Source organism: Anastrepha ludens, chromosome 2, assembly GCF_028408465.1.
Source record: "Anastrepha ludens isolate Willacy chromosome 2, idAnaLude1.1, whole genome shotgun sequence".
In the NCBI taxonomy this organism is placed as follows: domain Eukaryota; kingdom Metazoa; phylum Arthropoda; class Insecta; order Diptera; family Tephritidae; genus Anastrepha; species Anastrepha ludens.
Window position 1 is genome coordinate 75,008,169 of NC_071498.1, and position 62,409 is coordinate 75,070,577.

General features: G+C 39.4%; 1 protein-coding gene across 2 annotated transcripts; it reads left to right on the top strand.

Annotated features, from left to right (window-relative positions):
• The first annotated feature begins 5,641 nt into the window (after positions 1-5,641).
• Positions 5,642-51,180, top strand: LOC128871874 (equilibrative nucleoside transporter 1-like). Of its 2 annotated transcripts, none has more exons than XM_054114004.1 (9): positions 5,642-5,942; positions 22,614-22,723; positions 22,784-22,926; positions 23,000-23,145; positions 34,840-35,072; positions 41,685-41,853; positions 42,032-42,156; positions 46,468-46,643; positions 50,960-51,180. In XM_054114004.1, the coding sequence occupies exons 2-9, from the start codon at positions 22,622-22,624 to the stop codon at positions 51,099-51,101; spliced, it is 1,236 nt and encodes a 411-aa protein (XP_053969979.1). In that variant the 5' UTR covers positions 5,642-5,942; positions 22,614-22,621; the 3' UTR covers positions 51,102-51,180. The 2 variants fall into 2 exon arrangements, with proteins under 2 accessions (XP_053969979.1, XP_053969980.1); XM_054114005.1 differs by lacking the exon at positions 5,642-5,942 and adding an exon at positions 13,074-13,166.
• Positions 51,181-62,409: the final 11,229 nt, after the last annotated feature.

Sequence of the window (62,409 nt, forward strand, 5' to 3'; positions counted from 1 at the left end):
GCGTGATCTGTCAATTAGCTCGTTTTGGCATTTAATTATATTAACCGCAGGTGTGCTCTGTGATTTTCACTCTGGATACAAATATCGAAGAAAGAATTTGTCTTAAATTTTGTGCTTTGAATGGGATTTTGTGTGCCGAATTATTGAAAATTTGCAGATGGCGAATGACCTTGAAAGGCATTTTGTATATAGCGCATAAAAAGTTCAGCACGTGTCGCTGAGACGCTTCTATTGGGATTTGGATATTTGTTGGGATTTGTTATGGTGAATATCGGAAGAAACCAAGAAGGAGTATTGCGCCGAGGTTCAGCGACGCTCCGCTTCCTTATGTAACCCTTTTGTTGGAAGCTTTGTATGAGGCTAAGAATAAAAGATTTTAAATGTGCTCCTTTGACGTTTTGGTTTCGAGACACTGCAGGCGTCTGAGATGAGTCGGGCAAATCTATTTCGTCGAATTTCCCCAACAGGCCTCTCTCCCAAAGTTTTTCTTTCGCAAAGAGCGTTCATCCTCTTAATGGCTTTGTTGATACGCTCACGCCCATCGATTCCAACGAGAAGAAAGACTTTATGGTTTCGTTTAGCTTGTATATGCTATTATCCTACACGCAGTGCCTTTATCAATGAGAGCATACGTGCCCATTTTACGCACCTTATCATGAAGCATGACAAGTACATAACGATATAACGCCTTTGTTGATGGATTATGGAACAATACAGCAGAAGCGTCTGCCTTATCACTCTGTCGTTTGGACCCGATGCCGTATCCATCTCCACCAGTAGTAGAATGCAATAGCACGCTGTGAGTTCAGGTGCATCCATCGACACCATGTATTTCTTTGCTCTATATTGTCTCATAAAGCAGCAAAAGCATCGTTTCACCATCTGCCACCGATGTTTTACGTTCAGGGATCGAAACTCTACGCTATCTGAAAGCGCTTCCACTTGGGACACGAAGCTTCTTCCGATGGTCGTGACTTCTTATCGAAATCGCTGCGAATACGGTCGTCGGCTGTATTGTGAACTAATACGCGCTGTTTAGGTTGCTTGCTGACTCCACTTCTCAGATCTCGTGTAGGCTGCGGCTCCTACGATGTTACTGTAGTTGCGCACATAGCAACGTTAAACAAGCATCGGTCGAACGAGCCCAAATTACCATCACCTATTACCAGTCTATGTCTGCACCAGTCCAGCTTGAGGTCACTTGGCAATAGCGGATCATTCAGGTAGGCGTTAAGCACAACTGCCATCAACGTAGCACAATAATTATGTACAGCTTTCACAAACCTAATGTCTGAATCTAAATTGTTGATCGTTATGGCAGGTTCGTCTCTTAATTTGCGTCCGATCACCATTTTCAGAGTTCCGACTGCATAGGGTACAGTTGCTGGAGTCATCAATTTGCCCCGTACGGCCTCGGATGAGATTTTCTTCGTTGCTTAATCCACACCTCTCTGTTGGGTCTTTTTAATTGGTTATAAACAGCAGCCATTCCTCGGATTTTTTCGGAAAATAGAGGTAATTCTCTTGAAATGCCAGGACGTACCACCATTTGTGCCGATGATAAAGTGCCGTTGGGCATTGCTGCACTTGTTGGAAGTGCACCGGTAAATTGCAAGCTCATGCATGTCAGAGTATGCGCTTGCTGTATCTCCGCCTGCAGTTTCGCCAAACTGGCCGCCACTTGGCGTCCTTCCTTCGCACACCTTTCTTTCATTGTCTGTTCCGACGGTAACATAATACACGTTTTTCGTTCTGCTGCTAAACATTGGTTATGTTATCTGGGTTTAGAAGGTCGTAAACCAAACCACTACAAATTTGTATTACCATCCATCCTTGCGCAAAATATTACAGGACGTTAAGTCGTATGCTTGCTAGGGAGAGAAATCAAGCGCCGCCGCCTTCCAATTAAAAACAGCTGATGTTTAGTGATCGCGTTGAATATATATGTATATATATATTTATATTGGCGCGTACACCCAAAACCAAGGTGGATTTAATAAGGTGACAGCATTCACCCAGCTAAATTTTTCGCCGTAGGTATGGCTTACGTCAAAATGATATGCTTTGTTTGTATGTATTGGTATGTTGACATTCGTATGTTTACATTTTCTTGCTGATTTTGACATGATGCTTGCACCAAACGCAACAACAAATACATGTAGGGTTTTACTTATATGTGTTTGCTGTCACCTGTAATAAATTCGCCTTGCCCAAAACTGTGCAGAGCCAATATACTAAAGAGAGAATTCACTGTTATCAGCTCTGTTAAAAGTTTCACCACACCGCGGCGTTCTCTCGAATTATGTCTACATCGAGGTGAGTCCTTATATGAATTTATCATTAATACTAAACTAACACTTTGTAACAGGGGTAATACCCCGACTTACATCTTTCCAAGTGGGGAATACTTTAGAGGATAGGCGGTAGTAAGAGATATAACATTACTGTCTGAAAATACTATAGTGAGGGTATAAAATTAGAGGGTCTCAAGTAAAAAGTATTTTTCGGACCATAGCTGGATCCTCTATCAACTGGATCTTGAGATAGATCCACCCTTACCATATCGTAACCCACTTAGTTCAAATTGGAAACGGTTCAAAAATGCAGTAGGGAACAGGATAGGAAGGATTCCGACCCATCAAATCACTCTCACAGAAAACATTGAGAGTACGGTCATAACATTGGAGGAAATGTTGTTGTTGTTGTTGTAGCAGTACCTTTGCCCTGTCAGTGTAGCATAATAACCGGTCGACTTCGTCTAGCTCATCATCAGAGGGATAGGGGTGTTAGATGAGTGGGTTTAATGGGGCATATGAAAAGGTGGTTAGTGTCGTGCGGGGTGCCTTCACATGCTAGACATATGTTTAGTATGTCGGGGTCGATTCTGGATAAGTAGGGGTTTAACCTGCTACAATATACAGAACGTAATTGTGCCAAGGTTACGCGGGACTCTCGGGGAAGTTGGAGCTCTTCGTTTGCGGTAACACCCTAGCAGAAACTGCTTACTGAGCAATTTGTTATGCTCCTTAATAGGCAGCAATAGGGCCTCACCATGTAGGTGATGTATAGGAGACATCAGAAGACATCCTGTCACGGTCCTTGATGCAGTGTTTTGGCAGGTCTGAAGCTTCGTCCACTGCGAATCCTTGGTTCCAGGCGACCAGACAGGCGCAGCATAGTTTAGAACCGGTCGGCCTACTGCTTTAAAAGTCGACAGCAACATTTCCTTGTCTTTGCCCGAAGTGCTGCCGGCAAGCGACTTGAGAACCTTGTTGCGATTCTGTACTTTAGTTGCAATAGCGGTTGTATGGTTTAGGGTTTTTAACCGTCGGAATATGTGTATCATCGACTTTCACCTTGAGTTGTATATTGACCTCCTTTGTCCAGGTGGTGAAAAGGGTCGCCGTGGATTTAGTGGGGGAGCGAGAAAGGCTGGCGAGGTAGTCGTTTACCTTGGAGCATAGGCCATCAATGTTATTTCCCGACGCCATTATCGTGCAGTCGTCGGCGTATGAGACCAGGGAGACTCCCTCTGGTGGCTGGGGGAGTTTCGAAATGTAGAAATTGAAAAGCAAAGGTGAAGGGACTCCACCCTGCGGTACTCCTTGCTTTAGTTTCCTCTGTTTAGATGTTTGGTCTCGAAATATCACCGATGAATGACGACCACTCAGGTAGTTCGCCGTCCACCTCTTCAGCCCTGGCGGGAGTGTCGACTGTAAAATGTCATCTAGTAGCGTGGCGTGGCTGACTGTATCGAAAGCCTTTTTTAGATCGAACGCTACTAGGACAGTCTTCTCGCAGGGACGGTTTTGGTTGAGTCCGCGGTTTACCTGGGTATTAATGACGGTGAGTGCCGTGGTGGTGCTATGCACTTTTCGGAAGCCATGCTGGTGTGAGGCTGGGGTAAGGTGTTTCGTAAAGAGTGAGAGTAGAAGGGCCTCAAGTGTCTTCGCTACTGGGGAAAAGACAGTTATCGGGCTAAGATAAGACTCCCTTTGGGTGGCGGGTTTCCCAGGCTTCAGTAGTGGGAGCACTCTCCCTAATTTCCACTTATCAGGAATGATGAGAGTGGCCATAGACAATTTGAAGACCTTTGTGAGATATTCTACTCCCAATATACCCAACTTTCATGTTTAGTCCGTCAGGGCCAATGGCTTTGGACGGTTTCATGTGTTTGATGGCCCCCTAAACCTCATCGCTTGAGAAAACTAGTGGCGCACTGTTGTATGTCAGTTTGTGCAGCTGTCTGGTGGCACAAATGTGGACCGAAGGATGCAGAATAAATTGCCGGCTAAAATAGCAAGCGCATCTCTTCGGATCCGGTGAAGCACGACCGTTGAAATTGAAAGCCACCTTGTCATTGTGCTTCGTCGGGTTCGACAGGGTCCTTACGGTGGACCAGAGTTTGCTCACACAAGAGGTGAAACTACAGGATTTCAAATGCTCTTCCCATTTGCTCCGCTTCTGTTGGGTTACCAGTTGCCGTATCTCGGAATTGAGATCCTTTATCCGAGGATCCCCTAGATCGGCCTGGCGTACGCGATCACGCTCGTTCACCAGAACAGCTGCTTCTGAGCGGGTGTGAAGCGAGCAGCGGCAGCTATGATAGGCTTGCGGAATGCGCGTTCGCACATCGGTGGGAATGGGGGACAGCGGCGAAGATGTATTCAGGAAATTCCGCGAATCTGGTCCAATCAGCTTTGTTGAAATTGATGTATGACCGGTGATCCGCGGAAACAAAGCCGCACAGACTGGATATAGTCATGCGTAAATAACTGGCACACAAGTTGGTAACGAGGATGTGGTAACAAAATGGTGAGGAAGCGCTAGTAGGATTCTGGTTGAATCACCACTCTAACCAACTATGTCTACAAACCTGTTTTATTTGCCGGCGCGCATTTTATTTAGTTTTTACTCTGACGTTTCTCTTTACATTCGTAAAATTAATTAAAACAGAGTGGTATGTAAGAAAGTAGGAAATAATCTGAGATTATTTCATAATCTTAGATTTTGGGAGGGAAATTATATATGGGTAATATCGCTTTTCAATTAAGGATAGTCTACTTATATTTGAACGTATTATTAATATTAAAATTGGATAAAGCATGCTAGCTGTGTTGCCATTAGTTCGTGACTTTTATTTAGCAATCCCGGGATCGAACTCTGAGCAATTATAGAGAGACGTTTCATTTCGAGAAACACCTAACAATATTTATCCCAAAAAAATGTAAAAACAAAATACATGAGGGTTTTTGTAGTTGTACAAGTATTACCAAATACAAATACACTGCTATGACGTCAGTGATGCAAATAAACAAACAAAAAGAAGATGAAACTGTCAATGCATGATATACACACACGTTTTCTTGCCACGGGATCATAGAAAGGAGCAGGTGATGTTCAACACATTTACAATTTAACACGCGGCCTCCATTTTTAATATATTGTTCAATTTAAAAATCACAAAACTTAAAATATCTATATTCATCAAACTAAATATTTAGTAACAAGTAGCTTCTTGGCTTTCTCTTTGTTTCGTCGCTACACTGACATTATCGAGTGTCAAAACAGCGAAAATAAGTAGCGGTTTTCGGAAGCTGCTATATTCTATATTCTGTACACCGTGTAATGACGTTAATGTGAACCAATAATAACCTCAAAGTGTTCGATTGCGTGTTTGTTTATCTTTCAAGCAGTGCATAAACTTTCGACGATTTCGTTATTTAATGCTGTGGAACTATATTTAAAAGCAATTATAGCGAAATAAAAGAAAGTCGTCTTGTCTTCCCATTTTGTACTCGGCACTGTGTCGCACTTTTATATAATAAAATCAATAACATTAATTACTTCGTTACAAAGTTAAAAATAGACAGCACATGTACGAATCCATTAGATGACGAATGTGTAATATATTCTCTTTAACAACTAGATTTTAATTGGAAGTATGTATATATCTTTTATATAAAATACAAATGCATGAAAACACATATTTTATTAATTTGTTCTATATGTTTACGACTAAATGGGTAGGACTCTATTTCTGAATAAGATGAGAGGGAAGGTAAAGTTGTCCTAATTCCAAGTATGTGATTACCCGCCGACCTAAGGACCTTCGCGCACGGGTCCTATCGTCTTCGGCACTACATTATTTTTTATGTAGCGACGATGACGATACGCTTGCTTGTCCGCACAGAATGTAACTAACTATCGTTGCATTCGTGGTGGAATCTAAAATTTTTCCTCTCCGAAAGAGGTCAATACAGACTTGAAAAAAATTCCCTATTTTCCCACTATCCAAACCCGGGGGAGCCATTTGAAAAATTAAAAACACCATTTTAGCAGAGAAAATATGAATTACTTAGACCAAAAAACCCAATGAGCAAGAACCATTGAAGTTTTACTAATATTTTTATTTATTTAGTTAATGCAGCGTAGCTACAAGTGAAATTAAGTAGGTAATACTACAATTGCATTTAAGTAAAAATTAAAAAAAGAGAAGTTAAATACTAAGACTATTATATAACATTTTAATTGAAGCCGAGAGATAAAGTCCAATGAAACTTATTCGACAGAGGAGGTGTTCAGCCCGGTTCACTTAATTAGTGACTATCATTTTTATTTGATAAAATGGTTATTAAAGCAATCGTATTTGATCTAGTAGCACATTTGTTTCTGATAGTTGAAGTGAAGATTTATCAACGAGATCCAGGACAAAACACATTTACAACTACTGGACCGGACAGTATACAGACGGACACTAAATGACATTCATCAGGAGACGCTTGCCACCTTCCTAAACTCCCGAACTCTAAATGCTGTCATGTAAGTCCAACCTCCACATATTGCAAGCTTCATCTATCCTATTCTTCTATAAAAATTATTGCCTCGAATCAAGTGAACCATCGTAGCCGAATGGGTTGGTGCATGACTACCATTCGGAATTCGGAGAGAACGTAAGTTCGAATCTCCGTGAAGCACCAGAATGAGGAAAAAGTTTTCTAATAGTGATCGCCCCTCGGCAGGCAATGGCAAACCTCCGAGTGTATTTCTGCCATGAAAAAGCTCCTCATACAAAAAAATATCTGCATTTCGGAGTCGGCTTGAAACTGTAGGTCCCTACATTTGTGGAACAACATCAAGACGCACACCATAAATAAAAGGAAGAGCTCGGGCAACTAGTCAAAAACGGTGTACGCTCCAATTATATATATATATATATATATATATATATTATATATATATATATATATATATATATATATATATTATATATATATATATATATATATATATATATATATGTACATATATTGCCTAGTTCTATTAAACAGGATGCGCTTGGCTGATTATTGAATAACCAAGCGCTGTCTGCTCGAGCATCGCCCCCACTGACGTTGGTTCAATTATCATGGTCTACATCCATCTCCTAATTCTTGAGCTACAATCACAGGATTTTCCTTCTACACGTTTGCATACCATGAGAGACTTATTCAGGATATGGCAAAGGTACCTAACCTCACGGATCACTTCAATATCAACCGCACTCATATTGATTTCATCCATTCATTTACTAGTTTGAAGTTGGATAGTACTGTCCGCCGTTGCCAGTTTACCTGACCAGTATGGCAGGGACTCTATCCAAATTCAGATAAGCCTTTGCACGTTCCTCGACATACTTCCGAGAGGGAATACGCAGGGGCGCTTTTGGTTGAGTCCGCGGTTTACCTGGGTATTAATGACGGTGAGTGCCGTGGGGGTGCTATGAACTCTTCGGAAACCATGCTGGTGTGAGGCTGGGGTCAGGTGTGTCGTAAAGAGTGAGAGTAGAAGGGCCTCAGGAGTGTTCACTACTGGGGAAAGGAGAGTTATCGGGCGATAAGATTGCACTTGGTTGGCGGGTTTCCCAGGCTTCAGTAGGGGGACCACTGTCCCTAATTTCCACTTATCAGGAATGATGAGAGTGGCCATAGACAAGTTGAAGACCTTGGTGAGATATTCTACTCCCAATGAACCAAGCTTTTTCAGCATCAGCATGCTTAGTCCGTCAGGCCCAATGGCTTTGGGTGAGTTTCAACGCATTAGGTTAGTTTACTGCGGCGGCAGCTCATGGTTAGTCATTCCGGTACGTAGAACCAGCTACCATGAGAATGATCGAAGCGTTGTGCAATGTCACGGTTCCAAAAAGTGCACAATAACAATGTACTTGTTACTTTTATAGGCGGTGAGGTCCGATTGGCCATCAGAAAGCAAAAGCTTCCGTAAGCGAATGTCAATCTGTCTGCGGTTACTCTTGCCATCCTTCAAATATGGGAAGCAGGAAGGGTAGTCGCACTACTGACGTATGGGAAACTCGCCAACCCGATGTCTTTTATATCCGAAGTAGTAAAGACTCTTGAAGCCTTCTTACTCCCAATCTTAACGGAATATCTCATCCCACCTACATATCAGCATGGCTTCCGCTCATGCGAGAGAACAGTCCATTCCACACTACTAGTTGATATTGAATAATCCTTTCTGTCGCTGTGTGCAATTTTAAAATATTGCTTAAGAAATTTATTTAAAATATTTATCTATACAAGTTTTTGAAAAATGTATCAGTTCTCAATTAGAATAGTTTAGCTTTAACCACTTTTCCCTTGATCTTTGCACAGATCCTTTTCTCTAAACCTTGATGAATATGCATCTGGGACCTGAACGGGTCCCTCAAGTGTTTTTTTTTATTGGTTACCACTCGAGTTCTGTAATACACAAATCCATGTAAATTAATTTCATTAATTTTTTACAATTTCAAATACAAATATGATATGGGCTTACATTTACTTTGGTGAGTGTGAGCACCATAAGGAATGTAGAACAATAAGCGCTTGAAAACTGTTCACAGTCGATAATCGCACAATAGTCGGGTATCTACTGCGAGTCAACATTCGCAATAGGGGTACAAAACTTAAATATGGTTTATGGTCATTTAGTACCTTTATCGTCAGTAGCATTTCAAGATTAAATTTCGAACTTTCCTCTAGTAAATCCACGGATACCCCATTTACCACCTGGAAAAAACAAGTCAATTGAGAACGTATGGTATGTAGGTGCTATACCGTACATATCTGTACTATCATTTATAGTATACTTATGTCATGAAAATAATGTAAATATTATTTTATGTTTCGCTATACCTAAAGTACCCATGTGAAGTGCTTACTATAAATTTCTTCGCGAAATATTATCTAAGATAAGGGATAAGAGGCAGTTTTACAGGGTATTAAACAATGTAAATAGTGAGATCGTTAATACCATGTTTAATTTCATAGTCTTGGGCTATAAATTAACCTGTAAAAAGTATTATGCTACAATCTACAGTATGTATCAAAATTTAGGAAGTAATATGTTTATACGTTGTTTTTTCAGTTTGTCGAATAGATAATGAAAAACCAACGTTTGTATAAGTATACCTCACAGAAATAAAAAATAATGTGCAAGGGTATTTTCATATGAAAAACTATAAATACGGGCCGGCAATATTCCCTAGAGGTCCTCAATTGGGTTTAAATCGGGACTTAGTGCTGGCCAATCCAGAACTGAAATTTTTCTTGCCGATAGGAAGGCCCTAGTTAAACTAGCCGTATGGATTGGGGCGTTGTCTGGCTGGAAAACCCTGTCGATTCCGTATATGTTTCCCGCAACTCAATGAAAACATCCTCTAATATTTCAACACAGAATTCTGCGTTGGTTCTTGTCGGAATAAAACAAATTGGAGACTTTCCATTATGTCCGAAAGCGGCCCAAATCATCAAAGACCCACCACTGTAGTTCCGCTTATGGCGCGCTTGCCGTGGTTACCTAAGGTCTCGCCAATATTTCTGGCAACCATCTGGACCATCTAAGTTGAACTTGTTTTCGTCCGAAAATACAACGTTTCGGAATTCGTTAGTCCAAAATTTATATTTTCCAGCAAATGCTAAACAAGCCTTAATGTGGCGTGCTAATAGTCTTGGTACCGCTCCCGCAAACAATATTTAAGTGTTCCGTCCTCGAACAAAATTTGATGTATTCGACTATCGGTGACCTTAAGACTTAAATGGTGTTTGATTTCCTTGCAAGACATTTCTTTTGGAGCAGCCAGACGACGAATTTCTCGTTCATCTGCTAGCTGGCCTGCCGCTTCGTTTGAGTTGACCATATGTTTTTGGATTTTTAAGAAAGTTGCTGATGGTATTCCTATGCCGATTTATTTTAGCAGTTATTTCATGAATACTTTTGCCAGTTTCGCTTAGCCCTTTAATTAGCTCTTCACCGGATAAATGGCTTTCACGTGGCATTCTACAGATTAACCCAGCAATAAAAGAATAAAAGAATTAATCTATTTTACATACATTTTTTTTATGATACTAATGCAAATAATACACAATTTTTTGATAACTTGCTCTCTATGCTTGCCAAATCAATACTGATCTCTGATTGCACATACATACATATATTTATTTCATATGAAAACCAAATCTCACAACATAAACTTGTAATAACGGTACTAAGAATAATGACTAAACAAGAATTTTGGAAGGAAATAGTTAAATTGGACTGCAAATACAGACTTTGGCATACCAAACAAAAATGTACCGTTACTATCAAGAAAGATATCGGTATAAAAAACTTTGCAGATATACTTATTTCTGTGAGGTATTTTGAAAGTAGAATTATATGGATTATGCTTGTCTTTGTTATTAATAATTACTAACATGTTATTACTATGTTTCAATATTCGGGTAGCAGAGAAAATGAATGGAAAAAAGAAATATAAGGAAAATAGAGAAATTTCCAAATTTAATTAAAAATGTGCGAAAAATTAGAACTCCATTACTCAAAATGAGTGTAAGGATATATTATAAGTATATATTGAAGCAGCAATTGTAGCAGTGTAAGGTTATATGATGTATAAAATTTATGGTATATATTAAACGAGATAAAATAATAAGCACTAAAATTTGAAAATAGCTTAAAATATAAACTATAATATTTTTCAGCTCTCAAATGCTTCATTTGTTATACTTTATGATTACGTATTGTTACATGAAAAAACTCCCTATAAATCACCGTCTGCCGATTAGCATAAAACTGTAGACCCCTCTATTTGTGGAAAACAGAAAGACGCACTCCGAGAAGAAGCTTGGCCAAACATGCATAAAGAGGGAATATGTAACATACATATAATATATTGTTATATATAATATTAGGTGCACAACTAAGTTCTCGTGATTTTTTTTAATGAAAATACTGAAGCTGAGGCCGAGCGTTGTCATGATGTAGAATCACTTTTTCATGCCTCTCCGCGTATTGCGGCCGCTTCTCGCGCAGTGCTCGGCTCAATCGCATCAATTGAAGTCGATACCGATCCCCAGTGATTTTCGTTGTTGTAGCAGCATATAAACATTCCCCATACTTACATACGGGGAATGCTGCTGGAGTGGCAGTCCTTGGCCGGATATAAATCCGGGTCGTTTCGGTAACGTAGAACCGACTGTCGTGGAAACACCGATCCCCAGTGATGGTTTCGCTTGGTTTTAACAGTTCATAATATCATAAATAGCACCAACTTGGTCCCACCAAATACATATCATAACTTTCGCAGCGTGAATATTCGACCGAGGCGAGGACGTAGAAGCATGACCGGGCAGTCCAGTCCCCATGACTTTCTTTTCTTTTAATTGCTGTAATGAATCCATTTTTCATCACCCGTCACGATGCGATGAAGAAAAGCCTTCGTTTTTTGCCATTGGAGCAGTTGTTCACAGGCGAAAAATCGACGTTCAACATCCCTTGGTTTTAACTCATAAGGAACCCAAGTCCCCTCTTTCTGAATCATTCCCAAAGCATGCAATCGCTTGGGAATGGATTGGTGGGGAACTCCTAATACTGAAGAAAGCTCTTCTTGCGTTTGACGCGGATCCTCATTGGGCAATGCCTCCAATTCAGTGTCTTCGAAGGTTTTTGGCCTTCCTTCACGCGGACGGTTGTCAACATTAAAACCACCGTCTTTGAAGTGACGGAACCAATCTCGGCACGTTGTTTCACTTAAAGCAGCATCTCCATAAACTTTTTGTAGCTCTCGATACACTTCAGCCGCGTTTTTTTTCGAATGAAAGAGGAATATCAACACTTCCCGCAAATGACGATTATTCGGCACAAAATCAGACATTTTCACAAGACCATAAGTATGAATGTTATGTTAGAATCAACTAGCACACGGCTGACGGCATCTATTGACAGGCAGCGGGAACTTAGTTGCGTACCTAATATAGGGTTTTCCAATAAGAGGTGTTATTTTGATATTCAAAGAAAAATGCTGTTTTTTAATATAATGTGTATTTCATTATAAAGAGGAAGATATGCCGTTAATAGTGGAAAATAACATCAGGCAAATGACCACTACGACCACGCTTACAGGACAATAACCTTTTCATGAAATTTTCCATAACCGATCTGCACAGTGGCTGCCCTATGTCCTCGATAGCCTCACGAATTCCATCTTTGAGGTCTTGAATCGACCCTGGGCTGTTGGCGTAGGCCTTCTCTTTCACGTGGCCCCAAAGAAAAAAGTCACAAGGTGTTAAATCACAAGATCTCGGTGGCCAATTGTGATCACCTCTTCGAGAGATAACGCGGCCCGGAAACTTTTCCCGGAAAAGGTCAATGGTTTCGTTGCTTGTGTGGTACGTAGCGCCGTCTTGTTGAAAATAAACCTTGTCCACATCAATACTATCCAATTCCGGCCATAAAAAATCGTTAATCATCTCTCGATAGCGCAATCCATTCCAAAATAACACCTGTTATTGGAAAACCCTTTATATAAAATATGGTTATATATATTATATAATATATTGTTATATATATAATATGTTGTTATATATATAATATGTTGTTACAAATGCAATAAACCTTAATCCGTTTATTAAAAAAATTGAACTTTTGAATAAAACTACAAAGGCGACAAAAAATTTAGTTATGTTACATACTGTAATTAAATACATCGATATTGGCTAGCAGCTTAGATAATAGATTTTGTCTCTTTAGTTAGCAATGCTTTAGCGATTGATTTTATAGTGACGAGATACGGCAAATAAAGTGTATCACAAAATTAAGAACTTAGTGCAAACTCAGTAGACTAAGAGTTGGTAAGTTCAGAGAACTAAAAGTTATTTTTATACCAGAAACTATTCTCCAAATTCAACTTGTACTTTCTAGCTGATCACACTGCGAAATCCATCTATCCACTTTCCAGCAATATATTTTGAATTTAATACGACTGTATGTTAGCAGAATTGTGTCATTCCGTATAATATATTATGAAAAAATATATACATTCTGTTGCTATGATTTCGGCTACGTTACGAAAAATGTGTGGAAATGGTTCCAAAATCGTAATTTTTTCGGATTAAGTTTATGTTTTATGTGGTGTGCTGATAGGTCAGCATTTTCCGGTCAGATTATCCGGTTGCATAGTCGTTAACCAGAGAGAATTAAACAGTTTTCTTTTAATTCCAATATAAACCTATGAAGTTGAGGTGTGCAGAGGTTTTATAAATAAATGTCGGTAAAACCGTTCGAAACCCAGAAAATGATCCGCGGATACTGATTGAATAAGGCAAATGCCCTTGTCTCATTCTCCAAGGCAAAAAAAAAGTGGCTCAAAGGTACGAGGCGTTCAAAACTATTAAAGACGAGACTTTAACGGAGTTCACTTGCAAAATGAAATAAAAATGTAAAGTTAAAGATATTAAGGTACGCTGAGTGAGGTTCTTGTATTTTTTTACTCCTCGTACGTGGCTGAACTCCAGTAAGCAACTGAATTTCAAAAGCACGCTTCGGTCAATTCAAAGGCGTTTATATTTTAAGGGTTGTATTTTTGGGTAGAGATACTTTATAATGAAGTAAATTTTGAGTATAAAGAGAGAACTCAAATTTTGTATATACATAAGTAGTTAAATACAGCGCAATAACAGTTGTAACGTATAATTATAAATTATAATGCGTTAATCGCATCACTGGTAAGAGAATCACTACCAACATCAAATATGCATTTTCGGACGCAGGTCTCCGTATACAATTCCTGTTGGCGTCTTGACTAAAACAGATCTGACTTGACCTTCTGAGGCTGCCTTTGCTTCTGTTACGATACCCCGTTTCCAATGACCTCGGCTCTCGTTGTTGTCGCATACTACAACGATGCCACCTACAGCTATCGTTTTCACCATCTTAAACCATTTCGTACGCCGGTTCAAGAAGGGGAGATACTCAAGTATCCATCTTTTAAAAAAGGTCTGCTTCAGTTATTGCGCTATGTACCACTGCTTACCTAAAAATATCTTATATGACAACTACTTCACTCGCGCAGCCTAGACAAAAATAATTGGGTGACAGAGGCTCGGCGTGTGCACTTTCTATAGGCACGTGTGTTAATGATTTTTTAGCGTCTTCAACTGTGGCGAGTGCTCAGCGTCTGCCTCTTGTAGCTCTAAATCTGAATCACACGATGTGAGAAATAGAATAGCAGTATATTTATGGAGCAGATGTATGTCGTTCTAATGCCTACTTACCAGATCCCATTTTCTATCGCCTTAAGTAGGTAATTAGTAAATTAACCCTTTGCGGTCGTATTAAATTTAGACATGGGTGTCGTACTGGTCGGAATTAATTTTCGTTGAAAGGGCAGTGATATTAACATGTAAGGTTATGAAGGATAAACAATATTTATTAGTTCTATAAAAAAATACAGTATAAAAATAGTATGGTTCCTTGCTTTGGTGACTGAGAGTAGACATACCACCGGAATGGTGGAAAAGCTTTGATGGCTGAGAGTAGAAATACAACCGCAAAGGGTTAAAGCTCATCAAAAATAGTTAAATTATTCCAAAGGAAGTATTTTGATTATTCCAGTAGAATTATTTCAGCTAAACAATTTTTTTATTGCCAAGTTGAGGGGCCGCCTTTGGCACTCATGATCGAATCTTGAATTATGATATGGCCGACGTTTTGTTAAATTTTTTGTTCCAAAAATCCGTAGCCTCAAGTGTTCCGTTCTAGTACTTATCCACCATATCTTCCTCGTTACTAGAAGCTTAACGTCGTTTGGAATAACATAATAAAATGATGTCTAATTGAATAATGTTCAGTCCACAAATAGATTATTTCATATTCGATTGGAACTCATATTTCAATATGGCAGATTGGACCTAATTCGGGGGTTTTCTGAACTAAGAGCTGCCGCACAGTGTGCTAACCCTGCTTAGTGCGCTGAAACGCACGCCACTGGAGCAACTCTATGCGGCCCCCTCCATCCAGCCCTGCACCTGAAATCTATTTTTGCTGCGGTTGCCAAAGACTGCTCTACCCGAACTGGTTAGATGGGAGTGGTGGGAAGTTGTCCACACGGTTTGTGGCACTCTCACCCTCCACAGCCTCCATTTCCCTCTATTCGCCTTTGCCTCCTTTAAGCACTTCATCAAGAATTCGCCAGAGCAGCATCACTCCGCCCATTTTGCTATTTTTTGCATCAGACCACTTAACCATTATCGCATCGATTGATAGGCCTGCTGACTTTATTTTCAGGAATCATCGGTTCTATATTAACTTTAATAAAGCTGATTGGGTCGGCTTCACGAAATTCACTGAGGCCACCTTCGTGGCTATTCCTATTCCCACTGCTCCTGCGGCTTGCTTGATATCCGCTGAACAATTAGGGGAAAATCGTCCTAGCGGAAACAGCCGTTTTGGCAAATGAGCGGAACAACCTAAGCGTAAAGATCGTTTCCACGACAGTCGCTTCTACGTTACCGAAACGACCCGGATTTATATCCGGTCAAGGATGTCCACTCCAGCAGCCTTCCCCGTATGTAAGTATGGGGAATGTTTATGCTGCTACAACAACAACAACGTCTCAATTTACAGATGAAAAGGGTTGAACACCTGAAGACCTGTAGCTATATTTTTGGCGGAAGTAAGCTCTGGCCCATCGGAAGGTCTTTGTATAATTCAACGAAGCACAATGACAGAGTGATAATCGCTTTTGGTGATTGTGCGTGATCCTATCAAACAACAGTAGATCGCATTGGAACATTGAACTACTGAAATCCGATGTCTCTCCTTTCCTCAGTAGTGAAGACTCGTAAAAGCCTTCTAATCCCAGTCTTTACGAAATATGTGATATCTGCTACACATCAGCATTGGCTTCCAAAAGTGCGTAGCACTTAAGGTCATAAACACGCACCACGGGCTTGACCTACACCGCCCCTCCGAGAGGGCAGTCCTAGTAGCATCAGACCAATCCAATGCTTTTGATACAGTTAGCCATTGACTTCAATCCACTTCCCGCTGGGACTGAATAGGTGATTCGTAAATTACCTGAGTTGTCGGCTTTTGTCAGTAGCAAACAGAAGAGGATAAATTAAGGGGTGTGACAGGGTGGTGTCCTTTCCCCAAAGCTATTCAACTTCGATATTCTTGCTGAGAAATTACCGCAGGAACCATATACTTTGGTGCAATTTTCATAGTCTAATATAGCGTTTTTCAATAGGTGCGCTTCAACTTTTTTCCGATAGGGAGGGCGAACGACGCAGTATTTTTTATTTTTCGCTTGTCATTTGCAAACTTCATTAGTATACATTTCATCATGGAACGCTACACACTTGAGCAACGCTTGCAAATCATTTAACTTTATTATAAAAATGCGTGTTCTGTTAAGAAAGTTTAAAGTCGAAAAATCATCTTCAGTGATGAAGCTCACTTTTGGCTCAATGGCTTTGTCAACAAGCAAAATATGCGTTACTGGGCAGAAAGCAATCCACACGTGATTCATGAGGCACCGTTGCATCCCGAAAAAATCACTGTTTGGTGCGGTTTACATGCCGGCGGCGTAATTGACCCATATTTTTTCGTTGACGAGAACGATCGCCACGTTACTGTGAATGGAAATCGATACCGCGACATGATAAACGATTATTTTTGGCCGCAATTAAATGGTATGGACTTAGACGATATGTGGTTTCAACAGGACGGGGCCACAAGCCACACAGCACACGCTACAATTGATTTGTTGAAGAGTAAGTTCGATGAGCGCATTATTTCCAGAAATGGACCGGTCGAATGGCCGCCGCGCTCGTGTGATTTGACGCCTCTAGACTATTTTCTTTGGGGTTATGTGAAGTCATTGGTCTACAGTAACAAGCCGGCGACGATTTGTGAGCTCAGAGCCAATATTGAACGCGAGATTGCTGGAATTTCGGCCGATTTATGCAAAAGAGTGGTCGAAAATTGGGTTCAACGATTGGACTTCGTAAAACGTGCACGCGGTGGTCATGCAAAAAAAATCGAATTTCATACTTAAATGAATATGTTCAAACTCGATTAAAAAAAAAAATTAGTTAAAAAAGTCAAACCGTTTGTGTTTTATTAAAAAAAAGTTGAAGCGCTCTTACTGAAAAACGCTTTATATAGGGGGGGGGGGGGGGGGGGGCATGTAAACTTGCTTTTTGAATCGGCTATAAAAAAAAACTAATCAATATTTTTTCAAACTTTTTTTTTTTTATTTTGAAGATTGAACATTGTCATTTATGAATAAAAAATAATATCGTTCAAATGACTGCTACGACTGGCTTTGCAGTAGGCCATTCGATCAACGCAATTTTTAAGCACATTTTCGAATGTTTGGGCTCCAATTTCATGAATGGTAACTTCGATTTCGTGTTTTAAAGCATCAATCGTCTCTGGATGGTTCCCATAGCATTTGTCCTTAACGGCTCCCCACAAAAAATAGTCCAACGAGCTTAAATCACAGCTCCGAGGCGGCCAATTGATATCGGAATTTCGGCTGATTATTCGGTTTTCAAAAACGGTAGCCAAAAGTTCGAGTGTAACTTTGGCAGTGTGACAAGTTGCACCGTCCTGTTGAAACCAAATGTCGTCCATGTCATCCTCTTCAATTTTTGGAAACAACTCGTTGAGCATGTCACGGTAACGCTAGCCATTTACTGTAACCGCGGCTCCTCGCTCATTTTCGAAAAAAAATGGTCCGATGATGCCGCCAGACCAAAAACCGCACCAAACAGTGACTCGTTGTGGATGCATTTGCTTCTCTACAGTAACGTGTGGATTTTCTGAGCCACAAATCCGACAATTTTGCTTATTTACGTAGCCACCGATGTGAAAATGAGCTTCATCAGAAAAGAAGAAGAAGTAGATTCACCACTTTGGAAATAGGTTTTCAATATTTCCCAATTTTGTTCAAGCGTATAGCGTCCCATTTCGTAAATGTCAAACCTTTAAGTAAATTATGACATTTGTGTTACCATTCTCAAAAAAATATGTGGTTCAAAAAGCAATCGCTATATGGCCCACCCTGTACATATGTCCTATGCCAATACATATAAACATGCATACAGTGCGTTCGGGAAAACGTCAACTAATTAAAACCACGAGTGTTGACGTTTAACAAATTGTTGACGTTTATAAATGTAGAAACTTTTCATAAAAAAACATATTGATAGTGTGCTTTAAACGTTTTTATTGACTATAAACTTAAACTAAACATAAACAAATACAAAAAAAGAACAAAAAAGGCTTTCAGCCTAACTAAAACTAAAGGAACGCATTTCAAAAGAGATCACATTTCACATACATACTTATGCATCTAAAAAAAATCGGTTATTTTTTTCTGTTGTTTTTTCCTTTCCAATTTTTTCTATTCTACATACATATGTATGTCCTTAAATATAAGGAGAATACCCGAATTCTGAACTAATTTCATGAAATAAATGTGTGTGTGTGATCAAAACTGTGTATTTTAACTGTTGCTTAATTCAAAATTTTGATTTATTGAAAGTTGACGTTTTAGAGCTTTGTGGTTTGGTTGACGTTTTAGAGTAGACAATGTAAAAAATTAAGGGTTGACGTTTTGGGATGTTGACGTAAACTAGTGTTGACGTTTTCCCGAGTGCACTGTATATACAATTTCAAGCAATTTTCAAACAAAAAGAACAAATCTATATGTAAAGATGCATACAAATCATATGGACATATCAAATGTACGAATCTATGTGCCTAATACCCCCGCGTTCGGCAACGTTCGACATCTGTCTCTCTCCTACTTGAGTGAGCAAATATATGTATGTATATGCGCATATGAATATAAATCCATATATTTGTATTTGCATATAACTTCTTCCTGTGTGCATGGTAATGAACCATTTCTCTGTTGAGAATACCACGATGATAGGAAAAGTAGGAAATGAAGGGAGTGTAATGTGTCTTGAAAAAGTCACATCGAGGATGGTGCCTCTTAGTGTTGTTGTCTTATTAACGTCTGATGCACAATCGAAAATGAACATATCTTTCATGAATTTGATAAATGTTTCGTAATTTTTCACGTTTATGTAAATGTAACTTCATCAATTCCATTTACCTCCTTCTCTATATCCATACAAAATATCTATCAAACTAATAAAATTAAAATTTTCTTTTGAAAAATGCAACCATTCCATCAGTATTTTAAAGAAAAAGAAAAGAAGATTGTTAGTCTCTAGATATTATCATTGTTTTTTTTATTAATATTTGGACGTACATATGTATCTATGAATGTACCTATGTGTATGATACAATATGACAAGGTTTATGTATGTATTAATATACTAATATGTATATGTACGTATAATATGATAATGTATGATGGCCCGGAATTATCCTTACCATTGATCCTTGTTGTGCTAAAATCGCAGTGAAATTAAATTAAAAAGTTCAGACGAAAATAACCTCGCCGAACAGCGTTTACCACAGTAATCGTTTTAACTGTTCGGCGATGAAATGCCGAGGTTAACGGCCTTAACGCTGCAGTCACTGGAACCGGTGGTTTGCAACAGTCGGAACGGTAGGCGCAATCAACATTAGGATAGCTAAATATTTATTAGAATTTAGGGTATGGCATAAACAAAAGCATAGCCAATTTTCATCATAAAAAAATGTAAAGGAAAAAATTAACTGTTGATGAATAGCTGCAAGGATACAACTATAAAATATTTAGAATTTCCTGTTCCTGAATTAAAGCTTAAGAACAGATTACTCTTTCAACCTCCATTCGAAATAACTCATACTGTTCTATAAGTTTCACCAGGCAGAGACAGTGCATAACGTCACTCAAACTGGTTAAGTTGAAGGTTTACCCAGCAAGGGTGATTTAGCTATATAAGGGAAGGAGTTATATTGCAAAACCTTGTATTTTGACTATCATGTGATCTTTTACAGATACCTTGGGGAAAAGTTCGAATCGGATTTTAAGATAGCGACTGTCTGGGCTTTTTAGCCACAGGCCAGACCAACGAGTTTTTGGAACATGGTCTAACAAAAAGAGAAGTGCGATAAATATAGTTAATTATTAAACTAATTAAACTTGTTTGTTATATATATTACTTGCTTCTTTGTTATACCTTTGGGTTTTTAATAGGAATATGCATTTTTATACACACTCGTGGACAATAACTTGAACGATTGACATTTTGAGCAGTTTTGACTATTTTACTTTTGCTTCAATCTCTATAAATTTTGTATAAAGGTTACACTCATTATACAATAAAATCCATATACATAAATCGATTTTTCGATCTTTGTGCACAAATTATGGAAATTATGAATAATCTGCAAATTTTCACCAAAAATTCCAAACTTTTTAATCACATGTTTTAGAGTAAGTTTTAGTATGTACTTGTAAAAAAAGTGTACGTTGTTTTTACAAAATGAGTTCCGTGTATGGAGAACGATTTGAAGCAGCATCCCTAAATATTAAAAGAAGTTGAAGACGTTCATAAATAAATGGGTGGCACGATATACCGAACTTAGAAACGTTGACGACTTGCCCGGACGAGGCCCAAAAAAAACTTCCAAAGCTTGACCAGAAGATCAGTGATTTGTTTGTGACGCAACTTATCGTTGCGTGAAGCTTAAGCAAATTTAATGTGTCCAAAGACACGATTCTCGGAATTTTACACGCAGAAAATAGAAAAACCGGCTGCTCTCATTTTCACACATTGAAAAAATACATGGGCTAAGGCAAATTCAAAACCGAATTGGGCATACGTATTATTTACAGATGAGTCTTCTTTCGGGCGAAAACTTGCATATGTCGGTCTTGGTGTTCTGCTGATAAGCATCATCCAGTAAAGACTCATGTTTGGGATTATATATATATAATTGGCGCGTACACCCTTTTTGGCGCGTACACCCTACGTGTGTCTGTTCCACAAATGGAGGGACCTACAGTTTCCAGCCGATTCCGAACGGCAGATATTTTTATGAGGAGCTTTTTCATGGCAGAAATACACTCGGAGGTTTGCCATTGTCTGCCGAGGGGCGACCGCTATTAGAAAAATGTTTTTCTTAATTTTGGTGTTTCACCGAGACTCGAACCAACGTTCTCTCTGTGAATTCCGGATGGTAGTCACGCTCCAACCAATTCGGCTACGGCGACCACCGGGGTTGGTTCTCCCAAAAAGAATATGGCTGTGGTTTTGTGTTTACCGCCAATTTGAATGCAGTTTGATTTACAAAATTTGCCAAATAGCATTATTGCCGTAAGCTTCGAAGATGTTTGAAAGAACTACCCAATTTTAGATTTACAAGAAGACAACGACTCCAGGCATCGAAACCGAAGGTGTGTAGAATGGAAATAGTAAAATGTGATTCACACTCACCTGATGCCAACTCTATTGAAAAGGCAAATTCGGCTGATTTGAAGTCCGTATGACTAATGGTGCACACTATAAATTTTATTAAATGTATTGTGTATATAAATATTATAAGGCCATACAATGCAGTTCATTAGAATTGAATTGGTCAAATGCTTTCTAAGTTATGGTGGTCACAATTCTATTAGACACTCAATTTTGTTTTGCCAATTGCCTTTCAGAACTGCAAAGACAGAAATGCAACAAAGTCGAAGTGCATAGTCTTGAAACAACATTTTCCGATCATCTCTTTAAACCTTTCGGTAATTTATCTTCGCAATTTCTGTTTCACCCGTGTAATGTTTCCACATGGCCTCCTGAAGCACGCTCAACTTATTGGCGGGAGAGAAAAACAGTACGTACTAATTTCTGGCATTCAAGCTGAATTTCAAGCTTGGATTTGTTAAGAGATTTAAATGGGATTTTATAACAATTATCTGTGATACATTTCATAACCCCCTGTTACAATTTTTTTATACATTTTCGCAAAAGAGATGAAAAAGATAAATTTTGGCGCTCTAGTGCTACTTGTAGTGTACCCGTGGTACTCTTGCCATCTAACATACCTACCTACTTACCATAATCACTTGTCTGATCACGTAGTTTCCTTTGCACGTATATTCCTTTTCTGCCAGAATCTATTCTAGAAATTTGGCTAGTTTTTGTGTTGAAGAGATTTTTGGATGAACTTTTTCCGAATATCCTGAAGACCTTATGGTTTTATGAAGTTTTGGATTATTTTTACCAAGTCACGTTAGCCCAGTATTATATTAGTTCACATAAATTATAAACCCATATATGCTTCCATTACTACGCTTTGATTACACTAACAAATTTTTTAATAAATTTTCATAGCTCTAGCGATGGAACCACCAAAGGACAAATGGAATTTTGTTTTGCTCATTTTTGTTGTGCATGGCATTGGGACTTTGATGCCGTGGAACATGTTCATAACTGCGAAAAGTGTAAGTAGCGAAATACTATGAAATGCTAGTGTTTACTTAATAATTTTAATTCTTTTGCAGTACTTTGTAGACTATAAACTAAGCGATAATACAAATTCAACCAGTTCCACGACATATGCTTCAAACTTTCTTCAATACCATAACTTCGCAGCACAAATTCCTAATGTAGTATTCAATTGGTTGAATATATTCGTCAATTTAGGGTAAATTTAAACAAAATTTTAAAATTAATTAAAAATTTAACATAGTTTTCAAATAATATTCTATATTTTTCAGAGGCGATTTGACAAAGCGAATTGTTTTCAGCATACTATTAGAACTAGCTCTTTTCATATTAACAGTTATTTTGGCTATGGTGGATTCATCAAATTGGCCTGGGGTCTTTTTCTGGACAACTATGGTCACTGTTGTTCTTTTAAATAGTAAGTTTTATGCCATGTTTTTTTTATATTTTAATTTTATTTATTCGTACTCGTGCCATTCATTGTCCTATAATATTATTAGGTTAGGTTAATGGTCTAGAATGTATTTTCTAATTTCGTTCTGTACTGTGCCAAATTTGCAGATTTTCAAGTTTTTTTTTTTGGTTTAAGAAAAACTGCCATGAAAATTCTAAATTTGTTCTGACGCAAACTCGTGCAATGACTGTAAGAACCCAAAAATGCTCTGGAGGGCTATAAACTTGGTTAATTGCCCCATTCTAGTTCCCTAGCCGTAGAAGGGCTCCGAACCTAACATATATATAAGATGCGAGTTTGTAAGCAATCTCATTTCCTTCAATACCAATGTTACCGTAGTAGGTAACAATCCTTCGAGAATTCGAGTTGAGTCCTGCCAAGTGCGTTAAATTTTCTTAGGTACTCCATCACCAGTTTAGATCCTAGTATAATGTCACCATTTGCAATCGAATTAAAATTTTCAATCGGAAAAAATCATTACATTTGCTTTACGAATTATCGTATTTCATTTCACTTTTTAATTAATTTCTGCATTTGTATTTTTTGACGTGATAACGTCTTATAATTCGATTTAACAGGCTGCACGCACGGAAAAATGTGTCGTTACCGTGCTCATTGTCGTTACCTTGCTTATTGTCGTTACTTTGAATGAACTGCAAGCGAAAGCGCGGAACGATCGACAAAGCAAACGAACGGCAACGTTCGACATCTTGCTCTCTCCTACTTAAGTGAGCGTATATATGTATGTATATGCGCAAATGTACATATATAAATTCACGTATTTGTATTTGCATATGCCTTCTTATTGATTATTATTAATTTGATTTACTTGAAGAATTTAAAATAAAACCAAGTTTGTTAATAATACCTGTTGTTTTAATGTTATTATTAATAATTTTTTTATTATATATGAAGGAAAAAATGTATGGTAATATTTACCATATACCTTATAAGATATGTTATATACTAATATATGTATATAAACATGCATATACATATACAATTTTGCGCAATTTTCAAAAAGAATAAATCTATATGTAAAGATGCATACAAATCATATGGACATATCAAATATACGAATCTATTCCGTACGCAAGCAAATGTAAGCTAATGTGCTTGAACTGCAAGCGAGAGCGCGGAACGAACGACAAAGAGCACAATCGGTCCCCGCGTTCGGCACGTGTGACATCTGGCTCTGTCCTACTTGAGTGAGCATAAATATGTATGTATATGTATGTATATGCGCATTTGTATATAAATTCACATACTTGTATTTGCATATGCCTTCTTCCTGTGTGCATGGTAATGTCCCATTTCTCTGTTGAGAATAAACGATGATAGGAAAAATAGGAAATGAAAGGGAGTGTTTCAAGTGTAATGTGTCTTGAGAAAGTCAAATCGATGATGATGCCTCTAAGTGTTGTTGACTTATTAACGTCTGATGCACAATCGAAATTGAAGATATCTTTCATGAATTTGATAAATGTTTCGTCATTTTTCACGTTTGTGTAAATGTAACTTGACCTATTCCATTGCAATTCCATTTACCTCCTCCTCTATATCCATACAAAATATCTATCAAACAAATAAAATTAAAATTTTGTTTTGAAAATTGCAACCATTCCATCAATATTTTCTTATGACGTTGTCACGTTAAACTATCGTCAGTAAACCGACTTTACAGACAACCTCTTTTTTTTTTATTATTTACTTATCGTTTACTAAAAGCAAACATATTAACACTAAAGTCAAGCTTGTGTTCAATTCATTTACTATGTTGTATAAAAGTGAATGTAATATTTTCATATTAACAAATTAAATAATACTAAATTTCATAAAAAGAATATTATTATACCATATGTACATTTGTGGGGTGAACAATATTAATAATAACACTACAAGCCAAAATCAACTTTGTTTCTGGGTATTGGACTAAGGTTGCGTCATATGTAAGTAAAAGAGCAATTTCTCCGATTTTCGAAGTTAGCCTCTAATTTCGAGATATGAGCCTTTGAAGTTCGAAATAGGGGCTTTAGTAAAAAATGTCTTAAAATAAATGTGTGGAAATAACGTAAACAAGCAAAAATATGGGCGTGATCCACTTATTGCATCTATTTAAATAGTATATACCTTTTATAAACAAAAAATTTAACAAAAAAGAAATTACTAATTAGTAACAACTTTTCATATAAAACAAAAGAAACCTTTACTTCAATATCCTTGTTATATTAAAATCCAAACAGATGGTGTTTTTAAAAATGCGGATTCTTACTTATGAACACTTTGCTTTCTTAAAAATCCTGATCATCATATATGCCGGGATTTAGAAGTGAGTAAAAGAGATTAAAAACGGTATATAGCACGGCGAATTCACGTAAGCTTATGATATTTCTTTCGAACTAACAAATGTCCGGTCAAGACTGTGAAGTAAGCTAAGCCTGAGATGGAACGTTCCCACGACAGTTATATCCGGCCAAGGACTGTCACTTACGCAGCATTCGCCATATATGTATGGGGAATGTTTATGCTGCTACAGCAACAACATGGAACTTCTGATTTATTTGCGCCACATTTAATATAAAAACAAGTTTGCTAAATATAACTCCAATTGTTGAAACAATCTATAAGCAATATTTTGATCAAGCAATCATAAAAGCCGTAGCCGAATGGGTTGGTGCATGACTACCATTCGGAATTCACAGAGAGAACGTAGGCTCGAATCTCGGTGAAACACCAAAATTAAGAAAAACATTTTTCCAATAGTGGTCGCCCCTCGGCAGACAATGGCAAACCTCCGAGTGTATTTCTGCCATTAAAAAGCTCCTCATAAAAATATCTGCCGTTCGGAGTCGGCTTGAAACTGTAGGTCCCTCCATTTGTGGAATAACATCAAGACGCACACCACAAATAGGAGGAGGAGCTCGGCCAAACACCCAAAAACAATCAAATCAATATAAACACAATATTAAGCAACTAAATTTAACATTTTTACAAAATTAGATTTAGATAAAGCGAAATTAAACATTGCGAAGACTCCTTTGGGAACATTAAGCTTTTCCGCTCAAGTAGAACTGGACAGTCAACGATGCTATTAACAACACTGAAAATAAACGAAAGTGGTGAAAGGACTGTTCTTCTATTTTGTACAGATTCTAGATTAATTAGATTTTGTCGAGAATTATAGGATGTAACAGAGGTCTCTAACCGTAGGGAGCGTAATGCCTGCTTAAGAAATATTTTTTGAACACTCTATTATCTATCAAAAGTTTGTCGTAAGGTCTCCAAATGATAACAGCGTACTCTAAGTGAGAACGAACAAGAGCCGTAACCATCAATTTATAGGTATACGAATCAGAAAGTTCAGATGCATTGCGACGAATGAAACCAGAACTGAGTACGATTTTGAAAGAATAAAATTAATGTGACCACTGAAAGAAAATTGCGTAGCGAATAAAACTCCAAGACTGTTACACTTTGTGGTACATTATCAAAAATGGTGCAGGATGCGTTAAAAATGTATTGACGCCTCGAAAATGTTAGATGAAAACATTTTTTAATATTCAAAGCCACACTCGATTTCATGCGCCAAGTCGAGTTTAAGCTTCGAGTCCTTAACAGATGAAAAAATGTTAAAAAAAACTTGAGATAAAGCATCCCCTAGAAAATGATATCAGATGAGATGTGCAAATAGCCAAAATTTATAAATGAAGAGGAAAGGTAAGCGGGCGCCTGATCAGCCGAGACATAATCTGAAGTCTGCAAATAAGGTAGCTGCTTCAGCAGGTGTATTTACGAATTTATCATCACCACAACCGAAGCAGGTATACTCGAACTCGACTTTTTAGCTTTGACAAAATTCCAAAACGACTTTGGAATTGCTTTGATGTTCCACTCAGTGCTAAGAATATAGTTGTTGAAAAGTAGATTATCGAAGGACTTAAATTTCTTTTGAAAATAGTTGTATTTGCTTAGAATTTTTTGAGGCATTTATTTTTGAGATTTTTAAATTTCTTAATTTGCTTATTATGCCAAGGTGACTTATAGCAGCACTTCTTTTTTTTTTTTAAAGGAATATTATTAATGCAAAATTCATGTATTATTGATTTAAAATATAAAAGAAAACAACTGTGAATACGCCAGTCGGACAATAATTCATCTAATTTAAATTTATAATTTGGAATTGTGGAAGCTTAGATAATCACGGGATGTATATTTGAAAATAGTTTCATCAATAAACGATAAAGGTAAAAACTCATAAAATTTTAGTTTATCTAAAAGGATGCCCATAACCGCCATACATGTCATAACTTAAAAAACATATAAAACTGCATACCCAAAAGCATTTTAAAAAAGCTTATTAAAAAGTTGGAAATTTTGATGAAAATTTGTTGAGTTTTTCTGATTTATAAAATGTCAAAACTTTATATGCAACAGAAGTATATTATATGGCATATAAAAATAATATCACTACGTGTTTTGCAAGTTGTATATTAAAGTAAATTTTCTTTTTTATACACAGGGTCCGGCACTCGCAAGCTGCTCGAATGTGAGTTGCAGGTATTTTGACCCACTCGCGGACAGAGGCTTTTTTCAGCGCCTCGAGACTGGCGAATCCTTTAGTTCGGACCTTGCTCTCCAGAATGGCCCAAAGAGAATAATCCTTCGGATTCGCGTCTGGTGAGTTTGAGAGCCATGCGCGGGCATCAGCTGCGCGAGCGGTCTGAAGTTGATTACACTTCGAGTGAATTGGAGACTTTTAGATATGCAAATTCAACCTTTCTAACTCTCTAACGCCCCTGTAAAGGGCGAGTTCAAAATAGTATAACTTTTTTTATATTAATCGAAAAAATTTTTTTAAAAATGGATTTTAAAGCTGAAGACTAGTACTTTGCGATGCCGTTGTGGAAAATTAAAAAAAAACTTTACCTTGCTCAAAAAAAAATTAAAAAATGGCCAAAATCTGCATTTTTTGACTATTTAACCTCAAATTGCCAAAAATCCTGACGTGCTGGAGCATTTTCAAGGTCATATTCGTTTTCAGCACACCAAATTACAAAGTAATTAGTTAAAATTATCGAAAAAGTTTTTTGGTTGTTGGCCTGTGTAATTGGAGGAAGTAGATCACGACCATATGGGCATTTTCACGGTAACGGACGCGACATTTGTACGCTTTTAAGTGCGTCCAAAACAATGAAGGCAAAGTAAAAGTTTATATATATTGATATTGTTTTAAAGGGCTGACGGAGTGCTAGATTTTAGTATATACGGGAAAGATCTTTTACAAATAAGTACGTAGTTATAAGCAATTATAAAGTGATACGGACGCGACAAAAAATAGAAGTTTTTTTGAGGTGCATTCAGAAATATACAAAATTCAGCAAATTACGGATTTTTATATATATACAATATATATGTTAATAAATGCGAACAGTTGACTGTTATTCGTAGGTTTAGGAAATATGATAATTTTCTCTTCGTTTTTTTTAATTGAGTATAGAAGAAATACGGACGCGACATAGCGGACGCGACAAAATTTTCCATGAGCTAGGAAATACAATTTTTTTCTTTATAACACTTCAATTTTATTGAAAATAAAAACTGAAGTAATATTACAGTAAAAACGGCTTAAAAAATTAAGAAGAAAATTATTAGTTTTTAGGATGGTCTATTTTAATTATTTTCTTTAATGAATAGGCCGTCCGAGCAACTTCAATACATTTACTGTCGAAATATGAAAACCAATGCATACTTTTAACTCCTTTGATATTTGGAACATTTTGCCATAACTCTGACAGTTGATTAGAAAAACTATCAATTTGTGTTCCAGAGATATACAAAATTTTAACTCCATCTCAATGTTGTTCTTAGCACATTCATTAAAGCATAAGGCATCACCGAGAATGATATTTCTTGCTTTAATGATTTGCCAGACTTTTCGTTTAACTACGGCACCTATTCCGTCTACAGCACCTTTGCCATGTGAAGTGGCGAAAAAATTCCACTCTAAGATTCCGCAATGAAATTCAGCTTTATTTATTTTTGAATTGGGAAGTGCTTCCATCAGAGAAAATATAAATGCTGGTAACTCCTTTGTACTGGTTTTGTAAGATATTGATAATTTTGGAAATAAAGCAGTAAACGTCGAATTTACTGTGAGTCAATCTATCACTGATAACAGCATAGGACTTGGTTTCACCAAGAACCCAAGCTACGCACGTAAACACTGTTACTTGGTTATAACTAAAGTGGGCGTCTTGAATTTCGTTTTGGCATGTCAAGCGATAATTTTCAGCAAAATCAACTTGAATAACAATTTCATTAGCTGCTAAATTTTTCTTTTTAATTTCAAAGTAATTTTGTTGGTGGCGTTTAATAAAACAATGCATTTTAAAAGCTGGTAGCTGCATCTCTACATCATGAATTAAGTCGCTTAAAGGACCTATAGTGTAGTTTAAAGTTATGCGATCGTCTACTTTTCTCCACTGTTTCCATTTGATTTGCGTATCAAATTGATTAATAAACTGTATTGGAACTAGATCGTCTTTAATATCGCGTACACAGCTGTCACAAGTATTAGCCATGCACTTTTCATTCATAACGTCGCAGCAAACTCTTGTAAGAAATAAATCAGCTTTGGCAGGAATCTGCGGTATAATCTTTGCACAGCCTTCTAGTAAGAAAATAAAATTTGCATGGTACTTACAGATACACATATTGTGTCGTAAATTATTGATTAACTGAATGTAAGTCGGCTTAGAACGAATAAAAATAGTTTTGCAGACTTTTTCCTCGGTATATTCGGCTTTGAAGAGTTGATATGCTTCTGCTAAGGTCATAAGCATAAAACGTTTTGAGACTACTTTCCCATTGATTAGCATTGTATTCTTTCTCCCAGGAGCTTGAACGCTGATTCCATCTTGCAAAAAGAATTTTTCAATTAATTTTTCACGCATCAGGCTTTTTGATGACTTGGTAGTATTTTCATCCATCGTTTCTGTTGGCCTAAGATATTTATTGCATAAAGATTTGAGGATAGCTATATTTCTATTCAGGTTTTTAGGTAACGCACGCTCAACTTTTTTTATTGCTTTTCCCATCGTTTGCTTACAGCTGTAAATATCGCAATTCAAACTATCAATATTATTTACGCTCTTTTTTTGACGCAAAACTTGCTGCCTAACACGGCCCTTTTCTTTCTTCTTTTCTAATAAATTGCTATCACTTTTCATTTTTTGCGATAATCTTCTTTCTCTTGCTTTCGTTTAGCTTCTTTCTTCTTGTATTCCTGCCATTTCTCGACGTCTTCTTTCATTTTCTCTCTATATTTCGTTGTTATTGCTTTTCTTGTTTCTTTTGCCGTTTTTGCCATCTATAAAATTTTAATCTTGTGCAATTTCTACGACTTTATTTAAACTTTAAGGTTCGCGGTAACGGACGCGACAAATTTCAAACACCAATAAATTTTATTAATCGTTTTTATCGAGAGTCAATGGCTACTTTTCTTAAGTGAAATAAGTTATTTGCTTAAAGTCTGAAAGCATTTTATACTTCAACACTTTTTGCACTAATGAGAACAATAAATGCTATTTTTCGGTAACGGACGCGACATACGAATATAAGCAGAAGTAATCAAAAAAAAACTACCGTTAATCGATCTCCACTAAGTCTCTCTGCTTGTTAAACATTACGTTACTATCAGTAGAAGATTTTTAAATTATAAAAACATCATAGTATTGCTTTGAATAAGGGAATATTACAAGGAAAAAAGTTGGTATATTTGGTCAAAAAGTTAGATTTTTGAAGATTTTGTGTATTCGTTGTATATTTCAGCTCAAAATTAAAAGAAAAGAAAAATTCTTTTATATTTATAAAGTAAACACATTTGAGATTTATTATTCCTCAACAAAAAGTTTTCAGGACAAGTTTGAGTTTTGCACTCGTGGTTGACCTTTTTGTGAAAATGCCCATATGTATTTTTTCTTGTTTTAGTTATATGCATACATTTATTTTAACTAATTTTTATTACAGCCCTAATTTCGAGCTTCGAAGGCTCATATCTCAAATTTGGAGGCTGTCTTCGAAAATCGGAGAAATTCCTTTTTTACTTCAGGCTCAATGTTTTAAAAAAATTGGTTTGGTCCATTCAGCGAAGTACTGTACAGTATTATTAAAGCACATATCAGTTAATATATCGGATCAAGTTTAGATAAAATTATATATTTTTAATTTCCTCCTTATTCTCTTTATAATTTCTAGAAATTGTTCTTCATGTTCTTGATAATTTGCAACACTTTATGCATTTTAACTGGTTATCATTACTAAAAAGTTATACAAACTTTCCCTGAATTGCATTGTTTTTGTTGATTGTATACTAACTGTTCTTTTTTTTTAATAGTGGCCTCCTCCTAAAACCTATACCTAAACATATATGAATTTATATATTTCCTCAAATAGAAATTCCGAACTTTTCCTATTTACAAGTCGAATTTGCGTTTTATATTTATTTGCGAAGCCTTAACTTATTGTAAAATGTTTGTCGATCATCGCTTCTTCGTCAAAATCTTGAGAAAAGGGTCCTAAATCATTGTTCTACAGAACTATCTACGCGATTTTCTATCCTGCTTAAGAAGTCAGCTACCTTACGTAATCAATACCAACTTCGAACTCGCCTAATGAGATCTTCCAACGAATTATTCGCTCATTCGGCTCATTTAATGAATATAGCCATTTTAATGGTTGGTGATCTGTCAAGACCAAAAACCTGCATCTAAAGACCATGTTCTTAATAGCCCATACTAAAACTTTCATGGACATTCATAGCTCGACTGGCATAACACACCAGTTTGACTTTTTGCCTTAAAATCGGCTGGTTCTGGGCTGTTGTTTTTGCGTCGTCCCATGTGATGTCGGCATCTGCTAGTTCGCGCAACATCGACCTTCGCCAAGCGATTTTTGGCCGATCGCGACCTCTGCTCCCTTCCTGTTCCAGTCCAGTGCAGTTCTCGTGATGATATCTGGCTCATCAATCGAGCAGTTTCCCTCTATGCCCCTGTGACCGGGAAGCCAAATGAGCCCAATTCCAAAATATTCGGATGCAATCGAGAGAGAAGCCAGACATTCCCCGAATAATTTCGAACGCATAAACAACGCGCCCAAGGCCCTAATAACCGCTCGGCTGTCGGAGTAGATATTTACAGTAATTGTAGAATCAAGCAACCACTACACGTGGTCCGGAAGCCTAAATTTGAGCATGATGAGGAGGTCCTCGCCATCCGTAAACATGTTTGCCATGCCCTGCCTCCAAGTGTTACACCCCGCCCAATCTTCCGTTAAGAGAATATGAATAGAAAAGTTCTGCTCGGACCTAGCGGGGTGTATTAGGTGCGCAACTAAGTTCTCGCTGTTTTTTTTTTTTTTGATGAAAATACAACTTTATTCTGAAAAAATGGTTACAAGTGAATCATTGAAAGTATTGCCCATCGCTGGCTACTACTTTTCCCCATCTTTCTGGTAGATCTCGTATACCGTAGCGGTAAAACTGTTCATCTTTTGAGGCTATGCACGGATCAAGCCATTTTTTGATGTCTTCATATGAATGGAACTGCTGGTCAGCTAGACCATGTGCCATCGATCGGAATAGGTGATAATCGGACGGCGCAATATCTGAAAAATATGGCGGGTGGGGTAGGATTTCCCATTTCAGTGTTTCCAGTAGGTTTTAACTGGTTTGGCAACGTGAGGCTGAGGCCGAGCGTTGTCATGCTGTAGAATCACTTTTTCATGCCTCTCCGCGTATTGCGGCCGCTTCTCGCGCAGTGCTCGGCTCAATCGCATCAATTGAAGTCGATACCGATCCCCAGTGATGGTCGCTTGGTTCATAATATCATAAATAGCACCAACTTGGTCCCACCGAATACATATCATAACTTTCCCAGCGTGAATATTCGACCGAGGCGAGGACGTAGAAGCATGAGCGGGCAGTCCAGTCCCCATGACTTTCTTTTCTTTTAATTGCTGTAATGAAACCATTTTTCATAACCCGTTACGATGCGATGAAGAAAAGCCTTCCTTTTTTGCCATTGGAGCAGTTGTTCACAGGCTTGGTTTTAACTCATAAGGAACCCAAGTCCCCTGTTTCTGAATCATTCCCAAAGCATGCAATCAGTTGGGAATGAATTGGTGGGGAACTCCTAATACTGAAGAAAGCTCTTCTTGCGTTTGACACGGATCCTCAATGAGCAATGCCTCCAATTCAGTGTCTTCGAAGGTTTTTGGCCTTCCTTCACGCGGACGGTCGCCAACTTTAAAATCACCGTCTTTGAAGTGACGGAACCAATCTCGGCACGTTGTATCGCTTAAAGCAGCATCTCCATAAACTTTTTGTAGCTCTGGATGCGCTTCAGCCGCCGTTTTTTCTCGAATGAAAGAGGAAATTCAACACTTCCTGCAAATGACGAATATTCGGCACAAAATCAAACATTTTCACAAAACCAAAAGTAAATGATACCAAAACGAAATCACTAATGTGTCGAAATAGTTTATTTACCATATGTCTAAGCTTGGTTTATGACGTTTAGGTTTTGTTAGAATCGACAGCGGGAACTAATAGCGCACGTAATACAATGATCCTGTACCCCGCTTTTGAGGGGAAAAAGACTCGAGGTATTTTATATTTCCTCGTAAATAAGAGGATTTATTGAGAGACCGCAATTTGCGATCTATTTCACATCTGGATTCAGATAATCCTGCATCAGTTGCCCTTGCTGGTGCCCCCTCCAGCCCTACCTAAGCGGTTCTGCATGCGGCTGTCTACCTACGTGACGCGGATTTCCACCCCCTGGGACAATGCTCGAAGTCGACTCCGACTTTCCCCCAGAATCCCGCCCATATGAAGCTTTGAGCGCCCCTATTCGTATTGCCCCTCGGAGCTAGTTAGAGAAGGCGTTTTCGCCCTTATTATTTGGCTGGCCATTTTAACAACCCTTCGGAAATTAAGTTTATTATTTTTTTCACTCCATCCTTTTAATCCAATATATTTAAATAAATCCTTTTCTATAGAGAAATCATATACTTGTATATGTATAGGAATAAAGTTTCCGTAAACCTCAAAAATAATTCTACCATTATTTTCAAGAGTAAAATCTCTATCCTTAACTATCGCTAAAAATTTACTCAGTATCCCATCCTCGTCGCCTGTAACATTTATGGAGTAAATAGAAGATTATTTTATGTAACATTTATTGGGTAAATAAAAGAATACTTTATTAAATACAAAAAACCCATAGTTTAATTCTAGTGCTTTACAGTTGGAGCTGTCGGTAATAGTTGAATTCTACTTAAGATTTTATTTCTAAATTTGCTTGACTGGAACTTGAAGAGTTCGAGTAAATATGCAGCATCAGCAATTATTTGTGCAGCTCCATTTATTGGATTGTTGTTATGAAATTCAAATGGAAAGAAGTGTGATATTATTTTTGTTAATATGATCGATCCAAGATGGTTTGTTGTTGGCATCAAGCAGCTTGCATGTGTTAGGTAGTATTTTGACGAAAGATATTTTAGAATAGTTAGCCTTGATTACAATGAACGTTAAAATTAAGCTGAAAGTCACAAACTGTTATAGCTAAGTTTTAATAACATGTTTTATTTATTTTCCAGTGGCCGGAGGTGTTTATCAAAACACTATTTATGGGATGGTTGCTACACACCCATTTAAATACACTGGCGCTGTAGTGTTGGGATCTAATATTTGTGGATTATTTGTTTCTATACTAAGTATAGTAAGCAATTCTATATTTACATCGAAACGGACTGCGGCGATTTATTATTTCATCACAGCTATGGTTGTTTTACTTGCTTGTTTTGACACATTTTTTGCGCTGCCGTTAAATGTAAGTTCCTCACTCAATGAAAAATGCTTTTATAATTTATGTTTTAACAATAAAATCTTTATCTTTTTACATACATATATACTACAATATATATGTATTTACATATGTAGAAAGGAATTTAAAAATAAAACGTTTATAATACTGAATTTAAACTTAAGTCTAACTCAAAAACAAGACATTAAAATATTGGGTTTGCTTATTCTTCATTTATTTAGACTCTAATCAGTCAAATTCCTTTTCAAACCCGAAAAATTATTTTGAACCGTTACTGAAGTAACTCCGTTCAAAACATGATTGTGTGACAATGACACAATTTTTTTAGGAAACGTGTTTCCACGGCTAAGTTTATATGACTTGGCTAAATGTACAATATTTATAAAAATGTATCTGTATACTTTGGTCAAAATAACAGATGGCTGAAACATCAGGCTTGAAAATCGGCTACCTAATCGAATCGTTTTCCCCTATTTAAAACACAGGGCAAAAACAGGATAATTAGTTATATACACATGTATATATACAATTAGTCAGTCTTCCAGGAATTTGACACCATGTGTGAGCCATAATTTGGAACCATAGGTCACATCATATTGGAATTAAATTAAATTATAAATGTAATAAAATTTGCAAGCCCCGAGAATTAATAAATAAAAGAGATTATAAGGCGTCTTTTTTCGCCAAGCATTGGTATTGCGCGAATAGATGAAGCAACTGGTATAAGTAAACATAATAAGAATAGAGCTGTCTTAAATTACATGTGTTTGTAGGATAGTAAGTTATACCAGTTTAATGAGCTGTTGTTGTTGCTTTCGCATGCAAATTTTTCGTTAAGTTAGTTAGAGAAATGGCGAATAGAAGAGGCCTATAGTTCCCGTTTACATATTTTTAGCATTTTGATCTGACAATGACCAATGTATGACAATGTTCTTGCAAATGATGAAAAATATTAAATTTGTGCTTCCAGCGCAATCTTTGCTTTTTATTATACCTATACCACACCTTCGATGCGATTCCAGCATAAGCAGATTCACCAAGCCACCTGGCTGTCTCCTGATCGAAAAACACGAAACCAGATCGATCATGTTGTGATAGATGGAAGACACGCTTCTAGTGTATTAGATGTACGTACGATCCGAGGACCCAACATCGACTCGGATCACTACCTTGTTGCAGCGAAACTGCGCACACGCCTCTGTGCAGCAAACAACGTGCATCTACCTACGCAAAGAATGTTCGACATCGAAAAGCTGCAATCACAGCAGACAGCCAGAAGATTCGCCACTCGACTCTCACTCCTGCTCTCAGAGAGTACTGCCCAACAAACCGGCATCCACGAACAATGGAGCAACACTTCTCGTTCTCTACGTACCGCCGCCGAAGAAGAAATCGGATTCCGGCGAGCCCGAAAAAACAATTGGTACGACGAGGAATGTCATGCTGCCGCAGAAAGAAAGGATGCCGCCTATAGAGCCACGCTGCGATCGGGCGCAACGCGAGCCATGTGGGATCGCTACAGAGAGCTGAAAAAGGAAGAGAGACGTATTATCCGAAAGAAGAAACGAGAGGCCGAAATACGTGAGTGCGAAGAGCTTGAGATGCTGGCCAACAGGAACAACGCCCGAAAATTCTACCAGAAAGTTCGGCGGCTTACAGAAGGTTTTAAGACCGGGGCGTTTTCCTGTAAGAACAAAGACGGCGAACTGGTGACTGACGTACAGAGCAATCTTAAATTATGGAGGGAACACTTCTCGAACTTATTAAACAGTGACAGCTGCGCATGTCACCTAGAAAGTGAAGATCCCGATACCCCAATCGTTGACGACGGAATTGTCGTTCCGCTGCCCGATCATGACGAGGTGAGAATAGCGATAACGCGGCTAAAGAACAACAAAGCCGCGGGCGCCGACGGACTGCCGGGTGAGCTATTCAAACATGGCGGCGAGGAGCTAGCTGGTAAGGTGCATGCATCAGCTTCTATGCAAAATATGGTCGGATGAAAGCATGCCTGCCGATTGGAATCTAAGTCTGCTCTGCCCAATCCATAAGAAGGGCGATCCTGCAATTTGTGCCAATTACCGCGGGATTAGTCTTCTAAATATCGTCTATAAGGTCCTAGCGAGCGTATTGTGTGAAAGGCTGAAGCCCACCGTCAACCAACTGATTGGACCTTATCAGTGTGGCTTCAGACCTGGAAAGTCTACCATCGACCAAATATTCTCAATACGCCAAATCTTGGAAAAGACCCATGAAATGAGAATCGACACACACCATCTTTTCGTCGACTTCAAAGCTGCATTCGACAGTACGGAAAGGAGTTACCTGTATGCCGCGATGTCTGAATTTGGTATCCCCGCAAAACTAATACGGCTATGTAAGATGACGTTGCTCAACACCAGCAGCGCCGTCAGAATTGGGAAGGACCTCTCCGAGCCGTTTTGATACCAAACGAGGTTTCAGACAGGGTGACTCGCTGTCGTGTGACTTCTTTAACCTGATGTTGGAGAGCATCGTACGAGCCGCAGAACTTAATCGCTCAGGCACAATTTTTTATAAGAGCGTACAATTGCTGGCGTATGCCGATGATATTGACATCATCGGCCTTAACAACCGCGCTGTTAGTTCTGCCTTCTCCAAACTGGACAAAGAGGCAAAGCGAATGGGTCTGGTGGTGAACGAGGACAAAACGAAGTACCTCCTGTCTTCAAACAAACAGTCGGCGCACTCGCGTATCGGCACTCACGTCACTGTAGACAGTTATAATTTCGAGGTTGCAAAAGACTTCGTCTATTTAGGAACCAGCATTAACACCGATAACAATGTCAGCCTTGAAATCCAACGTAGAATCTCTCTTGCCAACAAGTGCTACTTTGGACTAAGTAGGCAACTGAGCAGTAAAGTCCTCTCTCGACGAACAAAACTAACACTCTACAAGACTCTCATCATGCCCGTCCTAACGTATGGCGCAGAAGCTTGGACGATGACAACATCCGATGAAGCGACGCTTGGAGTGTTCGAGAGAAAGATTCTGCGTAAGATTTTTGGACCTTTGCACGTTGGCAACAGCGAATATCGCAGACGATGGAACGATGAGCTTTACGACGACATAGACATAGCGCAGCGAATAAAGATCCAGCGGCTACGTTGGCTGGGTCATGTCGTCCGAATGGATACAAACGTTCCGGCTTTGAAAGTATTCGATGCGGTACCAGCTGGTGGTAGCAGAGGAAGAGGGCGGCCTCCTCTGCGTTGGAAAGATCAGGTGGAGAAGGACTTGGCTTCACTTGGTGTGTCCAACTGGCGTCGGTTAGCACGAGAAAGAAACGACTGGCGCGCTTTGCTAAACTCGGCCAAAATCGCGTAGGCGGTTATAGCGCCAATTAAGAAGAAGAGAAGACGCCTTCGATGCGAAAGTTCTCTGATCGCTATGTTTGGGCTTTGCTAGCTTGACGAAAAATTGGCATGTGAAAGCAACAACAATGTTATCCAGCAAGATTTGCCACTAGCGAACATGGTTATATCTCATAAAACTGGCATAATTCACTATTTTCAATGCTGACAGATCTCTCTTTTTTGCTATTAGGCCAGTTTCATTAGACCACAGGGAAACTTTTGTTGCTTCACACAACTTGCAATTGTTATTTTTTAGTCTACAGCCAACAACAGCATTAATAATAAAGAGAACACAAAGGGAATTGACAGAACACGAGTATCACAAGTAATAGGTTCAAGCAACAAATTTTTCCATGTTCGAACGTGGTCTTACTAATACTCATTAAGTGCCTAAACAAATGTAATTTTTGGTAGCTCTTTTTCAGTGCGATCAACATATATTTACTTATACCAGTTGCTTCATCGATTGGTCCCTTGCTAACGTTTGGCGAATCGATGATGTCTATTATGAAGAATATTGTAAACAGCTACATTTTACGATGTCCGTGAGCAAAATCAATTGAAAATTTATTACACTTAGAATTTTCTTTAAATATATTGCTGCTAGATCACCTGAAGCTTAAAATTAGAATCTGCTACCCAGAGCTTTTAGCTGCAAAAGTAATTAAAAAATCAAAAAAGTTTGTTGTGATGTAGAATCAGCGGTACTAGATGTACAAAAATGTTGATGACTTTTCCGAGCGCGGCTTGAAGAGAGTGACGACAAAAAGCAGACTAAAGGGACCCTTCCTTGTGACTACGCCAAGCACGATCAGTTCTTGCTAAAAAGGGAATAGATGTGCCGCCCCACATCATCAAAACCACCGCTCTCAGAAAAACACATTGAGAAACAACAAAACAAGAAAATGGCGGCACAGTATTGGACTGACCTTCCCAGTCCCCAGACGCCAACATTAGGGTTGGCTGAATAAATAAATGATTTACATATATACGATATTATTTTTGGAAAAATAAACCCTTAATTTTTGTGTAAAATTTTTGTGCAAACTGTTTTATAGTCGATTTTTAACTGCTGGGCGATGCTACGACTACTAACATGTCGGCCGACTTCGATTACTTCTGTGATTTTATCGACATTTTTTTTTAAAGGGGCTGAACGGAATCGACGAAACCAAAATTGCAATTAATTAGCTGTTACAGTATCGGGCCCATAAACACCATTCAGAATTTCAATGGCTTGCAATTTCCCCTTTTTCAAAGAAAAACTGTAAAATGTCATCCTCATAAACTTTGAGTCCACCCCCCCGTCGACGGATCAATGTGTACTCTCGCTTAGTCCAACGTAACTTTCTCCACCCATATTCCATCAAGGGAGGAGTGGACCGAGGGCAACACCTGGGGACAGGGCCTGGTTAACCTGTTCACGGATGGCTCGAAGTTGGACGGTAGGGTTGGAGAAGGAGTATTCTGCAAAGAGCTCCCCATCGAACTCAAATTCCGGCTACCGGATCACTGCAGTGTGCTCCAAGCAGAGGTGGCCGCAATCAAAGACGGTAAATATTTACTCTGACAACCTGCGCTCTACTCCTGGAAGGATGGGCTTTCCACCAACTCAGCGAGCGCTGGGCAAGTAGACGAACGTGTAAGGTCGCGAAATCCGTCTGCCCACGTTTGGACTCCGATCTAGGATATTCTGAGGATGACAAAAACTCAGCTCTCAAATTTTGTGGGCATCCTCACAGGGCTCTATCCGCGGATGGAGGATGAGGTAGAATAATCTCAGCAGCTGCACCGCTCTCGCGAGACTACCAGTATAAACCTATGAAATGAGACTTCCAGCTATTAGTCCATAGATGTCGCTAGGAGTATTTTTAAACCTTTCCAAATGTCTTGTTTTTTCATCTGTCATCTGTCAGCAATATTCTGTTTATTGTTTGTTACGTTTCATACAACAATGAATTTTTGTCGCTCTTAAAAATGTCGAATTTCGTGCCTTCAAACTACGATTTGCGGACATCGAAAAACCACTTGTGAAATGCTGCTCTCTCGGTTCAAAAGGAAATCTTTTTTGTATCGAATAGTTACGGGTGATGACAAATGGGTGTATTTCTCCAATCCCAAGCGATCGATCGTCCACCCGGGCACAAGCCAAAAACAACGGCCAAATCAAATCGCTTCGGCCGCAAGGCAATGCTGTGTGTTTTCTGGGATCAGCGTGGTATGATTTGGTACGAGCTATTAAAACCAGGTGAAACAGTTGACGGTGCACGCTACCAACCACAATTCGCCGTTTTAAACAGCGCTATACACCGAAAACGTCCAAAATATGCCGATCGGCATCACAAAGTAATTTTTCTTGATGACAATGCACCGCCATATCGAACAAGAGCGACCCGGGAATTAGTGGAGACGTTCGATTGGGAACCGCTGGTGCATGCGGCTTACTTACCAGACTTGGCGCCTTCAGATTATCATTTGTTTGCATCGATGGGCCACGTACTTTCCGAGCAGCGCTTTAATTCTCACGAAGAAGCCAAAAAATGGCTCGATGATTAATTTGCGACGGCCAATTTTTTTGGCGCGGCATCCACAATTTGCTTGAGAAATGGCTTTTATTTTGAAGATTAAATTTGTAACCATTTTTTGTTAATAAACGTTTGAAATTGAAAAAAGTCTCATTTCATAGGTAGGGACGGCTAACACAGCCGCAATTTAGTTACCGTTCATAGTCCACAAATACTCAACCCTCCCCATCCCTCTCCTTTTCGTCCTATCGTTTTTCCCCCTCACCTCTTTTTCCCCCTTGCAATGGTATCACAAATGATGAACCAAACTTCTTTCGTCCAAGTGGGCCCACTCTCTGGGCAACAATTACAACCCAACCTAACCTAGCCTAAGTCCAATCCTTTCTGAATCGACTGCCAGTCGAATTTCGCAAATCAATAAATTCTAACCGCAGTTGTGGTGTTTTGAAGAAAGATGATACAAATCGTTGACTGTTTTTTTTTTATCAAAATCCATTGATATATGAATGTAGTGGTTTAAAATCTATTAAAATTTAAATATTTAAATCGTATTTGTAACCCAACCGACACTTGTTGGCCCGCTTCAGGATACAAATATTATTTATAAAATATAAATAAAAACATGTGCTATTTAGAATGTTTTTACATTTTTTATTTAAAATTTATAATTTTTATTCTGATTCTTATCTAATTTCAGAAATTTTACAGATATAATCAACTTTCTAGAAATTCAGTCGACGAAGAAAAAAAATTTAAAGGATCTAGCGTACCATATTGGGCAATTTTCAAAAAAATATCTTTGCAACTCTACAATGTTTTTTGCACTTTCTTCGTTACGTTGGCGATTTTTCCTTCTGTACATTCAGGTAAGTGGTCTTATTTAAATGTTATTTCTGTGGAGAAATGCACGTTTTTCGGAATTATTTTTAATCGACACAAATAGTGCTAATTTATTTAGTAAATCTTCATATAATAATGCAAAATATTGAAACTGAGCTAGAAAGATGTTTTAATTATTCTTTAAATACATTCTTATAATTATAGATATAAAAGCATCGTCGAATAATTTCATTATACAAGATCCTGGGTTGTTCACTTCAGTGACATGTTTCTTGACATTCAATCTGTTTGCAATGCTTGGTAGCTTGACAACGTCTTGGGTTCAGTGGGTGAGTATTTACTATTATTAAGTAAATATTGTTGAGCTTTCTAAAATAAAGAGTGCATGTATTAAATGGTAGTTCCAGAAACTTTCAATATGCAGTTACATTTTTTAAGAAAATTTATTTTATTATGCTTCTTATGTATAAATATGTATGTTTTTAAATTCTGTGTAGCGTGATTACGAGCGAACTTCTTCAATTGGGTGCTGTAAAGTCAGTATTTTGTATTCTTCAGCCCGATTCTATAGGGTGAACGATATAATGACAGTTCAATATATTGTTTATAAGCCATCAAAAGCATTTGCGTCTCAGTTTTGTTGAATTTTTTTTTTCTGTGATGGAATTCAAACGTAATAGTGTGATTGCGTTATATTTGGCTGGAAAATCACAACCAGCCATTGCTCGTGAGCTCAGTCACTTCAAGGCGAATAAAATGTTTGTGTATCGCACTATCAAACGTTACAATGATACTGGTAGCATTGCAAAACGCTATGGAGATGGACCAAAAATAACCGCAACAACGCCAGAAATGGTTCGGAAAGTGAAGGCTGGACTTGAACGAAATCCACGTCGAAGTGGAAGAAAAATGGCCAAAGAACTGAAAATATGGCAAGACAGCATTCGACGCATATTGAAAAATGAGCTCAAGATTAAGGCTTATAAGTTCCAAAAAGCCCACGATATTTCACCCCAGCAAAAAAAGTTCGGTGCGAAAGAGCAAAAGAGTTGTTGCGCTTGAACGAACGTGGCGAATTTCCTAACATTGTGTTTTCTTATGAAAAAAAATTCCAAATTGAACAGTTCATAAACACTCAAAACGATCGTGTTTACTTGACCGCACGCTCATACGAGAATTTGAGCCTACGTATGGCCACTCGAAGCAATTTTCCATCGCAAGTAATGGCTGATTAGGAGCGTTACGCCATAAAATACGTTGAAAATCTCTGTGGTAGTCATCCACCCAAATCATACGGTACATTTTCTCTACGTCACCAGACATAATAAATCGATATCTACGAAATCTCAAAATAACGGAAAATAACTCACGCAAAAGCGATGGTTCAGAAAGCAAAACTTCATTAAATGACGCATGATTACTCATGCTTGCAGATCCATCAAACACTACGCGGAACCTTGTTGTTGTACTCTCGGCTTTGATTACAGGGTGATGTAGCAAGTAGCAACATTCGGGCGATGGTTTTTTGATTTCGGCTTCCGGCACTCGATCCATATGTAGCAAAGCAAGATATTCTGCCATGAAGTTTGTATATTGTTCTTTCAATTTGGAATTACCTACAAGTCTTCTTTCTGTTGCATTTAGTCGCTTTAGTGTGAGTTCGGCGGACTTGCCAAAGTTGTTCGATTTTGATTTGAATGGTAGCTCAACAATGAATTTACCGTTATCAGCCCTCGTATGTGTATTTAAAAATGACTTTTCTGCTTTGTCCTCTTCTTCTGTGTACGGTAGTGTACATTGAATTTCCTCTGTTTCCCAAAACTGTGAAAGTGCCTTATCGATATCGAAATTGTTGAAGAGCACGCCTACGCTTCTTTTATTTACACGGCAAGTAAGGTCTCCGCCCACAATCCACCCAAGTGTTGTCGAAAATGCTTTCAAATTTGGGCTTTTGTTGTTGATCTTTTCACCCTTCAAAATTTCAAAGCATTTTTCGCTCCCTAAAATAATGACAATGGGCGAAGGAATATAAAATGTCGGATCAGCCAGATCAAGTGATAGAAATGTTGAGTATTGTGCTTTATCAAGACATTGCACCGGGACGGATGAAGAAATTATTGGCATAATCAGAGCTTCGGCATTAAATGATTCACCACCCACCATGGAGGTTATATGAAGGGAGACCCAGCCATGGGAAACACCTGTAGCTATGTTGTTTAAGCCATGTATTGGTATTCTTGAGTGCTGACGACGTAAACCCAAACGCTGCACGCAATTTTCGGAGATTATTGTTTTTTTCGAGCCGCTGTCTAATAACATGCGATACTGTTGTTGTTCACCATAGCAATCAGCAACCTCGCACACCGCTGTAGGAAGGAGTGTGTTGATTTCTGGCAATGCGTTGAAGTCGATGGTCACCGCGACGGTCTTAGGGTCTCTAGGGCTTATTTCTTCTGATGAAGGGTACCACACATTATTTGTTCGGATTTATCGAGGGTCCTTTCTCTTGATACCAATCTTGCGTATTGTCGAAAGCTAGTTGCATGCGATCGGCTATAGTAAAGTCGATCTTTCCTCTAACCATAATAACTAGATCGCCAGCAAAGCCTTGAATTTCGTACCCGAAAGCATGGAGCGCTTGTAAAAGCTCGTCGATGACCAAAAGCCAAAGGAAAGGTGATAAAAGCATCCTTTGGTTGAAATGAAACATAATCTTTTCGACCCAGTTTAAAAAATTATTGTCGTATTCTTCAGCAAGTTGAGAACCCATCCCTTTCTCAATAGAGCTGAAAGCAGCATTATCAAAAGCCACCGTAATGTCAACTGATGTACAGAGGGCAATTTCTTTACCAGCCAACGCCTTTTCGATTATATGTATAGCAGTCTCAGACGACTTGCCTGACTGGTATTGACCGTATTGACCAATTATTTTTTCCATAACTTTGAGCAGGAAAGAAGTTAAGCTTGAGTGTCCAAAGGCTTTTGGGGTTTGGCCCGCCTTTGTGGCAGCTTTGGGAATGAAAGCTATCCTAGTTTTACCTCAGTTCTTAGGCTTAATTCGAGGCTTATCCTGAAAATATATGTTAAGACCGGTGCTAGTACATTTACGCCGTGCTGAAGTAGATACAGCTGTGGGTTATCAACACCTGGTGATTTAAATGGAGTAAAAGTGGAGATCGCCCATTTTGTTTTGTCACAGTTAGTCATCAACCCCGCTGATGCATTCCGGAAAGAGACTATGCCGTTTCCTCCAGATTCTGCGTGAAGTCTCCGTCCGTGATCTTTGAGAGTCACTTTCGAAGTCTAGTACCCGCTGGAAGAGAATCAATCTCCTCACAGTGCTTCCTAGAAAAAATGGATAGTTAATAAATAATAATTACTAATCTCTTTTCTGTAATCTATGCAAAACCGTGTGCGATTCGATGCTTCATGATGACAGTTTTTGCACATTTCCACAATTCCCGTCGAATGTGTAGCCGTATTTCTACAGCAATTTCTTAGCTTTTGTCCTTTCTAGCCGTCTTACTTCATGTAACCAAGTCCTCATCGGGGGGAATTCTTCGCTTCTGGGACCTTCACTGAAACCCTCGTGTATTTTCTCGTCTTTACTAGTATCTTTCCATCGGTATATTTGCCGCTCTATAGCTCATTTGACTGCTTCAGATTTTGGCAGAATCCGTTGACGTCGACTAAAGGTTATTTTTCAGGACTGTACACTGTGGTAAACTCGATCGCGAACTTTGGTGATTTAACACAATAGTCATTCGTGAATTAATAAATTATTAATGATTTTATATCTCCTCCTATTTGTGGCGTGCGTCTTGATGTTGTTCCACAAATGAAGGGTCCTACAGTTTCAATCCGACTCCGACGAACAGACATTTTTTATGAGAACCTTTTTTATGGCAGAAATACACTCGGAACTTGCCTTGCCATTGCCTGCCGAGGGGCGACCGCTATTAGAAAAAACTTTTTCTTCATTTTGGTCTTTCACCGAAATTCGAACCTACGTTCTCTCTGAATTCTGAATGGTAGTCGCGCACTAACCCATTCGGCTACGATGGCCGCCTATATTAAGATATTATCGCATTGCTTAACCTAAAACTTAACCAGCAACGGTTTTTTATTAATTCCTATATATTAAATGTTTAAGTATAAGCATTAGTATTTAAAATTATGGCAAGGATATGTGTATGTGTAATGTTACTGTGAAATTCAATTTTTAAGAGTACAGTAATCCAATGCTTAAAATTATTACAGAAAAATATTTAAAAATTGAGTAAAATTTAAAATTATCACAGTAAATCCAATATTAATAGGTAAATTAAGCGCCGTTTCGTAGTGTCATATGGTTATAAATCACGATTCACTTCTTTCTATAGTTGTTGGTATTACTAATATATTTGTATTGAAAATGAGTAATATGTTTAACGAAGCAATGGATTTAGAGAACGAGACTTTGGACACTGATAATACTCAATCAAACCAAATAAATAGCTAAATAAATAACAAACAAAATAATTTATTCGTCATCCGAATAATTTTTTCTTTAAATTCTTTGTTATATAGGAATAACGTTATTCGAATAAAGTTTGCCCATCTCTGACCACAAATAATACGTCTACATCTATTTTTTCCAGCCTGGCCCAAAATATTTGTTTGTTCCTGTAACACTGCGGATAGTGTTTATACCCCTCTTTTTATATTGCAACTACTTACCACTTAATGTTGATAGAAAACTGCCAGTCTTAATAAGCAACGAGTGGGCTTATTGGCTCATCGCTATCATAATGTCATGGAGCTCAGGCTATTTAAGGTAAGCATTATCTCTATATCTTAAAAACCAGACTACTGTCTGACCATCAAGGTCCAATAATTAACCGATTGCTTTAATTTTGATTGTATGTTTTAAAACAGACTAACAATAATAGATAAAATCTTTAACATTAAAGAATTGTTATGCATATATTAGCTTAATATTTAATACCAAATCTACAATAATTAGAAATCGAATATGCGCTGCTAGGCTGCACGGCTCTATATTAGCATGCTGGAAAAGATGTACATAGGTATAACTCTATGTATGTATTTGCAGTAAAGAGTTAAAAGAAGGCGTGAACTTGTTAAAATACAAGATGCACGGTAGCAGAATTACGAATTGAAAGCTAAATAAATAAAAAATAAAATAAATGGTACGCACCCTTCTGTTACGAGTTTGGCCGAGCCCCTCCTCCTATTTTTGGTGTGCGTCTTGATGTTGTTCCACAAATGTAGGGAGTTAGAGTTTTAAGCCGATTCCGAATGCTGAATGGTTTTTATGAGTGCTTTCATTGACAAACAAAGATAAGTGCGGATTATATATTATTATATATATATTATATATGATATATGGTCAAGCGCCTTCTCGAAGCACACTCGGTGGTTTGTCATATCCTATCAAGTGGTAGTTCATGTTTCATGAACGGAGATTCGAATCTGAGAAAAGGATCAGTGGGTTTGGTTTAAAGAACATAAGTTGCCTGAGTGGACATCTTTCGGAAAATGAAATCATTTGCTCATATATTGAAATTGTTTTTGATCGAGTTAAGCTGTATTCGGAATAAGTCTTACTTTCTACATTTTACCTTCCAAAGCATTCGCTTGCGATATGAAGAAGGCTCTTACAAAAAGTCTTCTTCGCCTCTTAGGGTAACAAATTATGGGTTGTATTCCAAAAATATTAACAATACACTGCAGTTTAAAAGCCCTTCTACATTCTCTATTAAAAGCCTTTAATGTGATTGAATATAGCACTTCGTTTTCTATAATTCAAATGAATGTATATATGGAAATTATTGCGATAGTTGGTTCTGCTAATTTTGAAGTACTTGGTTCGGTGGGAAGATCTTCGGAAGGGCTATAATATCACTAAACTGGGGAGGGTACAAAATACTGCTTATATTTGCGTCACCGTAGCAGCGCTGGCCTTAATGTCGTTTTGCACTTATTTTTTATCGGCTTTCATGTTACTTCCATCGCTGCTCAATGGGCAGTCAGATTAAAAGGGATTGGCCTCTGGAGGCAATCTTTCCAGGGAGATGGTAGCATTTTTGGGCAGTGGACACCGTATTTCTCTGAACTTCGTACAGATCTCTCTATATGCATACTGGAGAGAATGTGAGGGCAATCTTTCCAAGTATGCCGGATGGGAACGAGGTGAAACATTGGAACAGAGGCTGTTACCTCTATTTCCTTAAAACTGCCGAATTCTGCTAGTGTTTTTCAGGCAGAAGTCTTTGTGATCCTGCAGGTATACATAATGCTTAGGGATCACGGTAGCGTGGTCAAGGTGCGGTCAAGGAACATAGAGGAAATTAAAATTGCTGATGAGTTTGGCAAGATGGGGTTTGTTTGTTAACAGTAATATAAGCCCCGCCAGCGTAGGGCATATCACCGGTCGTCTTGGGTTGGGCTCAGAGCGAGAGGGGTGTTAGATGAGTCGGTTTTAGAGGGCATGTGAAAAGGTGGTTAGTGTCGTGCGGAGTGCCTTCACATGCCGGACATATGTTTGGCATGTCGGGGTCGATTCTGGATAAGTAGGAGTTTAACCTGCTATAGTACCCAGAACGTAATTGTGCAAGTGTTACACGTGTCTCACGGGGAAGCTGGAGCGTCTTGGTGGTTGGACTCCGATAACGGCATTCGGGGGTCGGGAGCTTAAGAAGATGGTGACGGTCTCCCAGTGAATGTCGTTTATTGACTGTCTAAACACTGTCTGGTCCAGTAGATGTCTTTTGGTTTTGTCCTGGATCTCGTCGGCGTAGTTTAAGAGGGGTCTCCTGACGTGCCTGGGAAGCGGCTCAGGCTCAAGCAGGTGTCTGCAGGGGTAAAACCTGCGGTAACATCCTAACAGGAACTGGTTGCTGAGCAGTTTGTAATGCTCCATTACTGGGAGCATTTGTTCCTCGTTGTGAAGGTGTTGAACGGGGGACATCAGGAGGCAACCGGTCGCTGTCCGAATGGTAGTATTTTGGCATGTCTGTAGCTTTATCCAGTGCGTGTTGCCAAGATGGGTCGACTGAATTGGTTTCAGAGGTCTGCCATCCGGTCATTGACATCTCCCTAACTGTTGTTAAAGGGGAATTGCACAACTGATTTCTCAGGAAAGCACAGATCAGATGGAACTCCTTCTCTTCGTGTGGTATTTCGAAATTCTATGGCTCCAGTACAATGGGCGCAGGAAGCAGATGGTCGTAGGGGCTCACGCCATTCAATTTCTAAACTTGTACTATGCGTACCGGTCATTGGACGATCTGCACTCATGCCGACAAGCTGGGCTTACCATTTAATCCCCATTGCAGAAGCTCTAGGGACCTTTCATAGAAGGACACTATTGAGGATTTTCTCTGTAAATGTCCGAGTTTGACAGCCAGACGATAAAGGCCGCTGTATATTCCTTTCCCTCCCCTTCCTTAATTCCCTTCAATCTTCTCCGTTACATCAACAGCTCTTGGCTAAAGATATCTGCCCGTTAGAAGTATCAAAACGGCGCGTTTGTGCTACTCGGAGAGGGTGAGGGATTTCTCCTACCTACCTTTTTTTTGTTGTTTTTTGTATGCGGGTCTAGAAGGTGGAATATGTTTGCCCGATTCACATACGATATTTCTCAGCTCTTGAACCAGGTTTCGTAGTGACCAGTTAAGATATTCCTTCGTGAAGGCAGGATGTGTTTATTCACTCATTCATCTGTGTTCATTGTCAACGTATCTCAGTCTTCGCATAATTATTGAGGCTACGTTACAACCATAGTTCCACGTTTCTTCTAAGATTCTAGCATATATTGTATTAGGCTAGCAGTTGTCACCTACCTACCTGGAATACGTTTTATGAGGAGCTTTTTCATGGCAGAAATACACTCGGAGGTTTACCATTGCCTGCCGAGGGGCGACCGCTATTAGAAAAATGTTTTTCTTAATTTTGGTGTTTCACCGAGATTCGAACCAACGTTCTCTCTGTGAATTCCGAATGGTAGTCACGCACCAGCGGCCGCTTACTATACAACAGTTAGAAAAAAATGAATATAGGAAAGAACGATAAAATGAACGAAAGGTAAAATACGCTGAATAAGCTTAGCAAGGTTGCACTGTGCACATTCCGCCCACCTCATCAACCATACGACGAGCGATGATATTTGGGCAGAACCTTCCTCCATGCTCATGTCGTTACTTGCTTGTCTATCAATGGGTAATACAAAGATTTTGGAAAGTGGCCTCTTTATAGCGTCTTAATTGTAACAACTCAAACAGCTCCGTCTGCACCAGCATGTTTATCAACTATATGACCTAATGGCCTATACTTCCGAGGCAATCGCTCATCATGAATCACTATAAGCTGTCCATTTTCCGCATTTGGATGAAAAGCGCGCCATTTGCTTCGAGCCAGCGGTTGCAAGTATTCACTGTACCATTTTCGGCAGAAATTTTGTTGGAGTTTTATGCACCGAGGAGTATAAAATGCCGACTTTTGAACTGTAAGTAACGACTGTTTGCAACTGCATTTTGAACGCACGCATCTCCTGTTGCATAAAAACATTATCTTCAACAAAGACTCCGTCTGAACAATGACTGATTGGACGAGTGTGTGAATACATGTGAGAGAGCGGAAAGAAGTTGCTCGCACAATTTGGTTTTTCACCATAGCAGTTTGGCCAAACCTGATAATTTATCATCCGTGGTGAAAATCTACTTTTCTCCCTAAAATTGATTTTGATCTAGCGATCTGTTATGGACAAAACACCGAATAGCTCATGTTCAGCTGAACTAGTGAAGATGTTTAAATTATCTGGCTCTAAAATTATATTTTATTTTTTAGTGTTGGCTTTCTAGAATTGCATCCACCGATTACGATGGTGCCGTCGAGCCGCGGTAAGACGACATGAATACGCTGCACTATTCGTGTTTTTTCTGGTTTCATTTTATTAAACCTTAGCCAACAAACATTGGCGACGATTGCGTAAATTTTAGTACTATTCTAATATGAACGTTTTTTTTTTAATATATTTAACCATATTTTTAATTATTGCTAAATTCATATCAATATTACCGTACAAATTTCTTTGTATGTTTTTATAAAATTTATTATCATTTCTTCCAGCTCGTTGGCCATGATGTACGCACCAGAAAAAGTTGAACCAAAATATCAAGTGAAAGCTGGCATGTTTGCAGCTGCAATGCTCATAACTGGAATTTTCGCTGGAATATTATTTTCTTTCTTAAATCCTTATTTGGTTGCTTAAGAAATATTTTTTAATATACTCGTATTTAATAATATAACATTTTAAATATAAATAAATTTGGATTATGTTTGTAACCATATACAGTGACGTACAAAACTTAACTTGCCGTCATTTTGGTATATTAATTTTTAAATCGTTATCAAATTAATATTTTCATACAAATTAATAAACTTTCGTATAACTGTATATGCGAAATAGACGCTTTTAAAGCATAGTATATATACATATATATAATTGGCGCTTACACCCTTTTTGGGTGCTGGCCGAGCTCCTCCTCCTATTTGTGGTGTGCATCTTGATGTTGTTCCACAAATGGAGGGACCTACAAGTTCAAGCCGACTCCGAACGGCAGATATTTTTTTTGAGGAGCTTTTCCATGGCAGAAATACACTCGGAGGTTTGCCATTGCCTGCGGAGGGGCGACCTCTATTAGAAAAAACCTTTTCTTAATTTTGGTGTTTCACCGAGATTCGAACCGACGTTCTCTCTCTGAATTCCGAATGATAGTCACGCACCAACCCATTCGGCCACAGCGGCCAGGTGCATAAAAAATAAAGGTGTTTGTTGTTAATGTTTGGTAGCAAATCCATTGTTTTTTATGTTGATATGGATTGAACCAATATATTCGGGGCCAGTTCAATATAGGTAAAGAGAGTATCCTTATTGTTGCAATTATCGTGCTGGATTTTCCGAACCCCGATCCGAGTGATTACGTGGGTAACATAATACTGCAAGGTCTCGTTTTATGTGGTAGATATGTTCTACAGAAAGGCGCATATAAAAAATTCGCATTAAAAAGACTTAACTTGTCTTGAAAAAGTAGAGATATGTACGTTCCGTAATTTTCTAAAATCACTTAAAACCACAACATCGTGTTAAAATTAACTTAAAACCGCATAAAAAGGTTTGCAGAGGTTAAAAGAAATAGGCTGCTTAATAAATTACTTCGAATGTCTAAAAAAGGTTTAAAATAAACTTGTGTTCAAACTTAATTCATTTTTTTAATGAAAAGTAATACAGTTTTTCTTTTTTTAATCAATATCGCTATCTGATAATGGTTTACACCGTGTGCGTAGTGGTTCCAAATCACCTTCGTCATCAGAAGAGTGCAATATACGAAGTGTGTTCAAAAAGTATCGCGAATTTTTGAATTTTCGCAGGTTACGTATATTTCAATTTTTTTGTGGCGATATGTTGGTACTCATGTCGACGAGTTCGGCCATTTTGAATGTTCAGTTGTTGACAGCTGCTCTGCTTGCAGGTGTTTCGGCTTGTTTTCGATTTTTACCTATTCAAAAGGATTGATCATAGAACCTGTATCAAATTTTGTGTGAAAAATGAAATTAAGTGCGCGGATGCATTCCGAATGTTAACTGTGTCGTACGGAGAAGCTACTTTGGACAAAAGGAACGTTTATCGGTGGTACAAAATGTTCTCAGAAGGCCGAGAAGATGTGAATGACGAAAAGCATGCCGGACGCCCGAGCACTTCAACAACAGATGAAAAAATTGATGAAGTGAAGAAAATGGTATTGGCCAATCGTCGAATCACCGTTAGAGAAGTTGCTGAGGACCTAGACATATCGATTGGCTCGTGCCATTCGATTTTTTTTAATGATTTGGCCATGAGATGGGTCGCCGCAAAATTCGTACCAAAACTACTCAATTTCGACCAAAAGCAGCATCGCATGAACATTGCTAATGAGATATTGGACTCTGCCCGCGACGACCCAAATTTGCTCCAGAGGGTCATAACTGGTGAGGAATCGTGGGTTTATGGTTATGACGTGGAAACCAAAGCTCAATCATCTCAATGACAGTTGCCGTACGAACCAAGACCGAAAAAAGCGCGCCAAGTTCGGTGGAATGTAAAAGTTTTGCTTACCGTTTTCTTCGATTGCAGGGGCGTTGTGCATCATGAGTTCTTGCACAGGGTAAAAAGGCCAATAAGGAATATTACCTGGAAGTTATGCGCAATTTGCGCGATGCAATCCGCCAGAAACGCCCGTATTTGTGGAAGAACGAAAAGTTGCTCTTGCTTCACGATAACGCCCCTGCTCATCGTTGCTTGTGCGCGACTTTTTGGCCAAAAACAACACACTAATGATGTCACAGCCACCGTATTCCCCAGATCTGGCCCCCTGTGACTTTTTCTTGTTCCCGAAACTGCGCATGAAAGGACGACGCTACGCTACGATTGACGAGATAAAGACGGCATCGAAGAAGGGAGCTGAACAAGATACAAAAAAATGGTTTTTGAAGTGCTTCGAAGATTAGAAAAAAAGTTGGCACAAGTGCATAATATCCCATGGGGATTACTTTGAAGGGGACAAAATAGATATTAGTGAATAAATAAATAATTTTTGAAAAAACACAAAATTCGCAATACTTTTTGAACACACCTCGTATACAAGGTGAAGTCCAGAATAAACAAGACTGAGCTTAAGTAGAAACGGCAGGAGTTTTATTCTGATAACTTCGAGTTTATTTATTCAAAATAGTCCCTCCGGCCTCGATACACTGTTTTGCGCGATCTAAAAGCTTTTCGAAAGAGTGTTTCAGGTCAACGTTCCATGTGTAGAAGTCACCGCAAGTAGGGAAAGTTACTCATCGCCATTCTCTTGGAAGTGGTCAGGACGATCCTTCTGCATATGGTTCAAGCAGCGTACAACGTCTGGGATTAGCCCACGTATCCCCTGTGTTGAATAGTTTAGAACGAAACTGGACCTAATTGAGGATAAGGTTCGCGAAATAGGTGGCCCCTTCATCGTAGCCGGGGACTTCAACGCCAAGGCTGTCGAGTGGGGTGCCCCTACTACGAACACGGGGAAGACATGTACTAGACATGGCTGCCAGACAGGAGCTTGTAGTGGCAAACACAGGAAACGCCACTACTTTTAGGAGGCCAGGATGTGAACACACTTCGCCGGATATCACCCTAGTGACTGATAGTCTGGTTGGGGTGGGAAGTTCTGGAAGAATATACTGGAAGTGCCCATCAGTGACCCTACCCCAACACCTATAACAAAGGGCGCTCGCAAATGGAACATGGCCAAAGTGAACACTGCAGCGTTTCTAGCTAACTTGAAGCAAATTCCATGCCGCACATAAGGGGTGACGCTGGCTCGCTTGCAAGCGACATGATGCAGCGCATTGCCAAAAGCTGTGACCCCGCGCGCGGTTACGCTCAAGAAGGCGACCTGTGTACTGGTGGACGTCAGAAATCGCAGAGCTCAGAAGAACCTGCTGCCGTAATAGAAGAAGGTACACCAGAGCCAGACGAAACAGAGAAGCAGAGGCAGAAGCTGCTGATTTCAGACAATCCCGAAAAGCTCTGAAGCAAGCAATCATCGCCAGTAAGACGGCAAAATGGGAAGAACTTCGAAGGGATCTAAATAGCAACCCTTGGGTTCTGGGCTATAAAATTGTAACGGGGAAGCTAAACGCCAACTCCACAGCCATACATCTAGACAGTGATGTTATCATCAAAATAGTGGGTAGACTGTTCGCCACGCACCCTATGCTGTGTGGGGACTGAGACCCCCAAGGTGACGAGATGCTTCACCCTTCACCGAGGAAGACCTTAAAACCGCGGCAAGAATCCTCAACAGAAACAAAGCTCCAGGCCCAGATAGCATCCCAGCTGAGGCTCTCAAACTTGTGGCTGAAAGCCGACCAGATGTGATGCTCGATGTTAACAATGCATGCATCACTCAAGGTATCTTCCCTAAGCTGTGGAAAATACAGAAACTGATGTTGATCAGTAAGGGTAAGGGTGACCCAGCGCAACCGTCAGCTTGGCGTCCTCTTTGCACGCTGGACAGCGCCGGCAAATTGCTTAAGAAACTCATACAGCGCAGACTTGCAGAATCTGTTGAGAGTGCAGTAGGATTATCAGGAAGGCAATACGGTTTCCGACGCGTAAAATCAAACCTTGGCGCAATAGAGGAGGTGGTAAGCAGCGTTAAAGGCAAACGCCACTACCCGAACCGCATCACCGTCCTGGCAACGCTTGATGTACGAAACGCCTTTAACAGCCTACGATGGATAGACATTATAAAGGCACTACGAGAAAGGTTTTGAATACCTGCATACCTGCTAAGGATTCTCCAGAGCTACCTGAGTGAGCGTAAACGACACATCAGATGACCAGAAAACAAAAGCGATAACGTATTGCGCAGCTCAAGGATCTATTCTCGGCTCCGATCTCTGGAATCTGAGCTACGATGAGACCCTGCAATTGGAAATTTATTTGATTTATAAAATTGTGTCATAAATATATAATTAAATGGAATGACAATGTTGATGTGTATAATTTGATATATACGTACATATGTATTGTACAATTGTGACAATATGGGACGAACAAAAGGCCAGTATAAATTACGGTATGACAATTACGAGAGAGGAGGAGCTGTAGAAGTAGAATATAGGACTACCCACGCTTTTGCTCCTAAACGTCAAAATTTTATGCCAGATACATATCTAGTAAGATACACGGACGATATAGCGGCGGCCATACCAGCTCGGGACACTGAGGACGCTAGAAGGAAGCTGAACCAAGTCATGATAAGGACGCAAATATGGCCTGGTCTCGCGCAGCCGTACTTGTAACCCTGCCTTGCTCCCAGTAGTTACCAATCCACGCACAATTGTTACGAATTTTCTTACGTTAACATTTAAATAAATCTCTTACAATAACTCATTCAGTAACGTGAAAAATCACGGATAAATCAAACAGATTTGCTGGACGTTTGGGGCTAGCTCAGAATCTATAAGAATCTAAAAGAATCTATAAGCTATCAACCAACTCGTTTCTCAAGGACATCTTTCCTATTAACCATTGCCTGCGCCGTTAGTCATTTCACTATTGAAACAAAAACATTGGATTTTACGATCGCGCTAGAAAAGCTTTGCCATACTTTCCAATAACTTCGTGTCAACCGAGCAATCTCGTTAGCATCGAAAAATGGAATTTGCCTAACAACATAAAATTGGTAGATCAACAGTTCTACGAGCCTGCCGACTGTCTTATTGGTGCAGCGCTATTTTATGATTTGCCTCTCGTCGGTCAAATCAAGCTACGCAATATCTACACTCACTCATCTCTACCAGTAGCTTCATCACTTTTGGCATCATCGGCTTACAAAACTTTTTTCACAAGGTCTGAAGAACCAGATCAGCTGCTGCAAAGCTTTTGAGCACCGAAAGACTACCGCATCAATTCATCGAATTCACTTTCGGCAGAAGAGCAAGCCTATGAAAATCTTTTCGAAACAACCACCACCAGCTGCTCAAAAACCAACCAATTCCTTTTTCTCTTCGAGTGTAATGCAGACCCTTGCAGGGAAATCATACGATATGCCCCATATTATATATTGTATATATAAAGCGTTTTTCAGTAAGAGCGCTTGAACTTTTTTTTTGAATAAAACACAAACGGTTTGACTTTTTTAACACATTTTTTTTATTATCGAGTTTGAACATATATGTACATTTAAGTATGAAATTCGATTTCTTTTGCATGACCCCCGCGTGCACGTTTTACGAAGTCCAATCGTTGAACCCAATTTTCGACCACTCTTTTGCATAAATCGGCCGAAATTCCAGCAATTTCGCGTTCAATATTGGCTCTGAGCTCACAAATCGTCGCCGGCTTGTTACTGTAGACCAATGACTTCACATAACCCCAAAGAAAATAGTCTAGAGGCGTCAAACCACACGAGCTCGGCGGCCATTCGACCGGTCCATTTCTGGAAATAATGCGCTCATCGAACTTACTCTTCAACAAATCAATTGTAGCGTGTGCTGTGTGGCTTGTGGCCCCGTCCTGTTGAAACCACATGTCGTCTAAGTCCATACCATTCAATTGCGGCCAAAAATAATCGTTTATCATGTCGCGGTATCGATTTCCATTCACAGTAACGTGGCGATCGTTCTCGTCAACGAAAAAATATGGGCCAATTACGCCGCCGGCATGTAAACCGCACCAAACAGTGATTTTTTCGGGATGCAACGGTGCCTCATGAATCACGTGTGGATTGCTTTTTGCCCAGTAACGCATATTTTGCTTGTTGACAAAGCCATTGAGCCAAAAGTGAGCTTCATCACTGAAGATGATTATTTGGAAAATTTATAAATTTTCATAAAAAATTTGCACGATTTGCAATCGTTGCTCAAGTGTGTAGCGTTCCATGATGAAATGTATACTAATGAAGTTTACAAATGACAAGCGAAAAATAAAAAATATTGCGTCGTTCGCCCTCCCTATCGGAAAAAAGTTGAAGCGCACCTATTGAAAAACGCCTAATATATATAATTGGAGCGTACACCCTTTTTGGGTGTTTGACCGAGCTTCTCCTCGTATTTGTGGTGTGCGCCTTGATGTTGTTTCACAAATGGAGGGACCTACAGTTTCAAGCCGACTCCGAACGGCAGATATTTTATGAGGAGATTTTTCATGGCAGAAATACACTCGGAGGTTTGCCATTGCCTGCCGAGGGGCGACCGCTATTAGAAAAATGTTTTTCTTAATTTTGGTGTTTTCACCGAGATTCGAACCGACGTTCTCTCTGTGAATTCCGAATGATAGTCGCGCACCAACCCATTCGGCTACGGCGGCCGCCATATTAATATAAATATATTGTATAAGTCATTATTTAATGACCATGAACAAGATCGTAATAGTGTGGGATGGAATTACACACATATTGTGGGATACTGTGTCACAAAGGCGGATAGCAGCACCACGAAACTTCATGTGGTATTCGATGTGTCATATCGAACTTTGAATGGAATGTCGCTCAACGATATATTCATCGTCAGTCCGACCCAAGGCGAATTTATTACAGGTGACAGCAAACACATATAAGTAAAACCCTACATGTATTTGTTGTTGCGTTTGGTGCAAGCATCACGTCAAAATCAGCAAGCAAATGTAAACATACGAATGTAAACATACCAATACATACAAACAAAGCATATCATTTTGACGTAAGCCATACCTACGGCGAAAAATTCAGCTGGGTGAATGCTGTCACCTTAATAAATCCACCTTGGTCCGACCCTACAGGATGATATGTTTACAATACCTACTGCTTCGATGTTCGTGTTAGTGGCTGACATTGCCAAAATATACCGCCAGGTGCAAATTAACTCTGGTGACTCTTCGTGTCAGTGCATTTTGTGGCGGGATTTAGTTAAATCTTGTGTGCAAATGTACAAGCAGTGCACCCTATTTCACATAAGCGCTCTACAACACCCGGCAAAGGACGATGTAGAATCGGTTCCAATTGGATCATTTGTCACGATTAGATATTTTTATGTCGACAATATCATGACAAGTGGTGCAACCCCTGAAGAAGTCATCTAACTGAAAAAGCAAGTTGTAGGGTTACTGAAACTCTGAGATTTTCCCTTATGAAAATTCGTCAGGAATGACAACTCTATCATCGTTGACATTCCGCAAGAAAACAACAAAAAGAGTGATTTTATCCCGAATTGCCAACATTTTTGGCCCACTTGGATTACTAAACCCCTTAATCGTTTCATGCAAAATACTTATGTAGTATCTATGGAATTTGGGGTGTAAGGCAGATTGCCTCCGCGTGGTGCACCCCGGGACATGCGTCAATCCTCGCATGACCTCCCTACTTCGGCGCAGACAACCATGGGACCCCTTAAGGACGTGGGGCTGGATGGAGGAGCCAACACTAGTAAATGGCTTTCCCCTAGTTTTCCGGGGGCTTCGGGGGTACCTCCACTAGGTCTAAACGGCAGGCAGGCCAGAGTTAACGGTCCTTCTCTGATCTTCGTATGGCTACCAAGATCATAGAGCGCTATGGCGACCAAAATGACCCTCAGTTATCGGAGAAGCATACCTAGACGCTCGAGTTGGCCAGGAAGGTTCGAATGCGCCACAATCGGATTCGGGAGTGAAAATGCAACGCTCCCAAGAGGAGGATGTCTTCCAAGAGAAGAGGCCCAGGATAGGTGGTGGCCCGCCAAAATCGTTTAGCGAAGTCACTAAACAGGCGGGCTCCATCATTCTCGGAGTTATGGACAGCGGTAGGGAAGACGGCGCTATCTCTAGGAAGGAATGGAAGAGCGTAGAGCCCGCCATCTCCGCAGTTTTTATGAGGGTAGTGAGGGGAAACCTTGCTAAATAGTGTCGCATATTTAATGGCTTTTTTGTATTCATTCAAAATTACTCGGTAATTTTTAAAGTTTTTAGATTGGTAGCATTCGTTAAAAACTCTCCTAACCTTCTTTTTCAAGTTGGTTAGCGTCTTGCTCCACCAGGGTGGAAAGCCTTTCTTGCTAAAAGATACTGAACAAGACACTTTGAAGTTTGTCTGATAAGATCGCTGCAAGTGTTCCACCTGTTTGTCCAGTTGATCAGTGGAAAAGTAGAAAAAAGTTCAGCAGCTCAATTTGTGATTAAAAACCTTATTGAACAGATACCAGTCGGTTCTTTTAGGGTTCCTGTGGGGATATATGGTTTCCAGTGCGAAATTTATTTCGAAAAGGATCAACCTGTGACCCGAAAAGGAATTTCTCTGAGAAACCTTCCAATTATCAACCCTAATGGCAGGCGAATCAGTCGAGAGAGTGATATCAATACCTCTTCCCAACCGTTTGATGTTTCCGATGCAGGAAATATATATTGCCCTTGTTCCAAATAAGGAGATTTCGACTTATGATGAAATCAAAAAGGGACTCACCTCGATCATTTATCTCGCTGCTTCCCCAAATGGTATGTCTTGCTTTGTCGTCACAGCCGATGAGGATGGCCTCTTTATTAAATGAAGGTGAGTCCACACAACGCCCCACTTCCTCAGGAGGTGCTCCATTTTCGTGGGCCATGTATGCAGAAACCAAATAGTAGCAGCGACCACTAGATGCTTGTACACGGGCTACTGTCATGTCTGGTGAGCTGAAATGAGAAGTCAGAAAGGCATTAATAGTATTCCTAACGGGGATATAAGCCCTAGGCTTGCCATCCGACTGGACATAAAAAATATCTTAGTGTCTGCTCTGGAGGCCCATGGTCTTAAACTGCCGAACCCAGGATTCTTGGATCAAGATGCTCACCCAAGTCTATTTTATGGCCGAGCTCCGAGAATTTCATGGAGCTCTTGGCTTCGGGTACCGCGTCCGTCGCAAACGGCCGTAGTTCACCAAGCTGATTTGCTGCTTACCCTATTCCGACCAGTTCGCCATCTGGAGCACCAGACACGAGGAAGATCTTAAGTTTGGCCGTCCTGAGGCCAAAACGCAGTCTGTGCTTCTTTTCTTTCAGGGACTCTTCGGAAATTAGCAGCAATGCCATGGAGCTGTTTTTCTGAGATTCATAGGAACCTCATGGTTTTGAACCTTGAGGCCGTGGAGGATCTTCGGATCTTCCAACTTCACCGTCGGTAGACAAATGCGGGCTCTGTTTCCCGAGTCGAAAAGAGGTAGTTGTCCTTGGTTTGCCATGAGGAATTCGATGATTATTTCTGACAGCCGTCCCTAGATGGCACCCCAATTGGCCAGCACCTCTCTACCACTATGGGATTTTGCGTCTACGAGGGTAACTTGGAAATGATCCCTGGCCACCTCACTATGAGCAACCCTAGTAGCCGCAACCACCGCACGTGTTATAGGGCCCCCAACTCCCTGAGTCAAGAAATTTTTAATTTTCTTGGCAGCTCGGCCGCTCACACCTTGTGATCGATTACGCTTAGCCGCTGGTTGCTTCTGAGGATTTTTATGTGAGCAGAGGTGGCAGTTTTCCCAGCGGCCATGGTTTCGTACTCCGAAACTACGACCTCATATCTGACCTTGTCCCCTGGATCGGTCATGTGGTCTACCGCCCAATTCATTCTTAGCTATCTTAGCCAGGATGAATTTGGCTCTCAGGTAGCGCGCTTTGAGCAGCGACCCAGAGGATTTTTTATTTTCCCTACCAGAGGCTGCCGGAGAAGAGGATTGCGTTTGTTGAGTTATATGATTTAGACGACTGGGTTTCAGCAGTGGAGTGCTATGTTAAGCACTCGACTTGCTGGGTCCGACCACTGTGTCCTAGCTAGAAGCCAGTAGTTCATCTTCCGTAGTGTTTTTTGTTTTATTTTCCATTAATCTACATTTTGGTCCCACGAGTATGCACGTAAGGAAATTGTCCGCCGTGGCAGGGCCGGCATACCACGGTAAGACACTTGCTACAACCGACCTTGCTTGGACATCGGAGGGGACCATCAACGACTGGTTATTTAGGCACTACCAGTTATGCAGCTCTCGGCACGGGTACCTCAACACCTTAGCTTAGAGTGCTGGCAAGGTATACCGCCTTGGCTCGGTCCACAGAGCCTTGTTTTGGTTGGGCTCCAAAATAATATGCATAAGAGCAGATTGAGTCTCTGCTATCTTATATTCACCTGCACAGACCCCATTTGCCGATTGACACACAAGCACGACAAGCAAATTTAAAAGTATGCACTGTTAAGTGGGTTGGACGCACCAATGACGACAGTGTTCCCATCGTCAAAAAGACTTTTCTGTTTCGCTCAGCCTCCTGTCGTTGAGTTAAATCACAAATAACAGGCTGAGGTGTGGTTTTTAGTCGCTTCTTACGACAGGCATCCGTTACCGTTGGCAAATTCTAACCCCCTAACCCGCGGGGCACAGTACCTACTTAACTTTATTTTACAAACTAGTCTAGAAATAGCAAACCTAGGTGAGGAACCAACATTTATTGGACCCACCTCCAAAAATGTTCTAGACTCAACTCTCATTACGAATAACTCTATGATGGTGGAAGATTGAAGAGTATTAAAAACGCAATTTTTCTCCGACCTCAAATACATACAATTTAAAATAAGAAATCCTATAAACACAAACTGGGATCTGTTTAGGAATGTCCTGTTGTAAAAACCCTTGAGAGCTCGCAGGTTCAGCTCATGTGTTGAACTGGAAGAGAGCGTTAGGACGGTAACAAGGACACTTAATAAAGCATATCACGCAGCATGCGCTCCCCTACGCTTACAACGCAGATCGAAGCCACCTTGGTGGAACAAGCTGGCTCGAGCAGCCGATAATGTATCCTGCTGGGAAGAGTATAATGATCTACGATGAACATACAAGAAAGAGGTGCGTAGAGCCAAGAGAGAGTCATGACTTCTGTAGCAGCATAGAAAGCACAAACGAAGCGGTTAGCCTCTGGAAACAGTTATCAAAACACCCGACAACGCCTAACTTAATACGTAAGTCCAACGGAGACTGGACTGATAGTTGTGAAAAATTACTACAAGATCTAGTCAGTACGCATT

Excerpts from the sequence above, each read along its gene's own strand:
- LOC128871874 (XM_054114004.1), top strand. The coding sequence starts at position 22,622 with ATGGAACCACCAAAGGACAAATGGAATTTTGTTTTGCTCATTTTTGTT. Across the intron at positions 22,724-22,783 it reads TGTTCATAACTGCGAAAAGT|TACTTTGTAGACTATAAACT; the intron begins GTAAGTAGCGAA and ends ATTCTTTTGCAG. Across the intron at positions 35,073-41,684 it reads TTTTTGCGCTGCCGTTAAAT|AAATTTTACAGATATAATCA; the intron begins GTAAGTTCCTCA and ends ATCTAATTTCAG.